Source organism: Hypanus sabinus, chromosome 26 (assembly GCF_030144855.1).
Source record: "Hypanus sabinus isolate sHypSab1 chromosome 26, sHypSab1.hap1, whole genome shotgun sequence".
Lineage (NCBI taxonomy): Eukaryota > Metazoa > Chordata > Chondrichthyes > Myliobatiformes > Dasyatidae > Hypanus > Hypanus sabinus.
The window spans coordinates 41,038,440-41,109,337 of record NC_082731.1 but is presented as its reverse complement, the minus strand read 5'-3'; the positions used below and the strand labels follow the sequence as shown (position 1 = coordinate 41,109,337).

General features: G+C 51.2%; 1 protein-coding gene across 3 annotated transcripts; it reads left to right on the top strand.

The window, feature by feature from the left end:
* The first annotated feature begins 26,109 nt into the window (after nt 1–26,109).
* Nucleotides 26,110–49,707, top strand: LOC132381778 (guanine nucleotide-binding protein G(I)/G(S)/G(O) subunit gamma-8-like). 3 transcript variants are annotated; one of them, XM_059951344.1, is made up of 3 exons: nt 26,110–26,243; nt 39,644–39,747; nt 49,195–49,707. In XM_059951344.1, exons 2-3 carry the CDS (start codon nt 39,664–39,666, stop codon nt 49,318–49,320), a joined length of 210 nt encoding a protein of 69 aa, XP_059807327.1. In that variant the 5' UTR covers nt 26,110–26,243; nt 39,644–39,663; the 3' UTR covers nt 49,321–49,707. The 3 variants fall into 3 exon arrangements, with proteins under 3 accessions (XP_059807327.1, XP_059807328.1, XP_059807326.1); XM_059951345.1 differs by lacking the exon at nt 26,110–26,243 and adding an exon at nt 26,378–26,400 and having other exon boundaries at nt 39,647–39,747; XM_059951343.1 differs by lacking the exon at nt 26,110–26,243 and adding an exon at nt 27,112–27,192.
* Nucleotides 49,708–70,898: the final 21,191 nt, after the last annotated feature.

Genomic DNA, 70,898 nt, shown 5'->3' with positions numbered 1-70,898 from the left:
GACTGGGCTTGTATACACTGGAATTTTGAAGGATAAGAGGGGATCTGATTGAAACATATAAGATTATTAAGGGATTGGATGCACTAGAGGCAGGAAACATGTTCCCGAAGTTGGGGGAGTCCAGAACCAGAGGCCACAGTTTAAGAATAAGGGGTAGGCCATTTAGAACAGAGCTGAGGAAAAACTTTTTCATCCGGAGAGTTGTGGATCTATGGAATGCTCTGCCTCAGAAAGCAGTGGAGGCCAGTTCTCTGGATACTTTCAAGAAAGAGTTAGATAGACCTCTTAAAGATAGCAGAGTCTAAGGATATGGGGAGAAGGCAGGAACAGGGCACTGATTGTGGATGATCAGCAATGATCAGATTGAATGGCAGTGCAGGCTCGAAGGGCCGAATGGCCTACTGCGCCGATTGTCTATTGCTGGATACCCTCTCCACTGGAGTGGGAAGGGGGTTCATTGTCACCATTGACTGAGTTAATTTAGGTCTTCTCCACAACCCTCTTTTCCCTTCTGGCCCATCTCCCCCAACAAGCCTACCCATACCCCCATGGGTGAGTCCTTACAGCTAGTAGCAGGAGAATACTCTTCTAGTAGTGACCTTCACTCAGGAAGTGCAAGGGTGGGTCGGTGAGTTTGCAGGTGACACGTGTGTAGCCGGCTCCCGTAGGTGGGACGCCGAGCTGGGCTGAGAAGAGGCAGATGCAGTTCAATCCAGAGAAGTGCAAAGTGACCGTTTGGTGCGTGGCGGGGGGTGGCGATACGTCTCTACCAAGGGAGGTATGAGCTGCTCATTCCCTCGGCTAGCCTGCAGGTCACCCTTGGGAAGGTGTAGCACCTGCTTAGCCCCCCGATCAGAGCCATGGGAGCAGGTGGTGGACGGCCGTACAAGCAGCCGGTACACTTCACAAGTCCTGGTTATACGGCCACTATACTATACTGTAGAGTTCTATGTTTTACAGCAGTGTGTCAAAGTTTTAGCACATACATATAGTATGTATAGTATAGTATAGTTCAGGTGCACACTTCTGCTTACTGCTATAGTAATTTTATGTATTGCACTGTACTGCTACCGCAAAAACAAAACAAATTTCATGACAGATGTGAGTGATGATAAACCTGATTCTGATCTGGGTCTCTATTGTGGACTGGGAGTGGGAAGGGGGCAGGGAGAGGGGAATCATGGTTGGGGAAAGGGGAAGGGAGAGGCGAGGGAGCAGTTGTACAGGTAAGATCATGGTCCTTTTCTGAGCCCGCTCCCAGTGCTAAACCAGTTCCTAAACTACACCAATCCCAGTGGGACCACAGTCCTTACTGGAGCTGGTCTCCAGCGCCACGTTACTCCCAGTGGTACGCCTGCCCTCATGTGACCTCATCGCACTGCCACACCACGTCCAGGCTTCTTTGGCAGAATCCCTGGACAATACCCCCCTCTTCTGGCAGCAGATGTAAATAACACAAGAATGGGCAAAGCTGAGTCTCGGGGACGATAAGACACAGGAGCAGAATTAGGCCATTTGGCCCATCAATACTATTCTGTCATTTCATCATGGGTTATTATCTCTCTCCACCCAATTTTCCTGCCTTCTCCCTGCAACTTTGACTCCCCGACGAATCGAGAATCTATCAACCTCCGCTTTAAATATACCCAGTGACCTGGCCTCCACAGCTGCCTGCGGCAATGAATTCCACAGATTTACCGCTCTCTAGCTAAAGAAGTTCCTCCTCAGGTTTGTTTTGAAGGAGCACCCCTCTATCCTGAAGCTGTCCTAGACTCTCCTACTAATGGAAACATCCTCGCCTTCGTGCGTGTTTCTCCAGATTTCCAGCATTGGCAATCACCCCAGCCCCGCCACTCTCCCATTAGGCCAAGGTTATCTGGAAACTGGGAAGAAATTGTGCATCGACTTAGCCCTGGTTTCAGCACAGGTTTATGCTCAGTTCTGGCCACCTCACCACAGGAAGGATGTGGAAACCATAGAAAGGGTGCAGAGGAGATTTACAAAGATGTTGCCTGGATTGGGGAGCATGCCTTATGAGAATAGGTTGAGTGAACTCAGCCTTTTCTCCTTGGAGCAATGGAGGACGAGAGGTGACCTGATAGAGGTGTATAAGATAATGAGAGGCATTGATCGTGGGGCTGACAAATCTCCGCATAGAACACCGAACAGTGCTGTACATTTTTTCAAACAAGAAGGTCAGTTCAATTCAATACAATACAGGAAGAGGCACTTTGTCGCACAATCCCTGCAGCGAACCCGGTGCCCAATTAAATAAAATCCCTTCTGCCTGCACATGCCCCACATCCCTCCATTCGCAGGATATTCATGCCGCACAACGTAATGAGAGCTGTCCTCGGTGTGAAGCTGGGACTTTGTCTCCACAAAGTGGTCGCATCTGTCAATGGAGTCGTGGACAAACGTGTCAGACCTGAGGGAGGGTGCTCCAAGGTACGGGGTCAATAGAGTGTTCAGAGGGTTGCAGACACACACTGCTCCATCGTGGGCAACAGCCTCCCCTCTGTCGAGGACATCTTCAAGACATGATGCCTCGGGCAGCCTTAAACCTCACCTTCAGGACGTGCCCTCTTCCCATTCCTACCACCAGGGAGGAGGTACACAGAAGACCCACCCTCAATGTTTTAGGAAGTGTTCCTTTCCCTCTGTTATTGAACCCATGAACACCATTTTGCATAGTCTGTTTACTTATTGATCAATCTATTTATCTACCTGTCTAATGATCTATCGATCTATCTATTGATCTACCTGTCTATTGATCTATCTATCAATCTATCTATCTGTTGACCTATCTGTCTATCTATCTTTGTCTATCTGTTTATCTATCTATCTGTCTGCCTATCTATCCATCTATCGATCTATCTATCTATCTGTCTGCCTATCTATCCATCTATCGATCTATCTATCTATCAATCTGCCTATCTATCTATATCTATTTGTCCATTTATTATTGTAATTGTGATATCGAGCCATACAACACAGTACAGACCTTCAGCCCACAATGATGGGCCAGTATTGTTACCAACTCCAAGTTCGATCGAACCCTTCCCTCCTCTATAGCCCTCCATTTTTTCTGTCATCCATCAACCCCTCTTCATCTCTTGAAAATCCCTAATGTATCTGTTTCTAACACCACTTCCAGCAGAGTGCTTTCTGCACCAGCGACTCTGTGTGAAAAAACCTACCTTGGACATCCCCTCCTACACTCTTCTCCAGTCTAGGCTCTAGCTCTCCACTTGATCTATGCCTCCGTTCATCTTGTACACCTCCTATCCTCCTTCACCTCAAAGATCAAAACCTGAGCTCGCTCAAACTTTTCTCGCAAGATATATTTGTCTACCCCAGGCAACATCCTGGAAATTCTCGGTCTGCACCCTCTGAAATAGTAATTTTTAAAGATCTATTGCACTGTACAAGTCGTTGCAAAAATAATGAATTTCATGACACTTGTGGTGATGATTATCATGATTCTGATATTGCCCTCTGGGTAAACACAACTGGCAGACATGTTTTCAAGCATTTTTAATCTCTCCCTCTCCCAATGTAGAGTGCCCTCCTGCTTCAAATTATCCACCATTGTCCCTGTACCTAAAAAAACCAAGGTAACATGCCTGAACGATTGGCGTCCTGTCACACTCACCTCAATGATAAGCAAATGCTTTGAGAGGCTGGTCAAGGACCACATCTGCAGCTTGCTAACACCCACACTGGACCCCCTACAATTCACCTACCAACACAACCGATCGACAGATGACTCAATAGCCACATCTCTACACACCACCCTTACACATCTGGAGAAGAGGGATGCTTATGCAAGAATACTGATCTAGGACTACAGCTCAGCATTCAACACCACAATTCCCTCCAGGCTCGACAGGAAGCTCAGAGGCCTCGGCCTTCACCCTCCTTTGTGTAGGTGAATCCTAGACTTCCTGTCAGATCACTGGCAGGTGGTAAGAGTGGGCTCCCTCACCTCTGCCCCGTGGCCTCTCTGCCCCTCAGGGCTGTGTACTGAAGCCCCCTTCTTTACTCCCAATATACCCATGACTTTGTCGTCACCCACAGCTCCAATCTGCTAATGAAATTTGCTGACAACACTGCACTGATCGGCCTAATCTCAAATAATAATGAGGCCACCTACAGAGAGGAAGTCATCACCCTGACACAGCGGTGTCAAGAGATCAACCTCTCCCTCAATGTTGCAGAAACAAATGAGCTGGTTGTGGACTATAGGAGGAATGGAGACGGACTAACCCCTATTGACATCAATGGATCTGGGGTTGAGAGGGTGAACAGCTTTAAGTTCTTCAGCATCCACATCACCGAGGATCTCACGTGGTCTGTACATACCGGCTGTGTGGTGAAAAAGATAAAACAGCGCCTCTTTCACCTCAGACGGCTGAGGAAGTTTGTTGTGGGCCCCCAAATTCTAAAAACTTTCTACAGGGGCACGATTGAGAGCATCCTGACTGGCTGCATCACTGCCTGGTATGAGAACTGTACCTCCCTCAATCGCAGGGCTCTGCAGAGAGTGGTGCGGACAGCCCAGTGCATCTGTAGTTGTGAACATCCCATGATTCAGGACATTTACAAAGACAGATGTGTAAAAAGGGCCCGAAGGATCATTGGAGACCAGAGTCACCCCAACCACAAACTGTTCCAGCTGTTACCATCCGGGAAACGGTACCGCAGCATAAAAGCCAGGACCAACAGGCTCCGGGACAGCTTCTTCCACCAGGCCATCAGACTGCTTAATTCATGCTGATACAACTGTATTTCTATGTCATATTGACTATCCTGTTGTACATAATATTTATTATAAATTACTATAATTGCACACCGCACATTTGAACGGAGACATAACCAAAGATTTTTACTCCTCGTGCATGTGAAGGACGTAAGTAATAAAGTCAATTCAATTCAATTCAATTTTATTGTGGACTGAGAGTGGGAAGGGGACAGGGAGAGGGGAATCGTGGTTGGGGAAGGGGACAGGGAGAGGGGAATCATGGTTGGGGAAAGGGGAAGGGAGAGGGGAATCGTGGTTGGGGAAAGGGGAAGGGAGAGGGGAATCGTGGTTGGGGAAAGGGGAAGGGAGAGGGGAATATTGGTTGGGGAAAGGGGCAGGGAGAGGGGAATCGTGGTTGGGGAAAGGGGAAGGGAGAGGGGAATATTGGTTGGGAAAAGGGGAAGGGAGAGGGGAGGGAGCGGGAAGCACCAGACAGACATTCTGTAATGATCAAAAAAACAATTGTTTGGAATCAAATGACCTTGCCAGATTTACAAGCTCCAGGTTGATGAGTCTTAGGCACGCTAGCTATATAACGTATGTTCTTCGGACTCTTGTACAGTGCTGCACATCAGGATAATAAACCGGATTCCGATTCTGTTCCCTCTGGAGGGTCTCCTGTTGGTGAGACCGGGCAGTGATGGGGGGACTGGTATGTTGATTCCGTGAGTACTAGGTTACTAGCCTGTTGTTTGACTAGTCCATGGGACAACCCTCCCAATCCCCACTCCAGTCCCTGGTACATGTGATTGGCCTGGGAACAAACACATTTACCGATTCAGTGCTTGGATTGGTTCCCTGGCCTGAGACATTCATTTCTCTTTGCACAGATGTTGCCTGACATTCCGAGCGCTCCCAGAGTCTTCTGATCTCATTCCCAAAACGGACACTGCTCTGTGCAGTGCCACGGGAACAGATTGGAGGAGATTCACGGACGTTCTCAAGACTTCCCCATTGACTCCCGGGAATCCCTGGTCCGTGACCTCTCCGGTGGAGAGGGGAATCCGAGACTCACTGGGGGTGTTGGGTTTGGAATGACACATCCGTGTATCAGGAGAGCTGTATGCCCAGCACAGGGAGCAGAAGGAACATGCCACACACTAATTACGCGTGCGTGTGTGTATGCGTGTGCGTGTGTGTGTGTGTGTGCAGCATATGTGTGTGATTGTGTGTTCTGTGTGTATATTATGTGTGAGTGTGTTCTTTGTGTCTATATGAGTGTGTGTGTGTGCACGGTTGTGTATGAATATGTTGTGCGTGTGTCTATATGTGTGTGCACGTGTGTGTATATATGTATGTTTGTGTGTACATGTCTGTGTATGTGTTGTGCATGTATATATGTGTCTGAGTGTTAGTGTGTGTGTACGTGTGTGTTGTGTGTGTATATACGTGTCTGAGTGTTAGTGTGTTGCATGTGTTGTAAATGTATATATGTGTCTGAGTGTTAGTGTGTGTGTGTACGTGTGTGTTGTGTGTGTATATACATGTCTGAGTGTTTGTGTGTGTTGTGTGTGTATATATGTGTCTGAGTGTTAGTGTGTTGCGTGTGTGTTGTGTGTGTATATATGTGTTTGAGTGTTAGTGTGTTGTGTGTGTGTTGTGTGTGTATATGTGTCTGTGTGTTAGTGTGTGTGTACGTGTGTGTTGTGTGTGTATATATGTGTCTGAGTGTTAGTGTGTTGCGTGTGTGTTGTGTGTGTATATACGTGTCTGAGTGTTAGTGTGTTGTGTGTGTGTTGTGTGTGTATATACGTGTCTGAGTGTTAGTGTGTGTGTTGTGTGTGTATATACGTGTCTGAGTGTTAGTGTGTGTGTGTTGTGTGTGTATATATGTGTCTGAGTGTTAGTGTGTGTGTACGTGTGTGTTGTGTGTGTATATATGTGTCTGAGTGTTAGTGTGTGTGTGAAACAGAGTGAGTGAGATACTGGTGTGTTTCTATGCCAGCCTGAGGCTGTGTGACAGCGCTGTCCTACAGGGACCAAGTTGACGAAACAAGCTTAGGGAGGGACTCTCTTAGTCTCTGTGGATCTTCCCACTGACTCAGTCGCTAACTCACTGGTCGCTTGCACAGTTGCCCAGGACAATATTGGAGCCACTACTGAGCAGGTACGTGAACCCTGTGCTCACGGCGTTAGCCTGAGCACTCTCTCCTTACCCTGACATTGCCTCGGAAAGCAGAGTGCGTCGAGCCCAGACTGGACGCTGCTTCCCGGGCTGTGGCACTTCCACAATCTGAGTGCAAGTCCTGATAGGTGTGAGCCCGCACGCTTATCAGGTACAGTCACTTGCCGAACTGTTTATATCTGTTGTATAACACACACACAATGCTGGAGGAACTCAGCAGGCCAGGCAGCATTTACGGAAAAGAGCAAACAGTCAACGTTTCGAGCCGAAACCCTTCGGCAGATTTCCAGCATCTGCAGATTTTCTCTCCTTTGTTATATCCGTTGCATATATGTGATTCCACACACAGATGTATCACAGATTGTGTATCTGTGGTACATTTTTATGTGTTACCCAATGTAAGTATGATACTGGGTACAAGCACAAGGATGTGTCTATATTCAAATGTCTATATGTTTCTGTGTATATCATTCCAGTACATGTAGCTATTTGTGAGTGTGTGTGTGTGTGTGTGTGTGTGTGTGTGTATATATATCTGTGTGTGTCAGAGAGAGAGAAAGTATCTGTGAATGTGAAAGAGTGCCTGAGTGTGTATTTGTCTATGTCCGAGTGTTTGCACCTACACTGAGGAGTTAACAGGGTAAACTTCTATCTGCAGCCCCCGTGGCACTGACTCTTGAGGGGTTTTTAGCCAAGCGAATGCCTAGGCAGAAAAATCCCCTGCATTCTTTCTGTTCTCCCAGACCCATCTCCCCACACCCAGGAATCTGGGCTCACCCTATCCCCACCCACCTCCAGCTCCACCCAAAGGGCACCCCTTTTGTTCTGTATTGACTCAAGAACTTAGGGCAGCGATGAGGGTCCTCCATCTCTGTCGGTGTTCAGGGCTTCCTTCATCATGTCAGTAGCTTCCTCTCGGTTTTCACTCCTGTCAGTCACGCAAGTCCCGGGTGGAGACTCAGGAATACCGTCACACTCAGATGTAGAACGATTCTTCATTGCTGTTTCTGTAACAATTTTGTTTTTATCAGCCAGGGTTGTTGGCTCTGAGCTGAACCCCCGAACCTGAAAGGCCGGTGGACCACTCCCAGTCCGGCCTCTACCCTTTGACCCGTTGGTCATGGACGACCCGACCAGACCGAGAGATCTGGCTCCAGCTGGCATAGCTCTCCGGGTCGCTGGGTCACGCGAGGCTGTGGTCCTCCAGGAGGGTTGACTCAGGAGGGGGACACGGGGCCAAGGAGTGAAGAGCTGGTCTGCTGGGGAGCTCACCAGCACGATCGCTGGGAATGAACGAGCTCGTGAGGTGAAGTGGGTTGCTCAGGTCAGTCAGAACCTCCCAGCCTGTGGTTTACCCCCTGGGTTCTCAGCTGATAACCAGCAGACGTCCCCTCCAGGGTCAGCAGCCTGCATTCCTGTGCAATGCCCACCCAGTCTAGTCCATCGCGAGGAGCTTTCCAGCCAGTGAAGTGAGTCAATTGTGGTCCAGCCCACGTAAGCAGAAAGATCCCACAATGACAACTCTTTACGTCTATCCACGGCCTCCTCAAGATGAAGCCACAGTCAGGTTGGAGGAACAACACCTTATATTCTATCTGGGCAGCCTCCAACCTGATGACAAGAACATCAATTTCTGAAACTTTTGATAATGCCACCTCACTCCCCTTCACTATTCCCCATCACCATTTCTCTCTCTCACCTTATCTCCTTCCCTGTTCATCATCTCCCTCTGGTGTTCCTCCCCCCCTTTTCTATTCTCCATGGCCTTCTGTTCCCTCCTATCAGACTCCCCCCTTCTCCAGCCCTGTATCTCTTTCACCAATCAACTTCCCAACTCCTTACTTCATCCCTCCCCCTCCCAGTTTCTTCTTGTGTTTCTTTCTCCCCTCCCCATCTTTCAAATCTGCCCTTCATCTTTTGCTCTCCAGTCCTACGGAAGGGTCCAAAATGTCAACTGTACTATTTTCCACAGATGCTGCCAGGCCTGCTGAGTTCCTCCTGCAATTTGTGCATGTTGCTTGGATTTCCAGCATCTGCAGATTTTCTCTTGTTTGTCTTTAATAATGCTTTATGATTTTGCAGTAAGACAGCATTAAAGAATTAAAAGCATAAAAGCATAAAAGGCGTTTCATTAAATCCATTCAGATATTGAAAGGCCTAGATAGAGTAATAGAGTGATCGATTGGAGATACGTCTCTACCAGAGGAGGTTTAAGGCACTCCTACCCTCCGCTGATCTGCAGGTCACCCTTTGGCAAGGTGTAGCACCTGTTTAGCCCCTGAGCAGGGTCACGTGAACCCTCGGGAGCAGGTGGTGGACGGTCGTACGAGCAGCCGGTGCAGATCACAAGTCCTGGTTATGTGACCACTGACACCAGGCAGACAATCTCTGAAGGGTATTGACAATGGCTGGGGTCACCCGTCTTGTAAAGACACTGCCCAGAAGAAGGCAATGGCAAAGCAGTTCTGCAGAAAAATTTGCCAAGAACAGTCATAGTCATGGAAAGGCCACGATCGCCTATGTCATATGACATGGCACAAAACGAACGAATGTGATAGAGTAGACATGGAGAAGATGTTGCCCATAGTAATTTTGTTAAGTGATTCATGGGCACTTGAATCATAGAACATAGAACAATGCAGAACAGTACAGGCCCTTCGGCCCACAATGCTAACCTACTTCACAATTAATCTAAACCTTCTCTCCCACATATCCCTACATACCATCGATGGGCCAAGTTTTCCAGCAGCTGCAGAATCCCTTGTGTTTAAGATTTGCCTGGAACTGGGGCCCAAGTTATAGTTCAAAGTAAGTTTATTATCAAGTACAGATAGGTCACTATATGCAGCCCCGCGATTCATTTTCTTCTGGGCATCCTCGAGAAATCTATAGAATAGCAACTCTAACAGAGTCAATGAATAACACCAAACTGGGACGCTCGACCAGAGTGCAGAAGACATCAGACTGTGCAAAGGCAAAAGGAAGGAATAATAATAATGGATAAATAAGCAATGAATATTGAGAACATGAGATGAAGAGTCCTTGCAAGTGAGTCACAGGTTTAGGGGGAGGTTTCAATGATGGGGCGAGTGAAGTTATCCTGTCTGGTTCAGGAGTTACGAAGAGTGGCTGCCCAGCCGAGGATGTTAGATCCGGGAATCCTCACCCATCCTGACTGTCACGCCCAGTGAGTTCGTCCCATCTACTCACGCTCAGCCCCCAGCCCTCCAAGCCTTGCTTAATCATTGTAGGTATCTAAATATCTTTTACACAAAGGCCCGACTGAAGCACAATTTACGGAAGCTCATCCCAAACACACGCCACCCTTTATGGGAAGAAGACACCGCTGCTGTTTCCTTTAAGTCTCTCACCTCTGAACTTTAACCTCTGCCCTCTTGATTTCAGCCCTCACCCCACCACACCCCTGGGAAAAAGTCTATGCGCTTTCACCCTGTCTTTGTGATGTTATACAGGTCACATCTCCATCTCCTACACTGCAGGGAATGAAATCCCGGTCTCTGCGACCTCTCATTGTTACTGGGTGGAGACGAATTGCAAGGTTGAATGAAGTATGCGTATTTGATAATAAATGTACCTTGAATTACAACTCGGGCCCCAGCTCCCAGGCAGCATCCAGGTAAATGTTAAGGCAGGAGATTCTGCCAAAGCTGGAGATCTTGAAGAAATGTGGGAGGAACCTAGCAAATTGGAAAGGCATCTATGAAGGCCAGCAGTATCCGTGGAGGGGAATAAACAGTCATTGGGTCTTGGCTTGAATGTTATTCCCCTCCATAGATGCTTCCTGAGTTTCCACAGCATTTTGCTTGTGATCCTGGAAAATATTCTCTCCACTCTTCCTAGTGAGGGGAAAGGTCCCAGGGGAGCATCCTTACCCACGCATGTGTTGCCAGAGAAAGAGGGTACAATTAGGCTTTCAAAAGGCTTTTGAGCAGGTGTATAGATTGGAATGGCTTGGAAGGATGTGGGCACAATGCAGGTAAATGGAGGATGGTTGGCATAGGTGGTTTGGGCTGAGTGGCCCGTGTAAATGCTCTACGACTCACTGTCTAGCAATACGAACAGGAGGGGCTGAATGGCCTGCTGCTGATTCCCCAGTCTCTACTGTCCGTTATTCCGCTGGCATTTAAGGCAGCGATGGAAGTCTCCAGCTGAGGGCTTCCTTCATCGTGCAAGAAGCTTGCTTCGAGGGCGTTTGATAGTGGAATGATGAGGAGTACGGGTAGTGAAAATTCAAGCAGGCCTTTCCCCCTGAGGGACAGTGGGACCAGAGGTCAGGGGTTAGGGGTAAAAGGTGAAGCTCGTTGTGGAACGAGCTGCCAGCACAAGTGGTGCAGACGAGCTCAAGTTCATCACTCAGGTGAGGTTTGGATGGGTGCGTGGATGGTAGGGGTCTGGTCCCAGCGCAGATTGATGGGAGTAGGGGGAGCAAATAGTTTCAGCATGGACTAGATGGACCGAAGGGCCTGCTTCTGTGCTGTACTTTTCTGTGACTCTACGGTCAGTCGATGAGGTCCCGGGTGGAGACTCAGGGATACCGTCACACTCAGATGCAGAAGGGTTCTTCATCGCTGTTTCCGTAACAATTTTGTTTGACCAGTCAGGGTTGTCAGCCCTGAGCTGAACCCCTGATCCTGGAGGACCGGTGGTCCACTCTTAGCCTTTGACCTGTTTGGCCTGGGCGACCCTACCAAGAGACAAAGCACAAGGCCTGGACCCCAGACAGCACAGCTCTCCGGGTCATTGAGGCACACGAGCCTCCAGACCCTACGACAAACCCTCTCGGAGGGCCCCTGCTTCTATTTTACCCGCATTCCCTCCTCACACACTGATGCATGCAGGAAGGTGGGAATAGTGGGACGGTGTGGGGGCGGGGAGAGGAGACAGCTTGCAGCCCAATCCCTCACCTCCTCCCCCCCAGCTCCCCCAGCCCACGCTGCCTGTTCTTTCATGCCTGACATTTCCAGATAGACTCCCACCAAGGGCAGGTCTCGCTCCTCACCCTCATTAGCCAAGCAGCCGCTACATATTTTATCAGCTCCCTCCTGAGCAGTGCAGGGTGGCAGATGTTGAGAGGGTTTAATTAGGGGAGACCCACTTGGGGAGCAACACAGTCTTAATCAGCCACGTCTTTTATCTTTATCTAATTAATGACTTCATTAACCTCTCTCCCTCCTCAGCGGCCAGCAGCCGTCCCTTTGGAAAAGAGCTGGGGGGGGGAGGAACTGTTCTGCAGCAGAGAGATGGGACGAGGGTGGGGGAATGACAGTAATTTCAGGAGCTTTCTTTAAATTTTTTAAAGATTAAAAAAGGATTAAAGTTTAGCTGTATTTGTCACACATACAGTACTGTGCAAAAAGGCTTAGGTGCGTATACACACACACGCATACACACATGCACACGCACACATGCACACACACCCATACACGTACACACACGCACGCATGCACACACGCGCACGCACACACACACGCACACGCACGCACGCACACACACGCGCGTGCACACACACGCACACGCACACATGTACACACACACGCACGCGCACACACACACACACACACACACACACACACACACACACACACACACACACACACACACACACACACACACGCTTGCGCACGAGGGGTGATTGATGTTCGTGCCTGAGGAAGAAGGAGCCAATTTTAGAAAATCTAGCACATTTGCTTTTCAGCATAGTCCCCTCCTACATTTACACACCTAGTCCAGCGGTCGTGGAGCATACGGATCTTGGACCTCCAGGAAGTGTCCACAGATGGGTGATTGATAAGTTTGTGGCCTAAGGTAGAAGGAGCCATTTTCAGAAAACCTAGCACATTTATTTTTTCTACATTTACACACTTAGTCCAGCGGTCGTGGAGCATACGGATCCCTTCTTTGTAGAAGTCAGCGTCTTGGACATCCGGAAGTGGGCCACAGCAGGGATGATTGATAAGTTTGTGGCCTAAGGTAGCAGGAGATGGGTTATTAACTTCAAACTTTGTGTTTCCACTCAAACAGTTGAACTGCATGTGCATGTAACGAGAGCTGTGTAACTCATCTCCTTCTACCTTAGGCCATGAACTTATCAATCACCCCTGCTGTGGACAATTTCTGGAGATCCAAGATCCGTATGCTCCACGACCACTGGACTAAGTGTGTAAATGTAGGAGGGGACCATGTTGAAAAATAAATGTGCTAGGTTTTCTAAACTTGACTCCTTCTACCTTAGGCCACGAACTTATCAATCACCCCTCGTATATGTATGTACGTGTGTGTGTGTGTGTGTGTATGTGTGTGTGTATATATTTAGCTAGGGTGCCTAAGATGGTTGCACAGTACTGTAATCATAAACATGAAGCAGGGAGCTAGTTTATAAATCTGGCAGGAGCGAAGAACTTTGGGAATAGTAAGGGTGGGGCGCCCTGGTGTGGTGTGGAATGCCGGAGACAGGTGCAGACACACCCAGCCCTGAAACGCCAGCCAAGCTTATTTGATTCTAAACGACAGGTTTATTGATCATTACAGAATGTCTCTCTTTCTCCCCTCTCCTTTTCCCAACCGTGATTCCTCTCTCCCTGCCCCCTTCCCACTCTCAGTCCACAACAGAGACCCAGATCAGAATCGGGTTTATCATCACTCACACATGTCATGAAATTTGTTTTTTTTTTGTGACAGCAGTACAGTGCAACACATAAAATTACCACAGTGCTGTGCAAAAGTCCTGAGCACCCTGGCTGTGTATGTGTTCCTAAATTCAGTACGTCGAAAGGTAGTAAAATGAGTTGCTTGTGTCAACGCCCAGCAGAGTCTGAGGATGTGCTGGGGGCAGCCCGCAAGTGTTACCATGCTTCCAGCACCAAATCGCATGCCCTCAACTAGATTACCCTAAAGTGTAGGTCTTTGGACTGTGGGAGGAAACCAGAGCACCTGGAGGAAATCTGCATGTCACAGGGAGAACATACAAACTCCTTACAGGCAGTGGCGGAAATTGAACCTGGGTCACTGACGTATTGGGTCAAGACCTTGTTTACCTGAGACTGCTGTGGCATTTTTAACATGCCAGCAACATTTGAGTAATCTAGCAGATTTATTGTTTGATTGAGCAATTTTTGTTAATTACATAATGCATGTTGGTTAAATTTTAAAATGTGCGAATTGCGTACTTCGTGTTATGTAGGTATTGCTTTGTTTAAAGCAAACGCAAAGTTAGAGTCGCAATTCGAACTCCCATGTCCCATGTTTAATTAGTTTATGCGTTAATTGTGTGACAAGTGCAGAGGGGAGATGGCCAGGAGATTGTGAGGGGGACGGGGCAAGGCAGGGTCTGGTAGGTGATAGTTGGAGCTCGGGGAGAAGGGGAATGGTGAGGCACAGGGGGAAAGCGGAGGGGGGAGCTGAGAGAGAGTGACCAGTGGAAATAGATCAGGGAGGGATGATGGGCAGATGGAAGCAAACAGGGGAGAGTAACAAACCTTAGTAATCGGTGGGGAGTGATGGAAACAAATCTGAACCAGGTTTAATATCACCGGCGTGAAATTTGTTGTCTTTGATGCAGCGTAGGCATCCGTTAATCTTGAGAGAAGGGCACTAGGGACCCAAGCAGCTTGGCACCGGTGACGTCGCAGAGCAATGTGTTCTTAAGTGCACTCTGCCTCAACACTCTGCCTCAGCTGAGGCGCGAACCAGTGACCTTCAGATCACTAGACCAACGCCTTAACCACTTGGCCACGTGCCAACACATAGCAACACATAGCAGTACATAGCAATACATAATAATAGAGAAAAATGTGAATTGCAGTTAGCATATATAAATTAAGTAGTTAAATTAAATAAGTAGTGCAAAAAAGTAATTAATAAATTTCACGTCATGTGCCGGTGGTAATAAACCTGATTCTGATCCTGAAATAGAAAAAAAACTGAGATAGTTTTCACGGGTTCAATGTCCATTCAGAAGTCAGATGGCAGAAGGGAAGAAGTTGTTCCTGAGTCATTGAGTGTGTACCTTCGGGCTCCTGAACCTCCTCCCTGATGGTAGCAATGAGAAGAGGGCATGACCTGGGTGGTGGGGGTCCTTAATGATGGATGCCTCCTGTTTGATGTCCTGGATACTATGAAGGTTTAGTACCCATGATGGGGCTGACTAAGTTTACAACTCTCGGCAGTTAATTTTGATCCTGTGCAGTTGCCCCCCATACCAAATGGTGATGCAGCCAGTTAGAATGCTCTCCATGGCTCAACTGTTGAACTTTGAGAGTGTTTTTGGAGAAATACCAAATCTCCTCAAAACTCCCAATGAAACATTGCTGCTGTCTTTGTCGCTGCATCAATGTGTTGGGTCCAGGTTGGATGCTCAGAGATGTCGGCGTGCTGGAACTTGAAATTGCTCGCTCTCTCCACTTCTGATCCCTCGGTGAAGACTGGTGGTGTGTTTCCTCGTCTTATCCTCTCTGAAGTCCACCATCATCTCTTGGGTCTTGCTGATGTTGAAGGGGAACAGAGGCCAGGACAGGTGGGGAAGGAACACAAGGGGAGTGTGTGGAGTGCCTGGGGTCAATGAGATTGTCGAGTTGCAGGCTGCCTCGGAGGCTGGAGGAGGCTGTCTTCACTGTCTTCTTTGGCTTCACTGTGGTTGAAGGTGGGCAGCTGGAGTGGAAACAAGGAGGGACACATGAGGTTCTGCAGACGCAGGAAATCTTGAGCAGCACACAAATGGCTGGAGGAACTCAGCAGGACAGGAGCAGCTGTGGGGGGAAATAAACGGTGGACCTTTCGGGCCGAGGTTCTTCATCAGGACTGGAAAGGAAGGGGGGCTGAAGACAGAATAAGAAAATGGGGAGAGGGAGGGGAAATACAAACTAGGGTACAAACTGGAAAGGTGGGATAAGATGAGAAAACTTGTGACCCAGAAGTTCAAGGTGACTATTGCAGGCTTTGAGGAGGCGGCGTACAAAGTGATAGAGAGAGAGATGTGGCTTCTCCTCTGTAGTGTTTGAGGAGCCTTCACATGTATTTCTTCCACTTCCTGACTCTCTAGTTTTAATCTCCCTCATCCCCTCCCCAGACAGAACAGACTTAGGGCTTCCTTGGTTCTCACCTGTCTCTGCCAGCCACGACACCTATCACATCTCCCACCCACCCCCCGTTCTGTAAGGACATCACTCACTGTGACCCCCTGGTCGACTCATCACTGCCCCAACCCTAACGCCTTCCCCTGCACGTGCTCCCTTACCATCTGGGAACCAGACACCCCTTCTAGGGGCAGGCTGAGGAGCCCGGCAGTCAGCGCGAATGTCTTTCCACACCAGCAATCACCTGTTAGGGTTTGATTCTCACCGCTGCCCTGTAAGGAGTTTGTGTGTTCCGCCAGGTTCCTTCTGGGTCGCAAGTTTCCTCATCTTATCCCACCTTTCACTGGCTAGTTTGTACTTCCTCTCCCTCTCCCCTTTCTCCTCTTCAGTCTTCAGCCCCCCTTCCTTTCCAGTCCTGATGAAGAACCTCGGCCCAAAAGGTCCTCTGTTTATTTCCCCCCACAGCTGCTCCTGTCCTGCTGAGTTCCTCCAGCAATTTGTACACTCTGCCTGATGCTCACAGTGTACAAACTATTCACAGCCTGTACTCTGCCTGTTGCTGTCAGTGTTCAAACAATTCACAGCCTGTACTCTGCCTGATGCTCACAGTACAAACTATTCACAGCCTGTACTCTGCCTGATGCTCACAAACTATTCACAGCCTGTACTCTGCCTGTTGCTCACAGTGTACAAACTATTCACAGCCTGTACTCTGCCTGATGCTCACAGTGTACAAACTATTCACAGCCTGTACTCTGCCTGTTGCTCACAGTGTACAAACTATTCACAGCCTGTACTCTGCCTGTTGCTCACAGTGTACAAACTATTCACAGCCTGTACTCTGCCTGTTGCTCACAGTGTACAAACTATTCACAGCCTGTACTCTGCCTGATGCTCACAGTGTACAAACTATTCACAGCCTGTACTCTGCCTGATGCTCACAGTGTACAAACTATTCACAGCCTGTACTCTGCCTGTTGCTGTCAGTGTTCAAATGATTCACAGAGATCCTGCATTCTGCCTGATGCTCACAGTGCACAAACAATTCACAGAGCCTGTACTCTGCCTGTTGCTCGCAGTGTTCAAATGATTCAAAGAGAGCCTGTACTCTGCCTGTTGCTCACAGTGTTCAAACAATTCACAGAGCCTGTACTCTGCCTGTTGCTCGCAGTGTTCAAATGATTCAAAGAGAGCCTGTACTCTGCCTGTTGCTCACAGTGTACAAACTATTTATAGCCTGTTCTCTGCCTGACGTCACAGCATACAAACGATTCACAAAGAACTTGATTTCCATCTGCAGCAGCCTCCTTGAGCCATAACTTCACCAGGCCACCCATGTCCCCACCATCGACCTGCCCACCCCTGCCATTCTCCACTGCCTAAACTGAAGGCAAGCACAAGCTGGAAGGGCAGCCCCTCATACTGGGTGGGGGGGGCAGCAATCCAATCCGGGGGGCAGCCCGGGATGGAAATGCCCATGAACGGAAGTGCCACCAGAAATTAGTGGATACAGCCCAGCCCATCACAGGAAAAGCCCTCCAGGCCATTGAGCACGTCTACAGGGAAAGCAGCATCCAACATCAAGGACACCCACCATCCAAGACATCCTCGTGATGCCATCGGGAAGGAGGTACAGGGACCTCAGGCCCCACACCACCAGTTACAGGGACAATTATTACCTTTCAACTGTCAGGCTCATGAACCAAGACTTCAGTTGAACCATCTTTCATTGATTCTGTAGTCATTATTATTCTGTAGATGTACTGAGTATGGCCGCAGGAAAATGAACCTCAGGGTTGTTTATGGTAACATATGTGTACTTCGATAATAAAATTTACTTCGAACTTTAAACTTTGAGCTTCACCCCCCCCCTCAACTTTGAACTGATTCCATAATCTATGGGCCCACTTTCCAGGACTCCACGTGTTCTCAATATAGTTATTTATTTATCTATCATTTTGTTTCATTATTTAATGATATATTTACTTTTTTGTATTTGCACAATTTGTCTTCTTTTGCATATTGGTTGTTTGCCAGTCCTTGTGGGTAGTTTCTCACTCATTCTACTGTGAATGCCTTCAAGATAATGAACCTTAGGGTTGCATATGGTGATCTATATGTACTTTGGTAATAAATTTACTTTGAACTTTGAAGTCTGAGGTTTAGATAATCCGCACTCCCCAGTGTCCCCATCCACTTTCTCCTGCTCCATGGGCTTCCCTCTCTTTTGGCTCACGTTTTCCTCCCGTGCTCCTGTTTTGCTTAAGTGCTCCCGGACTTGTTACCCGCTCCCGCCTGGTTCCATCCTCCCATCATCCCCTCACTTACCTGTCTCAGCTGCCCCCCGCCCTCCCCACGTTCACTTCTTCACCCTTCTGCACGCTCAGTCCAGGTGAAAGGTCGCTGTCCACTCCCTCCCGCCACCTCCAACTCTCCGACTTCCTCAAGCAGGTTGTTTTTCCATTCCGGATTCCAACATCTGCTCCCTCTTGTATCTCCGGGTTTGGTACATGGTGTTGGGGGGGGTGGGGGGCCTGGGACTTTGTAAATAGTACACGTCACAGCTACTGTCGGCCAGTGGTGGGGATGAATGCTCTGGATGGACAGTGGGCTGGTGATCAAGGGGATTGCTTTGATGAGGAGCAACAAGATTGGGCGGGAGGGGGCTGGGGGGAACTTATCAGCCATTTCGTATCACGGATGTCCTGGCCCCAGCTCAAGCCCCAAAGGGATTCTGCAGATGCTGGAAACCTCGAGCATCACCCACAAAGAAGACTGGCGGAACTCAGCAGGCGAGGCAGGGTCTACAGTACTGTGCCAAAGTATTGGGCACATCGCTAGGGCGCCCAAGGCTTTTGTGCAGTACTGCTTCTGTCAACGCGGAGCGGAGAACGAGCTTGTAAATCTGGCGGGAGCAAAGGATGTTGGGAATGGCGAGGAAAGGGTGTGGGGCAGGTGGCAGAGAAGGAGTGGCAGAGGCAGCGGGTGCCACCACACCCAGCCCTGAGACACCAGGCAAGGTCATTTGATTCCAAACAATTGGTTTATTGATCATTACAGAGTGTCTCTCTGGTGCTTCCTGCTCCCTCCCCTCTCCTTTCTTTTCCCAACCGTGATTCCTCTCTCCCTAGTGGGGTGCCCAAGCTGGGATCCACGGACCCCTCGATGAATGGTGATGCATAAAAAGGACGGTAATCCCTGTTTTAGTGTCACGCACAGGGTGAAAAATCACCTGGGTGGTGTTAAGCCCATCTTTTGTTGCAACTGCTCGTACCCAGGCAAAAGGAGAGCGTTCCGCCATGCTCCGGACTTGCTTCCAGTGGATGTTGGAAGGACTTTGAGGTGTCAGGGGTCGATCCGCTCACCGCAGGATTCCTAGCCTTGCGGCTGGCCAAATGGAGAGTTGCACAATATCCTCGCGGTTTCTTATCGCTGTGTTGCACCTAGCGGCTGGTGTACGAGTTCCGGCTCCACAGCCTCAGGACGCTGCACCCCATTAACAGTCTCAGCCCTGAACAGCCACCAGGGAGGTGTGTTCGGTGTCTGGAGAGGTGGAACCAAGGGGCGCATTCAACTCAGGGTCCGGCCATGTTGCAGGGTCAGTTACGCACACTTCTGGTGGAAATCTGCACCTGTCCATCCTGGAGACAGGTAGATAGGGTAGTTAAGAAAGCTTATGGGGTGTTAGCTTTCATAATTCCAGGGGCAGAGTTTAAGAGATGTGATGTAATGATGCAGCTCTATAAAACTAGTTCGGCCACATTTAGAGTACTGTGTCCAGTTCTGGTCGCCTCACTATAGGAAGGATGTGGAAGCATTGGAAAGAGTACAGAGGAGATCTACCCGGATGCTGCCTGGTTCAGAGATTAAGGGAGCTAGGGCTTTACTCTTTGGAGAGGAGGAGGATGAGAGGAGACATGATAGAGGTGTACAAGATATTAAGAGGAATAGACAGAGTGGACAGCCAGCGCCTCTTCCCCAGGGCACCACTGCTTCAAGAGGACATGGCTTTAAGGTAAGGGGAGGGAAGTTCAAGGGGGATATTAGAGGAAGGTTTTTCACTCAGAGAGTGGTTGGTGCATGGAATGCACTGCCTGAGTCATTGGTGGAGGCAGAAACACTAGTGAAGTTTAAGAGACTACTAGACAGGTATATGGAGGAATTTAAGGTGGGGGGTTATATGGGAGGCAGGGTTTGAGGGTCAGCACAACATTGTGGGCTGAAGGGCCTGTAATGTGCTGTACGATTCTATGTTCTATGTTCTATGAAAGCTAATGGAGCTGGTAATTGGATGGTGGGGTGGAGATATATCTCTACCAAAGGAGGTGTGAGGTGCTCCTTCCCTCCGCTAGCCTGCAGGTCACCCTTGGGCAAGGTGTAGCGCCTGCTTAGCCCCCGATCAGGGTCATGTGAACCCATGGGAGCAGGTGATGGATGGTCGTACGAGCAGCCGGTGCAGATCACAAGTCCTGGTTATGCGACCACTGACGACAGGCAGACAATCTCTGAAGAGTATTGATAATGGCTGGTGGTCACCCGTCTTGTAAAGACACTGCCCAGAAGGCAATGGCAAAATGGCAATGGCAAAAATGGTGCAAGGGGGAGGGATTCAAATTTCCGGGGCATTGGAACCAGTTCTGGGGGAGGTGGGACCGGTATAAACAGGACGGTCTGCACCTGGGCTGGACTGGAACCAATGCCCTAGGGGTTGCGTTTGCTACTGCTGTTCAGGAGGCTTTAAACTAATGTGGCAGGGGGATGGGGACAAGTGCAGAGAGACAGCGTGTGTAAAATGAGGGTAGAAGCAAAAAGTAGTAAGGTGAAAAGTAAAAGTGGCAGGCAGGCAAATCCAGGGCAAAAAGCAAAAAGAGCCACTTTTCAGCATAATTGTATAAGGGCTGAGTGTTGTAAAAACAAGCCTGAAGGCTTTGTGTGTCAATGCGAGGAGCATTCGTAACAAGGTGGATGAATTGAATGTGCAGATAGTTATTAATGAATATGATATAGTTGGGATCACAGAGACATGACTCCAGGGTGACCAAGGATGGGAGCTCAACATCCAGGGATATTCAATATTCAGGAGGGATAGACAGGAAAGAAAAGGAGGTGGGGTAGCATTGCTGGTTAGAGAGGAGATTAACGCAATAGAAAGGAAGGATATTAGCCTGGAGGATGTGGAATCAATATGGGTAGAGCTGCATAACACTAAGGGGCAGAAAACGCTGGTGGGAGTTGTGTACAGGCCACCTAACAGTAGTAGTGAGGTTGGGGATGGCATTAAACAGGAAATTAGAAATGCGTGCAATAAAGGAACAGTAGTTATAATGGGTGACTTCAATCTACATATAGATTGGGTGAACCAAATTGGTAAGGGTGCTGAGGAAGAGGATTTCTTGGAATGTATGCGAGATGGTTTTCTGAACCAACATGTCGAGGAAGCAACTAGAGAGCAGGCCATTCTAGATTGGGTATTGAGCAATGAGGAAGGGTTAGTTAGCAATCTTGTAATACGAGGCCTCTTGGGTAAGAGTGACCATAATATGGTGGAATTCTTCATTAAGATGGAGAGTGACATAGTTAAAGAAGAGTAACTTTGAATGTATGAGATGTGAATTGGCTAAGATAGACTGGCAAATGATACTTAAGCGTTGACGGTAGATATGCAATGGCAAGCATTTAAAGATCGCATGGATGAACTACAACAGTTGTTCATCCCAGTTTGACAAAAGAATAAACCAGGGAAGGTAGTGCACCCATGGCTGACAAGGGAAATTAGGGATAGTATCAAGTCCAAAGAAGAAACATAAAAATTAGCAAAAAAAAGTGGCACACCTGAGGACTGGGAGAAATTCAGAGACCAGCAGAGGAGGACAAAGGGCTTAATTAGGAAAGAGAAAAAAGATTGTGAGAGAAAGCTGGCAAGGAACATAAAAACTGACTGTAAAAGCTTTTATAGATATGTGAAAAGAAAAAGATTGGTCAAGACAGTTAGAAACACTGATTGATCATAGGGAACAAAGACATGGCAGACCAATTGAATAACTACTTTGGTTCTGTCTTCACTAAGGAGGACATAAATAATCTTCCAGAAATAGTAAGGGACCGAGGGTCTAATGAGATGGAGGAACTGAGGGAAATACATGTTAGTAGGGAAGTGGTGTTAGGTAAATTGAAGGGATTAAAGGCAGATAAATCCCCAGGGCCAGATGGTCTGCATCCCAGAGTGCTTAAGGAAGTAGCCCAAGAAATAGTGGATGCATTAGTGATAATTTTTCAAAACTCTTAAGATTCTGGATTAGTTCCTGAGGATTGGAGGGTAGCTAATGTAACCTAACTTTTTAAAAAAGGAAGGAGATAGAAAACGGGGAATTATAGACTGGTGAGTTTGACATCGGTGGTGGGGAAAATGCTCGAGTCGGTTATCAAAGATGTGATAACAGCACATTTGGAAAGAGGTGAAATCAGACAACGAATCTGATAGAATTTTTTGAAGATGTAACTAGTAGAGTGGATAGGGGAGAGCCAGTAGATGTGGTACATTTAGATTTTCAAAAGGCTTTTGACAAGGTCCCACACAGGAGATTAGTGTGCAAACTTAAAGCACACGGTATTGGGGGTATGGTATTGATGTGGATAGAGAATTGGTTGGCAGACAGGAAGCAAAGAGTGAGAGTAAACGGGACCTTTTCAGAATGGCAGGCAGTGACTAGTGGGGTACCGCAAGGCTCAGTGCTGGGACCCCAGTTGTTTACAATATATATTAATAATTTAGACGAGGGAATTAAATGCAGCATCTCCAGGTTTGCGGATGACATGAAGCTGGGCGGCGGTGTTAGCTGTGAGGAGGATGCTAAAAGGATGCAGGGTGACTTGGATAGGTTAGGTGAGTTGGCAAATTCATGACAGATGCAATTTAATGTGAATAAATGTGAGGTTATCCACTTTGGTTGCAAGAACAGGAAAACAGATTATTATCTGAATGGTGGCCGATTAGGAAAAGGGGAGGTGCAACGAGACCTGGGTGTCATTGTACACCAGTCATTGAAGGTGGGCATGCAGGTACAGCAGGCGGTGAAAAAGGCTAATGGTGTGTTGGCATTCATAGCAAAAGGATTTGAGTACAGGAGTAGGGAGGTTCTACTGCAGTTGTACAAGGCCTTGGTGAGACCGCACTTAGAGTATTGTGTGCAGTTTTGGTCCCCTAATCTGAGGAAAGACATTCTTGCCATAGAGGGAGTACAGAGAAGGTTCACCAGATTGATTCCTGGGATGGCAGGACTTTCATATGAAGAAAGACTGGATCGACTAGGCTTATACTCACTGGAATTTAGAAGATTGAGGGGGGATCTTATTGAAACGTATAAAATTCTAAAGGGATTGGACAGGCTAGATGCTTGAAGATTGTTTCCGATGTTGGGGAAGTCCAGAAAGAGGGGTCACAGTTTAAGGATAATGGGGAAGCCTTTTAGGACGGAGATGAGGAAAAGCTTCTTCACACAGAGAGTGGTGAATCTGTGGAATTCTCTGCCACAGGAAACAGTTGAGGCCGGTTCATTGGCTATACTTAAGAGGGAGTTAGATATGGCCCTTGTGGCTAAAGGGATCGAGGGTATGGAGAGAAAGCAGGTACAGGGTTCTGAGTTGGATGATCAGCCATGATCATACTGAATGGCTGTGCAGGCTCAAAGGGCCAAATGGCCTACTCCTGCACCTATTTTCTATGTTTCCATAAACCACTTCTTTCTTTTCAGATCTTTTTTTTATTATTATTATTATCCAAAATACATCGAAGTAAGTAACATTCACAATGTCTCAAAAGAGAGAGAAAAAAATAATATTAGGACTGAAAAAACGGTGACACAAAAAAAGAGAAGAAAAGAAAAAAAAGCCCTATAAAAGCAAGAGAAAGGTGTGGGAGAAAACCCATTAGGTGTTCAACCCCGGAGCCGTGCGTCATACAAAAAGCTTCTGAAGATAAACGTCAAACCGCCAGCAAAAAATAAAATTATACCAAAATTTACAATTGGATCGTGGAGAAAATCTATCAATTAACTCAAGTGGTAGTAGCGAGCAAATGAACCCCATCTTTACTCAAAACCAAACATAGGTTCGAAGGTCCGACTTCTAACTTACTCCAAACTAAGACATAACATCGCTTGAGAGAACCATTGTGACAGAGCGGGAGCCGACGTACCCTTCCACTTCTGTAGACAAAATTTGCCAAGAACAGTCATGGTCATGGGAAGCCCATGATTGCCCATGTCACATGACAGGGCTCATAGTGATGACATCACACAACACTGCACATAATGATGATGTCATACGACATGGCGCGTAACCAACGAATGATTGATCGTCATCATTTTGCCGTTGCCTTCGTCTGTAGATTTCCAGAATGTTTTGGGTATATGGGTCAGCTTTTCTATTTGGGCACATATTGGAACCAAGATGAGAAGATGCGAGGGAGATGCAGGTCAGCAGAACGCGAGGATAAGGCCGAATGGCCTCCCCTACTCAGAAGCAGAGAGTTAGGGGAACTGAGTAAGACAATACCTACTCCTTCTCACCCCTCACTTTCTTCTCCTTTCCTTTCCAGTCCCGATAAAGGTTTCTGCCTGAAATGGTGACTGCTTATTCCTACCCTCACACTACTGTGCAAATCTCTTAGACACTTAGATATAAAACGAGGGCGCCCTAGAATTTTGCTCAGTCCCGTAGTAATTGTATGTATTGCACTGTACTGCCGCCATGAAAAAAGCAAATTTCATGACATTTGTGAGTGATGATAAACCTGATTCTGATCTGGGTCTCTATTGTGGACTGAGAGTGGGAAGGGGGCAGAGAGAGGGGAATCATGGTTGGGAAAAGGGGAAGGGAGAGGGAAGCACCAGAGAGACATTCTGTAATGATCAATAAACTAACTGTTTGGAATCCAGTGACCTTGCCAGGCGTCTCAGGGCTGGGTGTGTCTGCACCCACTGCCCCTGGCTCTCTTCTGCCACCCCACCCACACCGCTCTACCTTCGCCGTTCCCAACATCCTTTGCTCCCACCAGGTTTACTAACTCGCTCTCTGCTCCATGTTGATAAATGCAGTCCTGTGCCAAAGTCTTAGGCACCCTGGCTGTGTAGATGTGCCTCAGACTTTTGCACAGCTCTGTGCAAAATGGGATAACGTTGGAGAGTTAAGGCTCGGGTGCAGGTAGATGGACCTAGGCCAACTTTCAGGTCAGCATGGACCAGATGGGCCAAAGGGCCTGGGTATGTGCTGTGTGACTTTATAACCAGTCATCGGTCCAAGCCAAAGGGGAATGTGACTTCACATTCATGCTCCCTTCCAAGTCCCATACCATTCGCACTTGGATCGTCACTCCGCCACCAGCACCGGGCTTGTGTCCTGCAGCTCCTTCCGAAACGGCATTGTGGTACAGCCTCACTACACAGAGTGCGGTGGTTCAGTGGCTGGGGGGTGGGGGGGGGGGTTTAGGGGGTGTGTTCTGCATTTTTAGCCCTGCCACCATCCTAAGAAAGTCAAGTCAAGTTTATTGTCGTTTAACTATATCTCTTCGGCTGTCCATCGGTTTTCGATGATGACTGAGGCCTGGGCAGGGTTGTATGGGAGACCGGCAGTTGCCCAAGCTGCAGGCCTTCCCCTCTCCACGCCACCGATGTTGTCCAAGGGAAGGGCACTAGGACCCAAGCAGCTTGGCACCGGTATAATCACAGAGCAATGTGTGGTTAAGTGCCTTGCTCAAGGACACAACACATTTCCTCAGCTGAGGCTCGAACCAGTGACCTTCAGATCACTAGACTGACGCCTTATCTACTTGGCCACATGCCATTGAACTATATACACGTACAGCGTGAATCGAGACGATGTTTCTCCGAACCAGGGTGTAAAGCGCAGTAGTACACATAACACACACAATAACTTGGAAAGTAAGGATAAAATCTACAGATGGATTACACATAAATAAACTAAGTAATGTGCATAAATTAAATATTGTCAGGTATGGAACAGATTAACTGGAGACACGTTGAATGCGATGAGGCAGGGAGTTCAGAATCCTAATGGCCTGAGGGAAGAAACTGTTTCCCATCCTGACCGTTCTTGTCTTTATGCATCGGAGTCTCCTGCCTGATGGTAGAAAGTCAAAGAGGACGCTGGATGGACGGGTGGGATCGTTGATAATACTAAGGGCCCTGCGTACACAGCGCTCCTGGTAAATGTCCCCGATGGGTGGTAGGGAGACCCCTATGATCCTCTCGGCCGATCTCACAGTCCTTTGTAGGGAGTTCCGGTCCGACGCTCGGCTGCTCCTGGACCAGATGGAGATGCAGCTCGTCGGGACGCTCTCGATGGTGCTCCTGTAAAACACAGTTAAGATGACGGGGGAGGGGAGTCGTTGGGGAGGGTCCTCGCTTGCCTCAATCCCCTCAGGAAGTGGAGACGCTGCTCTGCCTTACTGTTCAGGGAGGAGATGTTAAGGGATCAGGTGGGGTGGACTCCCAGGACCTCGGTGCACTTGGAGGAGCAGAGGGGAGGACAGGAGGCCATGGAGGAAACAAAAAGAGGAGGAGGGAGCCCCAGAGGGAGGCAACGGGCAGGCAAGGAGGTGAGTTGAAAGAGGGAAGAGGGGATGGGGAATGGTGAAAGGAGGAAGTTCGAGAAATCGATGTTCAGGCCATCAGGTTGGAGGCTACCCAGACGGAATATAAGGTGTTCCTCCTCCAATCTGGTTAGAGATTTGCATTGATGGGCAGGTGTACCTAATAAAGTGGCCAGTTCCACAGTGCTTGAGAATTATTAAAATGACTGTCCAGCATAAGCATTGCCTCAGGATCCTTCGTTCGCATCTTTGTTTTGACCTTATGCCCGGTTACCCCGACCAGGAAGGGGAGCCCGGGCTTTCAAAGGGCCGTGCTCAGCCGGAGTGACAACACCATGTCTGCCCGCCGTCTCTGTCGCTTTACCATCTTCGCTGCCCCCCTTGCTGAGCCTCCACGCGGAGGTAAGGCTGCGCAGAGGCACCTGCGCTCCGCTCTGTTAGCGCACCGTCTTAACCCTTTCCTCGCTGCGCCGTTCGCCCTGCCGTCTCGGGGCGGACAGTCACCTTGGAGCTGCGGGCCAATATTGAGGGGGGGGGGGGGGGGCGGTTGGAGACGGTGGGGGTAAGTTGGTGGATCGGTGCACAGAGGTAGGGTGAACAACTGCACTTGTCAGGCCACCCGCGTGGATCAGAATCAGGCTCACATCACCGGCAATTTGCTGTCTTTGCGGCAGAGAGACAAATAGCATACTCTGCACAAAGCCCTCGCTACAGTACATATATATGCGCTTCAGAGTTTTGCACAGTACTGTAGGCTTTCAGGCTCTTGTGCCTTCTGCCCGATAGGAGGGCGGCATGAACGTTGAGCTTTGAGAGAGGGTGACCCCAGAGGGGGAGGAAGCTGGGAAGGTGAATACCAAGGTGCGTTGGGTTGATGATTATGGGACTCGTGAGCCTCATCTTCGTCTTGAAGACAACCCTGCCCATTGCCTTTGGCCCTCTTCATTAGAAAACTGCTCCACTGCTCTCCCACCACACGCTAACCCACACCATCTCCTTCCCCGTGTCCTGCGCTGTGTGGCTTGTGTCGGCTTCCAGTCCAGTAACAACTTAGATTTCTAATCCTCACCATTTTTACAAGTCCCTCCACGGCCTCACCCCTCCTAATCTCTGAATTCTTCATCGGGCCTACAAACTACAAGTCGACTCATTTGATCTTCCCTGAACACAAGTGCTCCAGCATTACTGGCAGTATCTTCGGAATCTGATTTCTGCACTTCCTTCACCCATATCTCACCGTCTCCCTGAACGTTATTCCTTTACACCGGCAAACCTTCAGAATCTTTGCATTTCCTGATTTGCTAGGACTTGCGGACCTGAGGTATTGTGAAAGCTTGAAAAGATTCCAGGATTTTTCCTTGGGATGTAGGATGAATGAATTCCTCATTCATTTTCCAGACGTGGGTGTCACCAGCTAAGCCGCCGTTTATTGCCCGTCCCTAGTTGCCCTTGAGAAGGTGGCGATGAGCTGCCTTCTTGAACCGCTGCGGTCCCTGGGGTGTAGGTACACCCACAGTGCTGTTAGGGAGGGACTTCTGTGATTTTGACCCACGACAATGAAGGAACGATGATATGTTTCCAAGTCAGGATGGTGAGTGACAGGGAGGGGGATTTCCCAGTGGTGGTGTTCCCAGGTATCTGCAGTTCTCGTCCTTCTAGACGGTGGTGGTCGTGGGTCTGGAAGGTGCTACCTTAGGAACTTTGGTGCGCTGTTGCATCTTGGAGATAGCACACACTGCTGCAACTGTCCATCGATGGTGGAGGGATTGGATGGTTGAGGAGGGGCTGCCTTGTACTGGATGGTGTCAAGCTTCTTGAGTGTTGATGGAGCTGCGCTCATCCCGGCGAGGGGTGAGTATTCCATTACACTCCTAATCTGAGTCTTGTAGATGGTGGACAGGCTTTAGGGAGTCAGGAGGTGAGTCACATGCCACAGGATTTAGCTTTTGACCAGCTCTGGTAGGCACGGTGTTTATATGACTAGGCCAGTTCAGTTTCCTGTCAATGGTAACCCCCAGGATGTTGATAGTAGTGGATTCGATGGTGGTGATGCCACAGAATGTCAAGGGAATGAGGGGAGATCCTATAGAGATATACAAGGGGTAAATGCAAGCAGGGTTTTTCCACTGAGGTTGGCCGAGACTAGAACTAGAGGTCATAGGTCAAAGGTGAATGATGACGTATTAAAGGGGAACCTGAGGAGAAGTTCCTTCACAGAGGGGGTCTGTGAGTGTGGAACAAGCTGCCACTGGAACTGGTGGATGCTGTTCGATCACAACATTTAAAAGAAGTTTGGGTAGATGGGAGGCAGGGGCTCCCAACCTTTTTTATGCTGTTAACTGAGAGGTCCATGGACCCCAGGCTGGGAACCCCTGATGGGAGGGGTAGGGAAGGCCGTAGTCCAGGTGTGGGTTGATGGGACTACACAGAATAACAGTCTGGCTCTGTTCTATTACTGATCTTCATTCAACAATGTTCCTGTAGAGCATCTTGGGACGTTTCACTGTGGTAAACATGCCATTCACTATGTAAGCTGTTTGCCATCCTCTAAAAGGGAGGAAGAGGGCCGGCTTTGCACTTTAAGATGGCCGACAAAGACCAGCATCCTGATCACCATGGTAACACGCTACTTTCAAGATGGCGTTGGCAGGTTCAGGTGTAGGGATGGAAATGCAGTGCCAGCTGCAAGATCAGGGTTCAATTCCCACGGCTGACTGTAAGGACTTTGTGCATTCTCCTGTGACCGTGTGCGTTTTCTCCGAGTGCTACGGTTTCCTCCCACAGTCCTAAAGACAAAGGGTCTTGTGAGTTGTGGACATGCTAGCTAACTATCTAGTCATTTGCTTGCTTGTTTGCTTGTTTACTTATTTATTTATTGAGATACAAAATGGAATAGGCCCTTCTGGCTCTTTGGTCCCCCAGTTTAATCACTGCCCAGCAATTCCCCAATTTGGACCATAAGGACATAAGATATAGGAGCAGAAGTAAGCTATTTGGACCATTTAATGCTAGGTTAATTATAGGACAATTTACAATGACCAAGTAGCCTATCAAATTGCAATAGTCTATCTGATTGCAATATATAAGATTATTAAGGGATTGGACAAGATAGAGGCAGGAAATATGTTCCAGATGCTCGGAGAGTCCAGTACCAGAGGGCATGGTTTAAGAATAAGGGGTAGGTCATTTAGGACAGAGTTAAGGAAAAACTTCTTTCCCAGAGAGTTGTGGGGGTCTGGAATGCACTGCCTCGGAAGGCAGTGGAGGCCAATTCTCTGGATGCTTTCAAGAAGGAGCTAGATAGGTATCTTATGGATAGGGGAATCGAGGGATATGGGGACAAGGCAGGAACCGGGTATTGATAGTAGATGATCAGCCAATATCTCAGAATGGTGGTGCAGGCTAGAAGGGCCGAATGGTCTACTTCTGCACCTATTGTCTATTGTCAAATGGTACTTCTTTGGACTGTAGGAGGAAATCGGAGCACCTGGAAGAAATCCGCGCAGTCAAAGGGAGAACGTACAAGCTCCTTACAGGCAGTGGCAGGAATTGAACCCAGGATAGCTGTACTGTAAAGCCTGTGTTAACCACTACACACCCCCAAATGTTAGGCTAGTGTATGGGACGACACTTGTGGGCTGCCTAGCACAAGCCTCGCTGATTTGATTTGATGCAATCCACGCATGCTAGACTAATCGTGTATGTTTTGACGTACATGTGACAAATAGAGCTAATCTGCTTGTATTTTTTAAATAATCCCCACAAAGTGTTCTGTTTGGTGTTGGGAGCGAGGATCATGTCGACTGGGCGTCTCCAAGATCTGCCCCTTGATCCCATGTGTGGCTGCACAGGGTGAACATGGGAGGAACCAATGGGAGCTCGCCATACTACTCCGTCTAAGGTGGAGGGAGGGGAGGGTTGGTCCTCATTATTGCTGCCTAGCAACCGCTTGAGAAAATTACGCTGAGGATCACACTGGACAACACATTTTTTCAAAAACGTTACTTCCTCAGAATTTTTTTTCTCTTTATGATAGGTCACTTGAAGTTGAACACGAATATAATTTCAGAGCGCTTGCATTACATAGGCATTTGGAGAAACAAGAAATGAACTTTTATTGAATATTGAATGTAATGCGTAATGGTGCTGACGCTTTGCAATAGTTCTACTAAGCTAAAAATGTTTTGTTGATGATTTTCATTTGTACTCAGTGTCTGAGGCTTCTCACTTAAGTGTCCAACAATAATCAGCCAGGGTTGGTGGACTCCAGTTGCCCTAATTCCGTTTCTCCATGACCACAATGTCCTGGTGAAACCTTTCACCATCTCATTACTGACAGCACCGAGATTTGCAGGGGAGAAGTCTAAATGGGAATGCAGAAAATGAATCTTTAGTGACATGTTGTACTTCATGGTTTTGTATACTTGAAGCACGTTGTCAACCAGCTGCAGGTAGTTCGGTGCTCTGTCGTCGCCAAGAAAATTTTCAACAACATCCTTGAATGCCTTCCGTGTGATTTGCTTCCATCCCACTAGAAACTCTTCGAATTGCCTGTCGTTGATGACCTGTCTGATTTGTGGATCAACAAAATGCTTGGCATCAGTTATTCTGACTTGGATTAAGAATTAAAATAACAAATATCGGCGATTTTTAAAAAAATGGTGCGCGATAAAGAAATTTCATTGTGAATTTCGAGCTCAGCAGCCTCCTGAAAGTATTCAGGAAGCAAATTCTTTGTTGTCCAATATTATAATTGATGTGGTTAGGTTTGGAAGGTGGGGAGGGTGAGGGGTTAATGGTCTCCTGGGGTGAGCGGAGCCAGCTGTTCATCATCTGAGCAAACACCAGCTGCTGCCGTCGACAAACAAGTGCTGTCAATAGTCTCCGCGTCCCCCGAACCCCTGGGACCGACTCTCAGCTGGGGCAACATATTAATTATCCATCGAGCTGGCTCAGCAGGGCCTTGGGCTCTGAATTAAAGTCAGTGTATCACATCAGAGCCTGCAGGTTGCCGGCCAGTGAGATTCACATTGAAATCTAATCGGGGGCACAGGGATTTTTTTCCCCTTAATAGACACACAGGAGCGAGTAAAAGGCTGAATGTTAATGCAGTAGTTCAAGAGGGATTCTGTATAAAATCGAATCTAGTCTCAGTGGCAACTTTATTAGCTACCTCCTGCGCCTGATAAAATGGCAACTGAGTGTATATTTGTGACCTTCTGCTGCTGTAGCCCATCCACATCAAGGTTTGACACGTGGTCCATTCAGAGATGCTCTGCACTGTTGTAACATTTAAGTTACTATTGCCTTCCTGTCAGCTTGAACTAGTCTGGCCGTTCTCCCCTGAACTTTCTCATTAGCGAAGTGTTTTCACCTACAGAACTGCTGCTCAATGGATATTTTCTCTTTTCGTCTTTCTGCACCGTTCTGTAAACTCTAGAGAATGCGGGAATGAAAATCTGAGTTACTCAAACCACCCCATCTGGCACCAGCAAAGTCAAAGTCAATTAGGTCGCAGTTCTTTCCCCATTTGGATGTTTGGTCTGAACCTCTTGACCACATCAGCATGCTTTTATGCTTCGAGTTGCTGCCGCATGTTTGGCTGATTAGATATTTGCACTTACGAGCAGATGCACAGGTGTACCTAATAAAGTGGCCACTGAGTGTACGTGACAGTGAGTCACAAGCTGGGATATTCAGGGGTATACAGAAAAAGTAATAGAGACCTGGGAGTGAGTTACAGGCTGGAATTTGATTGAGGAGTTTGGAGATCATTCAATAAACAGATATTTTAGATTGAATTACAGGGTGGGATCTAATTGCAGGGTTTGGGGGATTTATAACGAGAGTGATCTATAATCTGGTCTCTTCATTATGGGAAGTACATGGAAGCTTCAGAAATGGTTCTGGGGAGGTTTACTAACACGGTGCCTGGATTAGTGAACACCTCTGCTGAGGAAGGGCTAAGTGAGCTTGGAGCTCTTCTCTTTGCGAGAGAAGAAGGACGAGAGGTGATTTGTTAGAATGTATAAGATGGTTAGGAGGGATAGATGGAGTCGACAATATTTCTGAGGGTGGAAATGGCTGGGGTGAGGGAAGGTAATTTTAAGATGATGGGTGCAGAGTCAGCGGCAGGTTTTTAACAGAGTGGGGGGGTGTATGAAACACACTGCCAGGCATGTTGGTAGAGCCAGATTCATTCCGTGCATTTCAGGGACTCTTAGATAAGGCTCACAGATGAAAGCAAAGTGGAGGACTGTGTGGGAAGGAAAGGTTAGGTAGATCTTGGAGTTGGTTAAGGGGACAAAGGGACCTGCGTTGTGTTGTATGGTTCTCTATTCTATGTTCCACTGTATGTTCTATGTTCTGTTTCCCGGTATCTATGTTCTATGTTCTGCTTCACGGTATGTATGTTCTATGTTTCACTGTATGTTCTATGTTCTGAGTTGCACCGTACATTCTCTGTTCTGTGTTCTATGCTCTGTTGCTCTATGGCCTACTGTTTGTTCTGGACTATCCAGAAGGGAGGTGCAGTCTGGACACAGGTACAGTCATTTGATGGTAGGTTATGGTGGTTGTCTATTGTGTCCGATGATGATGGAAAACCTGTACAGGAGAGTTTTTAAAGTGGAAAAGCTGGGGCATTTCCACCCTCTGGGCCTCGGAAGTCTGGGTTCAGCGATGCGAACGAGCGTCACAAACCGGGCTCTTCCTTGGTTGCAGAGGAGGACCGCGACACTTCCCGTGCCTCACCATGCCTTCCGCCCTCCACGGAGCGTTGCAGTACCACCTTCCCGGCCGCTGGATCTCTTTGTAGATCTCATCCGCCCAGTCCGGTGGAGCTGACTTTGCACGCCAAGACAGGCATGTCCCCATCTCATTGGGGTGCGGGGCCTCCAGACACGTTCACCTCGCTTAGCCTGCCGTCAAAGCGGTGAACTGGGGTGTGGCTGCCGTCGCATGCAAAACAGCTGCTTGGAGCCACAGGTGGGAGCTGAGTGTCCGGTGGGGACCAAAGGTGAGTGAGCTGCCCCAGAATGGACACGAAAACCCCCTTTCACCAGAGGTGATGCTCCCTCCCTGGACGCCCCACAAACCCCTGGGAGGCCATACTGTATACTGGAATTCCATAGTGGAGTTCAGAAAGTCAGAGCCTGAATGACAGGTACTCTGGAGATTGTTACAGGTTGGAAGTTAATGTCGAAAAGTGTCTGCCGATGCGGGAAATCCGGAGCAACGCACACAAAAAGCTGGAGGAGCTCCGCAGGCCAGGCAGCATCTGTGGAAGAGAGTGAACAGTTGACGCTTGGGGCCGAGACCCTTCAACAGGACAGGAGAGAAAAATGAGAAGTCAGAGTAAGACGGTGTGGGGAGGGGAGGAAGAAGTACAAGGAGGTAGGCGATAGGTGGAACCGTGTGAGGCGGAGGGGTGAAGTAAAGAGCTGGTGAAAGAGATAAAGGGCTGGAGAAGGGGGAATCTGATAGGACGGTGTAGAAGATCGTGGAAGAAAGGGAAGGGGGAGGAACACCAGGGGGAGGTGAGGGGGAGGTAACGAGATAAGGTGAGAGAGGGAAATAGGAATAGAGAGTGGTGAAGTCTGAAAGATTGAATTTCATGCCGTCAGGTTGGAGGCTACCCAGACGGAATATAAGGTGTTGCTCCTCCAATCTGAGTGAGGCCTTATTGTGGAGGTAGGGGAGACCATGGTCCGACATGTCAGAATGGTAAAATTGAAGTGAGGGGCCACCAAGAGACTCTGCCAAGAGACTTCAATGAGTTGGTTCATTAAGGGATTACTCACAGAACAAGGGGCACCTGGCTGGACATCGATTAAGGGCTTTAGGGTTAATATCTGAAATTAGAAAATACTCACCAGGGAGACTCAATAGCAAGGAGCTTGCTACATGCTGGGATTCAACAGTGGAGTTCAGTAGGTTAAAGACAGAGTAACAGATACTCTGGGGGTTGTTATAGGTTGAGGAGAGGTTGTTATAGGCTAATGTCGAGGAGATCTGCTGCCGCTGGAGGTCCAAAGCAATGCACACAAGATGCTGGCAGACCTCCACAGGCCAGGCAGCGCCCGTGGAAAAGAGTAGACGTAGTTACAGAGTAATTTTAATCATGGAGTTCAGGGGAGTTGTATGGAGAGTGAGAAGTAGCCAGGAGGGACGCCAATGCTGAATTCCTTTCGAAGATTTGGAGGCCCGTAGGAACATAAGACCATAAAATATAACAGCGGAAGTAGGCCATTCAGCCCATCATATAACCATATAACAATCACAGCACGGAAACAGGCCATCTCGGCCCTCCTAGTCCGTGCTGAACTCTTAATCTCACCTAGTCCCACCTACCCACACTCAGCCCATAACCCTCCACTCCTTTCCTGTCCATATACCTATCCAATTTTACCTTAAATGACACAACTGAACTGGCCTCTACTACTTCTACAGGAAGCTCATTCCACACAGCTATCACTCTCTGAGTAAAGAAATACCCCCTCGTGTTTCCCTTAAACTTCTGCCCCCTAACTCTCAAATCATGTCCTCTCGTTTGAATCTCCCCTACTCTCAATGGAAACAGCCTATTCACGTCGTCGAGTCTGCTCCACTATTCAATCATGGGCTGATCCAATTCTTCCAGTCATCCCCACTCCCCTGCCTTCTCCCCATACCTATGATTCCGTGACTAATCAAGAACCGATCTATCTCTGTTTTAAATACACCCAATGACTTGGCCTCCACAGCCACTCGTGGCAACAAATCCCACAGATCTACCACCCTCTGAATGAAGTAATTTCCCCGCATCTCAGTTCTAAATGGACGTCCTTCAATCCTGAAGTCGGGCCCTCTTGTCCTGGACTCCCCTACCATAGGAAATAAGTTTGCCATATCTAATCTGTTCAGGCCTTTTAATCTGAACAGGCATTCAGGGATGGGTAGCATGTTGGGAGTTATTCAACGAGTTTGGAATTTGCAGAGGGAATGTGGTAAAGTAGGGAAGAAATTGGGAGGTAGTTGGGAAAGGAGGACGAGTTGGGAAGAACTGGGAGAGAGGTTGGCCTAGAAGTGGATTGAGAATGGCAAAGCAGAGTGGATTGGGAATGCTGAATGGATTCCCAAGGCAAGGAAAATGGGAACGGTGAAGTAGGGTGTGGAGGATGAGAAGAAGAATGTGGGAAGGAAGAAAGTGATGTTCGAAGAGCAGTGTTTCGGAAAGGGAGCAGCTAAAGTCCACGAACAGGTGAGCTGCCCACCATTGAGCACGTCTACACGAAACGCTGTCGCAGGAAAGCCGCAGCCATCATCAGGGACCCCAGGTTGTGATCTCTTCTGACCACTGCCATCAGGAACCTCAGGGCATGCACCTCCCGGTTCAGGAACAGTTACCACCCCTCAACAATCTGGCTCTTGAACCAAAGGAGATTCTATTGAATTGAACTGACTTTATTTCTTACAACCTTCACATACATGAGGAGTAAAAATCTCTAAGTTACGTCTCCGACTAAATGTGCAATTGCAATCATAGTAATTCATAATAATTTATAATAAATCGAACAGCCAATGTAACATAGAAATACACTCAGATCAGCATGAATTAATCAGTCTGATGGCCTGGTGGAAGAAGCTGTCCCGGAGCCTGTTGGTCCTGGCTTTTATGGTGCGGTACCGTTTCCTGGATGGTTGCAGCTCGAACAGTTTGTGGTTGGGGTGACTCGGGTTCCTAATGACCCTACAGGCCCTTTTTACACACCTGTCTCTGTAAATGTCCTGAATCATGGGTAGTTCATAGTTCCAGATGCGCTGGGCTGTCCGCACCACTCTCTGCAGAGCCCTGCGATTGAGGGAGGTACAGTTCCCGTACCAGGCAGTGATGTTGCCAGTCAGGATGCTCTCAGTTGTGCCCCTGTAGAAAGGTCTTAGGATTTTGGGGCTCATACCAAACTTCCTCAACCGTCTGAGGTGAAAGAGGTGCTGTTGTGCCTTTCTCACCATGGAGCTGGTGTGTACAGACCACGTGAGATCCTCGGTGATGTTTGTGCTGAGGAACTTAAAGCTGTTCACCCTCTCAACCCCAGATCCATTGATGTCAATAGGGGTTAGCCCGTCTCCATTCCTCCTGTAGTCCACAGCCAGCTCCTTTGATTTTGCAACATTGAGGGAAAAGTTGCTTTCTTGACACCGCTGTGTCAGAGAGATGACTTCTTCCCTGTAGGCAACCTCGTTATTGCTTGAGATAAGGCCAATCAATGTAGTGTCCTTGGCAAATTTCATTAACAGGTTAGAGCTGTGGGTGGCGACACAGTCATCGGTATACAGGGAGTAAAGGAGTAGTTTCACTCAGCTTCACTTTCCCCATCATTGAAATGTGCCCATAACCTATGGACTCACTTTCAATAACTCTTCATCCCATGTTCTCAATATTTATTGCTTATTTATTAGTTATTTTTGTATTTGCCCAGTTTGTTGTCTTCTGCACTCTGGTTTTAAAGAAGGCGAATGTAATGTTGGTGTTCATTTCTAAAGGTATAGGATATAAGAGCAGGGATGTGATGTTGAGGCTCCTTAAGGCACTCGCGAGACCACACTTGGACTATTGTGCGCAGTTTTGGGCTCCTTATTTTAGGAAGGATATACTGACATTGGAGAGGGTTCAGAGAAGATTCACGAGAATGATTCCAGGAATGAAAGGGTTACCATATGAGGAATGTCTGGCAGCTCTTGGGCTGTATTCCCTGGAGTTCAGGAGAATGAGGGGGGATCTCATAGAAACATTCCGAACGTTAAAAGGGCTGAACAGATTAGATATGGCAAAGTTATTTCCCATGGTAGGGTAGTCTAGGACAAGAGGGCACGACTTCAGGATTGAAGGACGTCCATTTAGAACAGAGATGCGGAGTAATTACTGTAGTCAGAGGGTGGTAAATCTGTGGAATTTGTTGCCACGAGCGGCTGTGGAGGCCAAGTCATTGGGTGCTTTTAAGGAAGAGATAGATAGGCTCTTGATTAGCCAGGGCATCAAAGGGAGAAGGCAGGGGAGTGGGGATGACTGGAAGAATTGGATCAGCCCATGATTGAATGGTGGAGCAGACTCAATGGGCTGAATGGCCTACATCTGCTCCTATATCTTATGTTCTAATGGTTGAACACTGGAGTTGTGCAGTCTTCCACTGATTCTGTTATGATTATGATTCTATCGATTTATTGAGAATGCTCACAAGAAAATGAATCTCAAGTTTGTACATGGTGTCATATATGTACTTTGAACTTTGAAAGTGGGGTGAGGTGACAGGGGGAAATGCCCTGGGTAGGCACCTCTCCCTCTATCGCAACATGGCCACGTATCAGTAGGCTGTCCCTGAGGACTGACGCCTGCACTCTGAGCACAACACAAATATCATGTGGCGATTCCCAGGAGGCGCCAATCTGTGCACGGCAACGGAGAGGGAACATGTCTGGGCTCGATGGATTCCCAGGGCAAGGTTTAGTTCCACTAAACAGGGGTAACTGGGTAGGGTATGGGAGCAGTCAGGAGTTTATTATTAGCATTCAGGCCGAGCTTTTTTTAGCCTGCGTTCATTTGTTTTCCTGGAGTTTCTGACTCACACCTCTGTTCCTGACTTTGCCGTGACTGACCCAGGGAGCCATGGGTTCAAGTGTCCTGGTCCTTTGTCCAGACTGATGTCTCACTGCACTGAGGGAGGTGCCAGTTCATAGATACAATATTATCACGAGGACCTGGTTGGGAGCAAAAGGATCCACGGTCACCTCATTCGAAAACGGTCACAACCCCTTGTCCTTCTGCCTTTTAAATCCTCAACCATTAACATTCGAGTTTAAAGAGATTGAGAGGGGATCTGATTGCAACTTATAAGATTATTAAGGGATTGGACAAGATAGAGGCAGGAAATATGTTCCAGATGCTGGGAGAGTCCAGTACCAGAGGGCATGGTTTAAGAATAAGGGGTAGGTCATTTAGGACAGAGTTAAGGAAAAGCTTCTTCATCTCTCTAGTAAACATCTTCGAACTGCATCCATTGCACTTAGAAGGAGACCAGTACTGAACTATCCCCCCCTTACAGAACTGAAACACCTCCTTACCTGTTCTGATGTTAGAGTTCACCCCTCTCCTGTAGGCCAAAGACCTCTGTGTCCAATAAAGACCATGTCCAAAAACTCAAGTCTCCACAGACTTCTGGGGTAAGGAGAACCAAAGGCAGAACCCTTTCAGAGCATTTTACTCCCTGGCCTTGCACTCAGGCCTATTAGTACTTCATTCCCTACAGATTCCAGCTGTTCTTCTCTTTACTGAAGCGAGGACAGGCCTGTCTCTCACCATGGGAGGAGGCCATGAGGAGTCTTCCATTTCCTGGTCACTGGGGCCAGAGGGTAAGCTGCTCTCCTCCCGAGGCCTTGAGGAAACCTCGGTCCCTCTCACGAGAGGCCTCCCTGATTGTCATACACTACTGCCTTAAGCACTCCTTAAGGAGGACGTCCCTCCCCCAATACCAAGGCTGTAAGGAAGCCTCTCTGCCACCTAGGTCACAAGGAAGTCTCCTTCATTGTCACACAGGGGCCAAGCAAGCTCCTCTCCACCAGAGGAGCCCCCCTATCTCCCTCCCTGACTGTCCCATGAAGATGCCACATGAACTGATAAAGCAGGAGATACCCTCAACACCAAGACTTTGAGGAAGGCTCTCTCTGCTACCAAGGAAGCTCCTCTCACTCGTCACCAAACTAACCAATCTCCCTCGTAACCGGGGCCAAAGTCAATCAAGACAGAAGGGGACTATTCAGCCTTCCCAACTCTGATCTTAACGAGGGGTATAGCAGGATCGAAGGGTTGAATGGCACCCTGCTGCCTCGATTGATAACTTGAACTTTATCCCCCACATTACCAGTTCCTCCTGATGTCCCGGAAGGTGCTAGCTAAATTCAGGCCCTTCTCCTGACCTCTCCTCTCCGTGTCTCTGCCCCTCTCCAGCGTGACCTGTCTCTCCTCACTGTGTCCCTAGCAGGTGCCGAGTGAATCGTGATGCCCAACCAAACGGCCAAGATCGCCGAAGCCCGGTTGGCGGTGGAGCAGCTGAAGCTGGAGGTCCACATTGACCGGATGCAGGTGAGGCCGCGTCGCGCGGGAGACGTGAACGTCCATGGGACCCCAGCACCTCTGCGCCGGTCTGCGGCCCCGGGCCCTGCCTAGCACATTAAAGGCGGTAGGGAAGGCTTCAACCGGCACCAGTGTTGTCCTCCATTTAAGACTCCCTATCTCTGTAACCACAGACAGGTCTATCTCCTAATTTTGTGATCATTCCACCAATTGTTACCTTCAGCAACCTTGTGGCCCATAACCTGCACCTGCACCCACTTCTCCCCACCCCTCCACCCACATTCAGAACTTCTTTCCTCTTGTAAGACACATAGGAGCAGAATTAGGCATTTGGCCCATCAAGTCTGCTCTGCCATTAGATCATGACTGATCAGTCCCAGTCTCCTGCCTTCACCCCGTATCTCTTCATGCCCTGACTAATCAAGAATCTATCAACCTTTACCTTAAATATACCCAATGACTTGGCCTCCACAGCCTCCTGTGACAATGAATCCCACAGCTTTGCCCCATCTCTGGCTAAGGAAATTCCTCCTCACCTCCATTCTAAATGGACGCCCCTCTATTCTGATGTTATGTCTTCTGGTCCTAGACTCTCCCAGTTTTGGAAACGTCCCCTCTGCATCCACTCTGTTGAGTCCTTTCAACATCTGACAGGTTTCAATGAGATCCCCCCCTCATTCTCCTGAACTCCGGTGAGTAGAGTCCCAGAGCCACCAAACAGTCCTCACATTGAGTCATCGACAGATTTCCCTGCTTCCCTGACCATCGAGCATTCTGGTGAGGCCACATCTGGAGTACTGCGTACAGTTCTGGTCTCCCCCCTGTAGGAGAGGCGTTGAGGCTTCGGAGAGGGGGCAGAAGAGGTTTACCAGGATGCTGCCCGGTTCAGAGGGCTTGTTCTGTCATGAAGGGGCAGGATAAGCTTGGGTTGTTTTTGCTGGCGCATCAGGAGCTGAGGGGAGATCTGGTAGAGGTTTACAAGATTATGAGAGGCACAGATAGAGTGGACAGGGAGTATCTGTTTCCCAGGGTTGAAATGTCTGGCACCAGAGGGCGTGCATTGAAGGTGAGAGAGGGAGTAGGTTCAAAGAGGATGTGAGGGCTAAGTTTTTTACTCAGAGAGTAGTGGATGCCTGAGTTGCACTGCCCGGTATGGTGGTAGAGGCAAATACATTAGTGGCTTTTAAGAGACATAGAAACATAGAAATCTACAGCACATTACAGGCCCTTCGGCCCACAATGTTGTGCCTACTCTAGAAACTACCTAGAATTTCCCTACCACATAGTCCTCTATCTTTGGATAGGCACGTAGATGTAAGGCAAATGGACATCGTGTAGGGAGAGGGATTAGTTTTTGGGTTTTTTGAAATTTACTTTTTAGCTGGGCCAGCACAAAATTGTGGGCCGAAGGGCTTATTCCTGTACTGTACACTTCTATAGGCATCCCATCTGTAATTCCTCCTTCCTGGAGATCTCTCCCAGGGCCAAACATGTCCCCTGCATTCGCACCTAGCCACTCCCAGCTTTGAAGTCGTTGTACTCTCTCTCCAACCTCCCACTCACTCCCAGCGACTCCCTTGCGTAGCTCTCAACCATCAGAACAAACCAAAGAAGCCAGGGTCGATCCTGGATGTTGTGTTCTAGCTGTCCGGATACAAGCCAGGGCAGGACGATACAGAGAGCAAGCTGTTGCCCGTGTAGCAAGCTCCCCCTCTCCACGCAGCTGATGAACCCAAAGGAACGGCGGAGACCGGTACAGGTTGGCACCAGCGGCGTCGCAGGAGTTGCCAGTCAGCGTAGGACTGCCTTAGGGACTCCAGCTCCAGATTTTGCCCTCGGGATTTACTCCCCCCCCCCACCAAAGGCTTCCCCGTGAGTGGGTATAACCACAAGGCAGCGGAGGGGCGAGGTCAGAGTGTTCCTTCTCCCAGATGAGCTGCCAACCAGGGCTGACGAGCCCCATCTGCCCGAAGCGATTGGTTTTAAGACACCAGTACCCCACCTTAGCCCCTTCCCCTGTCAGTAGAAACAGTTCCACCAGGCTTAGTTACCCAGCCACATGGGAAGGCCAGGAGCTGGACCAGGTTGTCAGAGGCTATTTGAGACACATGTCATTGGGAGAATTTAATATATAGGGGGAGCTTATCCCTGCTACCAACCCTGCCTATAACAACCTTAAAGAACCAAATTGAAGTGCAGCTTCATAGAATCAGCAAAGCTGGGAAGGAGACCATTCGGCCTATTGAGTAGCTGCTGACTCCCAGTCGGGCAATCACACCAGTCCCATTCTTCCCACGCTGTACCCCACAGCCCTGCGAACTGCAGTGTTCATCCAATATTCCCTCATGGGTCCTGACCGACGTGGTTTCCGCCATCCCAGCACTCAGTGAGCCCTTCATCCCTGCCACCCTCTGTCTGCCCTCACGTGTGTTTCCCTCTGAGCCTTAGGCCAATCATTACAGAACGTCTCCCTGGTGCGGTAGCATGCTGGACTTTACTGTGCAGGCAACCCGGGTTCAACTCCCGCCGCTGCCCGTAAGGAGTTTGTACGTTCTCCCCGTGACCGAGTGGGTTTCCTCCGGGTGCTCCGGTTTCCTCCCACAGTCCAAAGATCTACTCGTCGGTAGGTTCACTTGTCATTGTAAATTGCCCCGTGACTAGGCTAAGATTAAATCGGGGTTTGCTGGGCGGCGTGGCTCAAAAGGCTTTGCTTTACTGCAATAAACAAATATTTTTAAAAAACTAACCACCAATGGGAACGTAGAGTCTCAGGGTCAAAGAGCACAGAAAGAGGTCCTTCAGCCACCCATATACGCCAATCCTACTCCACCCCCATTTCTTTCCTACCCCCATTTCCATCTAACCCTGCCCCCCCCAAGGTATAGTGGACAATCAACCTACCAATCTTATTTATTTTTTAAATTATTTTAGAGATACAGCCCGGTGACAGGCCCTCCTGGCCTGACCAACCCGTGCCAGCCAATTCAAAGTTCAAAGTTCAAAGTACATTTACTGCCGAAGCACGCATACATGATACAACCTCGAGGTTTGTCTCCTAACCGGCAGCCATGAAATAAGGTCATCCAAAAGAACCCATTAAAAAGAAGACCATCGAAGGCCCAGAGAGGGAAAAAAACAAAGCAAACAATAAACGCAAGAAAATATCATTTTGAGAAAGTCTGTCTCCAGGCCCTTAGTTCAGCATAGAGCAGAGCAGTGAGATGAACCGACCTGTCTCTCACCTCGGGCCCAGACACCCCGACCTTTTCGATCTGGCCTGGCGCCTAAGATCGTCACCCATTCATCGGACCCCGCCCCTTCAATTCGCCTTGCACCCGACCTTCCCAGTTTGGCCCAGCGCTTAAACTGATCGAACATCAGGCCTTTCTTGCTCTTGGCAACCTCGCTTCACCTTGGTTCAGCCACTTCGAATTGCCTCCAAGGCCAAAGGCTGCCGTTTGCGATGATCGTTCGCCAGAAAAGAGGGTGCCTGACTAAGTATTTTGTTGCTGGCTTCGTTTCATCGGGCACCAGCCAGAAACCGCAGAGATTCCCCAGCGCCACCTTAAGCCACTCACACCCATGTGACCATTTAACCTACTAAACCATACGTCTTCGGGTTATGGGAAGAATCCGGAACACTCGGAGGAACCCCACGTGGTCAATAGGTTCAATAGGCGCATTTGATGTCAGGGAAATGTATACAATATACATCCTGAAATTCTTTTCTTTCTTCATGAACATCCCCAAAGAATGAATGACAGTTAAACATTAGAACCCCAAAGCCCCCTCCCACGCACAAGCAGCACTGAGGCAATGAACCCCCCCTCCCCCACCAACAAAAAGCATTGGCGCCTCTCTCCACCAAGCACTCAAGCATCAATAAAGACGCAGCGCCTCAAAGGCTACTCGTTCACCCGGTATTCAACACACCACAGGCTCTCTCTCTCTTTCCCTAAAAAGGGAGAAACAAGGAGTCCGCGTTTCACAGCGAGAGGGGAGACATGACGAACAACTAATTGGTCTATGATGTTCGATGTCTGTTGTGTCGCTTTGGCCGAGCTCTGCGCCCAGCGAGCACGGGTCTCCGGGCGCCAGCCAGCAGCCCAACCGCGGCTCCCGATGTTCCGTCTTCTCCCGCGATGCCTCAGGTAGGGGCACCGGCCTTGAATCAGACCGCCTCCAGAGCCACGAAAATCCGACACTAGTCTTCCAGGCCACGTCCTTGGGGTATCAAAAAGCGGCCGGCCACAGTGAGAACGTACTAACTCCTGACAGACAGCGGCGGGAATCGAACCCGGGTCTCTGGTACTGTAACGGTGCTACCCTGACCACTATGCTGCCCCTCCTGCCTTTGAATTTAGAAAGAAGCTGTATGGTTTTGGGCGGGAGCCCATGAACCCATAAGACATAGGAGCAGACTTAGGCCATTCAGCCCATTGAGTCTATTCTGCCATTCCATCATGGCCGACTTATTCTCCCTCTCGACCCCATGCTGCGACTGAAATCACAGTCAGAGCATTCAAATTCATCTTTATTGTCACAAGAAAGCAAGCACAGAGTATAAACACCATGGAAATTCTCTTTCTGCTGCACCGGCCCAGTTCAGTCCAGACCTGACAATCGTTACTTAAGATCAGCTTAACATCCCTGGGTGTAAGCTCAGCCCGAGGGCAGGATTGAACCTGCACCGCGGGCGCTGTGAGCTGGGCACTGCATCTTGCGAGGGCAGTGCGGCCCCTGTACTGACCACAGGAATGTGTCTCTAACCGGGAACTGCCGAGCCTACTGAGAGCTTCCTGCATTTATTTCAAAAACACAGCGACTGCAGCACTGCTGCTGCTCCCTCAGCACTGCGTACGCAGAGCTTTCGGACAAGGAGATTTCCCTCGCTGAGACAAGGAATGGCTGGTGAGGGTACTGCCTTCCCAGGAGGTTCGAATGTGAACGTGTCGGGAGCTTTCATCATTTCACCTCCTATCTCTCTTCTACCTACAGCCTTTCTATTTATTTAAAGGTGCGCCAGTGAATGACCAGGAGGGAAAGGGTTAACCCGTGAGGATCGTTTGATGGCTCTGGGCCTGTAAACTCCAGAGTTTAGAAGAATGAGGGGGGAATCTCATTGAAGCCTGCCAAATATTAAAGGCCGAGGCAAGGTGCTTCCCAACCCTTTGTACGCCATTAACCGAGGGGCTTCTGCACCCCAGGCTGGGAATCCCTGCTCTAGATAGAGTGGATATACAGAAGATGCTTCCTGTAGTAGGAGAGTCTGGGAACAAAGAGTACAAGGACATCCCCTAAGAACGGAGATGAGGAGAAATTTCTGTAGCCAAGTGGGTGGTGAATCGGCAGGATTCATTGGCACAGGTGGCTGTGGAGGCTAAGTCTTCAGGTACATTTAAAGCAGGAGTTGATAGGTTCTCGATTAATAAGGAGAAGGCGGGAGGATGGGGTTGAGAGGGAAAATAAATCAGCCGTGATGAATGGTGGAGCAGGTGCGATGGGATGGGCTGAATGGCCTCAAAGTGCAAAGTTCAAGGTAAAATTTATTACCAGAGTACATACACCTCATCATATATAACCCTGAGATCCTGTTTCTGCGGGCATACTTAGAAAATTTTTAGAACAGTGACTGTAACCTATAAGCTGTGTAAATGCAGATATAAATAAATAGCAATAAATAATGATCATGGAATAGCAATATAACAGAGACCTTAACTGAGTGTAGCTATCCCTGTTTGTTCTAGAGCCTGATGGTTGAGGGGTGTTAATTGTTCTTGAACTTGGTGGGGTGAGTCCTGAGGCTCTTGCATCTTCTACCAGATGGCAGCAGTGAGGGGAGAGCCTGGCCTGGGTGAGGATCCTGGCCTGGGTGAGGATCCTGGCCTGGGTGGTGAGGATCTCCGAAGGTGGATGTTACTTTTCTACACGAACGTGCTCATTAGCTGGGAGGGTTTTACCTCTGATATACTGGGCCAAATCCATTACCTTTTGTAAGATTTTCTACTCAAAGCCATTGGTGTTCCCATACCAGGCCGTAACGCAGACAGTGGACACACTTTCCACCTCACATCTGTAGACGTTTCCCAAGGTTTCTGTTGACATGGTGCTCCTGGATCTTATGGTCTTATGGTTTTACAAACACACCTTGGAACCAGATGCTTTGTCCCAACATTTCTAATTTGACCAAAGCAGGGGGTTCCCAACCCTGTCCGTATCAGGAACCCCTACCTTTGAGCAAGGGCTCCGCGGAGGTCAGGTTGGGAGCCCCTGCCCTAAACGATTCCTCAAGTCCTTCCTCTGGCAGCTCGTTACATGCACCCACCACCAGCTATCCAATAAAGTTGCGTCTTCAGGTCCCCTTTTAAAACTTTCTCCAAGTGGCCCAGTTCTGCTCCCATGTATTATGCTCCTGTCCTGGGTCCAGCGTGTAATTGGCAGCACCCCCATTCCCTCAGGAGTTTGCGAAGATTCGGCATGACATCTAAAACTTTGACAAACCTCCATAGATGTGTGGTGGAGAGAGTATTGACTGGCTGCATCACAGCCTGGTATGGAAACACCAATGCCCTTGAAAAGAAAATCCTACAAAAAGTAGTGGATACAGCCCAGTCCATCACGAGTAAAGCCCTCCCTACCATCGAGCACGTCTACATGAAACGTTGTCACAGGAAAGCCCCATCCATCATCAGGGACCTCCACCCAGGACACGCTCTCTTTTGGCTGCTGCCATCGGGAAGAAGGTACAGGAGCCTCAGGAACCACACAACCAGATTCAGGAACAGTTACTACCCCTCAACCATCAGGGTCTTGAACCAAAGGGAATAACTTCGCTCAACTTGACTTGCCTCATCATTGAACTGTTCCCACAGCCAATAGGCTCACTTTCAAGGTCTCTTCATCCCATATTCTTGATATTTATCGTTTATTTATATATTATTAACATTTCTTTTGTATCTGCACTCTGGTTGAATGGCCTAGTTGGGCGGTCTTTTATTGATACTGTTATGACTATATTTTAAATAGATTTATTGAGTATGCCCACAAGAAAATGAATCTCAGGGTTGTATATATGTACTTTGATAATAAAGTTTACTTTGAACTTTAAGCAACACACACAAAATGCTGGTGGAACACAGCAGGCCAGGCAGCATCTATAGGGAGAAGCAGTGTCGACGTTTCGGGCCGAGACCCTTCGTCAGGACTAACTGAAAGAAAAGATAGTAAGAGATTTGAAAGTAGGAGGGGGAGGGGGAAATGCAAAATGATAGGAGAAGACTGGAGGGGGTGGGGTGAAGCTGAGAGCCAGAAAGGTGATTGGCAAAAGGGATACAGAGCTGGAGAAGGGAAAGGATCATGGGACGGGAGGCCTTGGGAGAAAGAAAGGGGGAGGGGAGCACCAGAGGGAGATGGAGAACAGGCAGGGCAGGATGGGCAGAGAGAGAACAAAAAGGGGAGGGGGGAAAAATACTAAATATGTCAGGGATGGGGTAAGAAGGGGCATTAATGGAAGTTAGAGAAGTCAATGTTCATGCCATCAGGTTGGAGGCTACCCAGCCGGTATATAAGATGTTGTTCTTTCGGTTAGTCCTGACGAAGGGTCTCGGCCCGGAATGTCGACAGTGCTTCTCCCTATAGATGCTGCCTGGCCTGCTGTGTTCCACCAGCATTTTGTGTGTTGCTTGAATTTCCAGCATCTGCAGATTTCCTCGTGTTTGCTTTGAACTTTATGCTTGATTAGGATGGTGTACAGGGAGCTGGACTCTGTATCTAACCTGTTCTGGCTTAACTTTTAAATTTACAACAGCAGACTATAAATAGTTTAATTAGATCATTATTCTCTTTGTCCCACTTGGTTCCTGGGCCACGTGGTACCCATTAGTGCTGGAGGGTTGTACACAGCAACTGGACGTTAATAGCACTCTCTGATGGGATATGCAAGCAGAGACATAACGTTGCATGAGGGCCAGGCGGTCAGATCAGGTGGGAGTGCGTGAGGAGACGGTAGTGACAGAGCTTTGCTCTATATCAAACCCGTACTGCACCCGCCTCACCACCGCAAGTACCTCTCTGCACTTGGTTCCGTGACTGAGAATAACTCAAGACCTGGACGCTCTTCATCGGCAGGTCCTGCGGAGGTTGGCAAAGCTATAAGGCCAAAGGTACGGGAGTAGAAGTAGGCCATTCAGCCCATTGAGTCTGCTGCACCATCCAATCATGGCTGCTTATTTTGATCAGCCCTATTCTCAGCCTGCTCCCCAAAACCTGCAGCCCATGACCTATCAGTCTGTGTCCTAAATAACCCAATGACTTGGCCTCTACAGCTAGCTGCAGAAACAGCTTTTACATTTTCATCACTCTCCGGCTGAAGAAATTCCTCCTCATCTCACTCCTAAAGAGACGTCCTGTTACTCTCAGATGAGGCCCTTGATCCTGGACTTTCCTGCTAATAACAACATCTTCTCCACATTCACTCCAAAGGTTTCTTTTTGCGACTTGCTCACAAAGCACCCACGTCTTATAGTCTGATGGAATACCGCATGCTCGTTGTGGGTAATGAAGCTTGCAGAGAGATTTAGGCCAGTTGGCAGATGGAGTTTAATGCTGATAAGTGTGAGGTGCTACGTTTTGGTAGGACTAATCAAAATAGGACATACATGGCAAATGGTAGGGCATTGAAGAATGCGGTAGAACAGAGTGATCTAGGAATAATGGTGCATAGTTCCCTGAAGGTGGAATCTCATGTGGATAGGGAGGTGAAGAAAGCTTTTGGTATGCTGGCCTTTATAAATCAGAGCACTGAGTATAGGAGTTGGGAGGTAATGTTAAAATGGTACAAGGCATTGGTGAGGCCAAATTTGGAGTATTGTGTACAGTTCTGGTCACCGAATTATAGAAAAGATGTCAACAAAGTAGAGAGTACAGAGAAGATTTACTAGAATGTTACCTGGGTTTCAGCACCTAAGTTACAGAGAAAGGTTGAACAAATTAGGTCTTTATTCTTTGGAGCGTAGAAGGTTGAGGGGGGACTTGATAAGTATTTAAAATTATGAGGGGGATAGATAGAGCTGACGTGGATAGGCTTTTTCCATTGAGAGTAGGGGAGATTCAAACAAGAGGACATGAGTTGAGAGTTAAGGGGCAAAAGTTTAGGGGTAACACGAAGGGGAACTTTACTCAGAGAGCGGTAGCTGTGTGGAATGAGCTTCCAGTAGAAGTGGTAGAGGCAGGTTCAGTTTTGTCATTAAAAAAAAATTGGATAGGTATATAGACAGGAAAGGAATGGAGGGTTATGGGCTGAGTGCAGGTCGGTGGGACTAGGTGAGAGTAAGCGTTCGGCGCGGACTAGAAGGGCTGAGATGGCCTGTTTCCGTGCTGTAATTGTTATATGGTTTTTGGTTATATGTCGCTGAATCTAATTGTGACTCCTTTCCTTCTCCACCGCACTCCTTTCAGGTCTCCAAGGCGGCGGCCGAACTTCTGGCCTACTGTGAGGAGCACGCTAAAGAGGACCCTCTGGTCACCCCCGTCCCCAACTCAAGCAACCCGTTCCGAGACAAAGGCATGTGTGCCATCCTTTAGGGGCGACCTCGACTCACACCCTTCCCACAATCCCTCCCCCAGTCCCATCAGCCCCAGTCTACTTTGGAAGATGTGAAAGTTGGCTGTCTGATGGAAGACCAGTGCCTGCCGATGGATTTGTTAATATACTCTTGCCGAGTACCAGTTTACTAATAGAAGCAAAGCTCCAGGGAGGCCTCAAAGCTCCCAGCGTAGAGAAAAGGGAAATAACAGCTCACATATCGGGACTGAAGACAATATTTATTGATGTCCCGGGTCAGTTCCTGTCCCATAGTGCCCTTCAACACATTAGCCAACGGATCAACAGACGCCTTTGTTTAATCGGTTACCATTCTGAGTTTGTCAACCCTCCAGGGCACAAATAAAGCTCGGAAAAACAAAACATCAGGTGGATTAAAGAGTGCGAGCACGCGCCTTGTTTCCCCTTGCACACTCACTGACTTGTTGTTCGAGATGGGGTGGGGGGTGGGTGGGCGGGGAATCGGTTGGAGTGACAGCCAAGGCCACCAATCAGGGCTGGCTTTCAGGTAGTTGGATGCGGAGCGCGGGTAGGCGGAAAATGAGGTGGCATTGTGAAGATTTTTTGGGACACCTGAGACAGGAAAGCTATCAAGGACCTACTGGCAATAGTCCCAGAGAACATCGAACATAGGTACAGCATAAGAACAGGCCATTCGGCTCACAATGTTGTACTGAACCAGCTAAAAATCAAATGAAAGACACCCAAACACTAATCCGTCTACCTACACAATGTCCCTATCCCTCCATCTTTCTCACATCAATGCGTCTATCTAAACATCTCTTAAAAGCCTGTAATGTATTTACCTTTACCACCATATCAGGCAGCACATTCCAGGCATCCACCCCTCTCTGAGTAAAAAAACTTACCCCTCACATCCCCCTTGAACCTACCCCCTCTCACCTTCAATGCACACCCTCTGGTATTAGACATTTCATCCCTGGGAAACAGATACTCCCTGTCCACTCTGTCTGTGCCTCTCATAATCTTGTACACCTCTACCAGATCTCCCCTCAGCCTCTGACGCTCCAGAGAAAACGGCCCATGTTTATCCAGCCTCTCATTATAGCCAAGTCCTCTAAACCAGGCATCATCCTGGTAAACCTCTTCTGCACCCTCTCCGAACCCTCACCATCCTCCCTATAGTGGAGCGACCAGAACTATACACAATACTCTAGATCTGGCCTAGCCAGAGTTTTATAAAGTTGCAACTTGACTTCTGAGCTCAACGCCTCGACTATTAAGAGCAAGCATTCCACAAGCCTTCTTAACCCCCCTATCGACCTGTGTCGCCACTTCCAAGGAGCTGTGAGCTTGGATTCCAAGATCCCTCTGTTCAGCAACACTGTTAAGAACGCGGGCAAGGACTCTCCCCAGTCAGCTGTTGTCAGCTAACGTTAGGAATGTCCCTTCGTAAACACGGCACACTGAAGCTCCTTTACATTTCTTCTTCCACCCAGAATGGGAGGTGTCAAGTTAAAAGGTCAAATTCACTGTCATTCAGACGTGTGCCTGGATACTGGCAAATGAAACTACGGTCTAAGGTGCACAACACGGTATATATAACTTGCACACAACACGGAAAGTACTAGACAGTCAGACAGACTTTATTGATCCTGAGGGAAACTGGGTTTCGTTACAGCCGCACCAACCAAGAATAGTGAAGAAATATAGCAATACAAAACCATAGATAATTAAATAATAATAAGTTAATCATGCCAAGTGGAAATTAGTCCAGGACCAGCCTATTGGCTCAGGGTGTCTGACACTCCGAGGGAGGAGTTGTAAAGTTTGATGGCCACAGGTAGGAATGACTTCCTATGACACTCAGTGTTACATCTCGGTGGAATGAGTCTCTGGCTGAATGTACTCCTGTGCCTAACCAGTACATTATGGAGTGGATGGGAGTCATTGTCCAAGATGGCATGCAACTTGGACTGCATCCTCTTTTCAGACACCACCGTCAGAGAGTCCAGTTCCACCCCCACAACATCACTGGCCTTACGAATGAGTTTGCTGATTCTGTTGGTGTCTGCTACCCTCAGCCTGCTGCCCCAGCTCACAACAGCAAACATGATAGCACTGGCCACCACAGCCTCATAGAACATCCTCAGCATCGTCCGGCAGATGTTAAAGGACCTCAGTCTCCTCAGGAAATAGAGACGGCTCTGACCCTTCTTGTAGACAGCCTCCATGTTCTTTAACCAGTCCAGTTACCACAAATTACCACATACTGTTACCACAAATAATCAAATCAAATCAAGTTTAATTATCATTCAAAATACATGGATATGGTCTTTTTCCTCTGGACTAAAGTGCACAATACAGTACATATAACTTGCACACAACACAGGAAGTAAATTTACCACAAATAATCAAGTCAAAATTAAGTTTAATTATAATTCAATAATACATACGACAGTTTTCCTCTGGTGCCAAGGTCCAAAATGTATACAGTAAATTCAAAGTTGCGAGCAAATAAAAATAGTCACTCAAATTCACACGCACAGGTAAAGTCCGAGACCTTGAGCGGCACGTCCCGCAAATTGATGGTAAAGCTCAGGCATTCCACCAATCCAACACCGGAGGGCAGGGCAGTACCAACGGGAGGGGTCAGCCCCCAACCATGCTGGGATACTCCGCTACACCGCCTGCAGCGCCTCTCCTGGACTGCAGCAGCAGGTAAGCCCGCGGCTTGAGGCCTGGTACTCGCTAAAACCAAAGCTACGCAGCTCCCACGCCGCCTGCCTCGTCACAAAACAAGGGGAGCAGGGGCACCAATTTCAACAACTTTTCAGAATCAGAACCAGGGTTATTATTGCTGTCTTTGATGATATGAAATTTGTTCTTTTCTGGCAGCAGTGTAGTGCAAAGGCGAAAAATTATTATAACTTACAAAACTAAAAATAATGAAGTAGGTACAGTATTGTGTAAACGTGTGTTTGTATATCTGGAGAGAGCAAAGGATGTTGGGAATTATTGGACAAACAGTACTGTGCAAAAGTCTTAGGTGTGTATTTATAGCCTGAGACTTCTGAACAGTGCTGTAGTAATTTTATGTATTGCATTGTACTGCTGCAAATCAAAACAAATTTTGTGACATATGTGAGTGATGATAAACCTGATTCTGATCTGGGTCTCTATTGTGGAACAAGAGTGGGAAGGGGGCAGGGAGAGGGGAATCATGGTTGGGAAAAGGGGAAGGAGAGGGATGTTCTGTAATGATCAATACACCAACTGTTTGGAATCAAATGGTGTCTCAGGGCTGGGTGTGTCTGCACCTACGCCACCCCCTCACCTGCCCCTAGCACTCCATCAGTACCACCTGTCCCACACCCTCCCACATCATTCCCAACATCCTTTGTTCCCGCCAGATTTACAAACTCGCTCTCGGCTTCACGCTGACAAATACAGCACTGTGCACCCTAGCTATATGTGAGTGTGTGTGTGTGTGTGAGTGTGTGTGTGTGTGTGTGTGTGTGCGTGCGTGTGTGTGTGTGTGTGTGTGTGTGTGTGAGTGTGCGCGCGCGCCTAAGACTTTTTCTCAGCACCGTTTCTATGGGGTCATGGCCTGCACAGCAATCTGACAGCGGAGGGGAAGAAGCTGCTTAGTATTGTTGAGTGTGGGTCACTCCCCAATGGCAGCGCATGTCCTGGATGGTGAAGGGCTTGAGGAGTTACCTCTTAGAGACGATGACGAGGTCATGCTTGCACATCCACGTCTCTCTAATCAGGAACAGCAAACAAACTCTTCCTGTGCAGTAGCCCCCCACCATGCCAGACGGTGATGCCATAAGATACAGGGACAGTACTAAGCCACTCAGCTCGTCAAGTCTACTCCATCATTCAATCACGTTTAAATCACTTTCCTCAACCTCGTTCTCCTGTCGTTTCCCTTACGCTCACCTCCCACCCCTTAGCAATCAATAACCAATCAATCTCTACAACCTGTGACCTGTCCTCCATGAACTTCAGAGACCCACCACCCTCTGGTCGAAGAAACTACTCCTCACCTCTATCCTCCAGGGACCTCCTTCGTTCTGAGGTCATGTCCTTCAGACCTTTGACCTTCAAAGGAGGTTTATTACTGCAGCACAAATATGTCGCCATATATAATGCCGAGAATCATTTTCTTGTTGGCATCCTCAATAAATCCATAATGGAATAATAGCCACAATCGAATCCATGAAGGATCGCGCCATCAGTGTGCAAAAGACAATAAAGTGTGCAAGTACAAACAGAACAAAATAATAATCATAAATAAATCAGCAATAAATACGGAGAGCATGGGATGAAGAGTCATTGAAAGTGAGTCCATCTGTTGTGGGAACATTTCAATGATGGGCAAGTGAAGTTGAGTGAATTAATCCCCCCTGGTTTAGGAGCCTGATGGTTGAGGGGTAATAGCTGTTCCTGAACCTGGTGCTGGGAGTCCTGAGGCTCCTGTATCTGATGGCAGCAGTGATAAAGAAAGCTTTTTCTGGGCGCTGGGGGTCCCCTAATGAGGGATGCTGCTTTCCTGCGACAGCGTTTCGTGCAGATGTGCTTCATGGTGGGGAGGGCTTTCACCCTGATGGCCTGGGCCTAGAATTTTCCATTCAAGGGCATTGGTGTTTTCATACCTGGCCGTGATGCAGCCAGTCAATATACTCTCCACCACACATCCATGGAAGTTTTAGATGTCACGAGGAATCTTTGCAAACTCCCAAGTAGAAAATGACCTCTCCATGTTGAATCTATCTGGGCCTTTCAATATCTAAAGAGCAAATGCGAGGAAATCTGCAGATTCTGGAAATTCAAAATGCTGGTGGAACACAGCAGGCCAGGCAGCATCTATATGGAGAAGCACTGTCGACGTTTCGGGCCGAGACCCTTCGTCAGGACTAACCGAAAGGAAAGATAGTAAGAGATTTGGAAGTAGTGGGGGGAGGGGGGAATGCAAAATGATAGAATACCGGAGGGGGTGGGGTGAAGCTAAGAGCTGGAAAGGTGATTGGTGAAAGTGATACAGAGCTGGAGAAGGGAAAGGATCATGGAATGGGAGGCCTCGGGAGAAAGAAAGGGGGGGGGGAGCACCAGAGGGAGATGAAGAACAGGCAAACAACTAAATATGTCAGGGATGGGGTAAGAAGGGGAGGAGGGGCATTAACGGAAGTTAGAGAACACACTCTAAACTTCCGTTAATGCCCTTCCTCCCCTTCTTACCCCATCCCTGACATATTTAGTTGTTTGCCTGTTCTTCATCTCCCTCTGGTGCTCCCCCCCCCTTTCTTTCTCCCAAGGCCTCCCATCCCATGATCCTTTCCCTTCTCCAGCTCTGTATCACTTTCACCAATCACCTTTCCAGCTCTTAGCTTCACCCCACCCCCTCAGGTCTTCTCCTATCATTTCGCATTTCCCCCTCCCCCCACTACTTTCAAATCTCTTAGTATCTTTCCTTTCAGTTAGTCCTGACGAAGGGTCTCGGCCAGAAACGTCAACGGTGCTTCTCCCTATAGATGCTGCCTGGCCTGCTGTGTTCCACCAGCATTTTGTGTGTGTTGTTCTTTCAATATCTGATAGTTTTGACGACATCCTACCTCATCCTTTCGAATTCCATCCTTTCCTCACATGGTAGGCAGACATTTTGGAGTGAGTGAGGCGGCAGAGAACATGGATTAGAGATGCCGCCGGAGGAACTAAACAGGTAACTGCGGACTGTCACCACAGAATCCCAGGAGCAATGAAGGAGCTAACCTTCGCAAGCCCAGACCTTCAGTTGCAAGAAGCTACCAGCTGGCAGGTACACCTTGTGCCAAGGTTTGAATCAAAGTATTCGATGCTTTTCCAGAATCTGTTCCCGAAGGCCTGACCTGAATATGTGTGCTTGCGGCGCCATCTGCTGTCGAGCCAAAGATCCTTCAGCCCGGAACCGGGATGGTCCAAAGAACTACAAAATCAGGATAACGTTTAACATCGCTGACATGCATCGTGACATTTGTTGTTTTAAGGCAGAAATATAAAATCACTATGTTACTATAAAAAGTAAATAAAGAGTGTGATAAATGGATCGCGAGGTCGTGTTCAAACGATTCAAAGTGCATTTATTGTCAAAGTATGTACACAGAATACAACTCCGAGATTCACGCCCCCGCGGGCAGCCACAGGAAAAAGAAACGCGATGGAAGCTGTTGAAGAAAATATCGAACGCATTAAAAAAAGAGGAAAAATTGCGCAAGCGGTAAAAAAAGCGAGCGAACACCACGCGGAAGATCAAACGTTAAACCAGTGATGTTCAGTTTAGTTCAGCTCAGCGACGCGCCACTGGCCAATGGACAATCTTTGATGAAGCGCTCGGCACAAGCCGCTCAATGACAGCCAAACAAAGAGCCCAGGAACATGTGCCACATGAACCCCAAAGTCCCCCACACCCCCAAACTGCCCGCAGCCTGTACAGGCCCTTCGGTCGATGAAGCTATGCTGATTTTTCACCAAGCTCACGCCAACCCTCTCCTCTTGCATTGCCCTTAAATCTTTCTACCTTCTGCTTTGATCTCTAAGAGTTTCAATCCTGACCTTGGGTGCTGTAGGCCTGGCATTTGCACGTCTCTGCTGTGACTGCTTGGGTCACAGAGCAGTACAGTCCAGAAACAGGCCATTTGGCACATCTAGTCTGTGCCAGGCTGGTCTCACATCGAGTCCCTTCGACCTGCACCAGGACCGTGTTTCTCCAAACCCCCTCTCATCCACGTGCCTACACAAACTTCACTTAAACGTTACAACTGGACTTTCATTCACCCAGTCTGCTGGCAGCTCGCTCCAGCACCTTGTCAGTGAAGAAGTTCCCCTTAAATATTTTACTTTTCACCCTTAACCCACGACTTCTAGCTTTAGTCTCTTCTGAGGAGAAATAGCAATCAGATCCGCCTATCGATGCCACTCATAAGCAGATAAACCTCCAGGAGATGGCGGCGGAGATCAGCGTGACCAAAAGCGACAGTTCGCAAATCTAATTCTTTTACCTCTCCGTTTCCTCTTTCAAATCTGATTCTGATACTACCGGGCCCTGTGAATTATGCTTTGACGGTGCATTTCTGGGCCGATCGAGTGTTCGGTGTGCGTGGTTTCGAGTGGATTGGAGGCTAAGGAGCCCGGAACTGGGGTGCTAGCACATTATTTACTTCATTTCTCGCTGATTCCACTGATTGAAGTGTCGGGCAAGACGGAAATCCATCAGGTCGGGAGTAGAAGGTGGCCGGGTTTTCAGTACCGTCTACCTGCGGCAAATGGACCCTTTTGTCTTCTCACTCCTTGTGGGTGGAGGAAGTTGCCTTCATTAACCAGTCCTCTCCCTCACTGTGGACGGAGGAAGGGGCTTGCATTTGACCGGTCCTCTCCCTCTCTCCGGCCCAGGAAGGTGCCTGCGTTTGACCGGTCCTCACCCTCACTCCAGGTGGAGGAAGGTGCCTGTGTTTGACCGGTCCTCTCCCTCACTGTGGGTGGAGGAAGGTGCCTGCGTTTGACCGGTCCTCACCCTCACTCCGGGTGGAGGAAGGTGCCTGCGTTTGACCGGTCCTCTCCCTCACTCCAGCCCAGGAAGGTGCCTGCATTTGACCGGTCCTCTCCCTCACTCCAGGTGGAGGAAGGTGCCTGTGTTTGACCGGTCCTCTCCCTCACTCCAGGCGGAGGAAGGTGCCTGCGTTTGACCGGTCCTCTCCCTCACTCCAGGCGGAGGAAGGTGCCTGCGTTTGACCGGTCCTCTCCCTCACTCCAGGCGGAGGAAGGTGCCTGCGTTTGACCGGTCCTCTTCCTAACTGTGGGCGGAGGAAGGTGCCTGTGTTTGACCGGTCCTCTTCCTAACTGTGGGCGGAGGATGGTGTCTGCGTTTGACCGGTCCTCTCCCTCACTGTGGGTGGAGGAAGGTGTCTGCGTTTGACCGGTCCTCTCCCTCACTGAGGGCGGAGGAAGGTGTCTGTGTTTGACCAGTCCTCTCCCTCACTGTGGGCAGAGGAAGGTGCCTGCGTTTGACCGGTCCTCTGCCTCACTGTGGGCGGAGGAAGGTGTCTGCGTTTGACCGGTCCTCTGCCTCACTGTGGGCGGAGGAAGGTGTCTGCGTTTGACCGGTCCTCTCCCTCACGCCGGCCCAGGAAGGTGCCTGCGTTTGACCGGTCCTCTCCCTCACTCCGGCCCAGGATGGTGCCTGTGTTTGACCGGTCCTCTCCCTCACTCCAGGTGGAGGAAGGTGCCTGCGTTTGACCGGTCCTCTCCCTCACTCCAGGTGGAGGAAGGTGCCTGCGTTTGACTGGTCCTCTCCCTCACTCCAGGCGGAGGATGGTGCCTGTGTTTGACCGGTCCTCTCCCTCACTCCGGGTGGAGGAAGGTACCTGCGTTTGACCGGTCCTCACCCTCACTCCGGGTGGAGGAAGGTGCCTGCGTTTGACTGGTCCACTCCCTCACTGTGGACGGAGGAAGGTGTCTGCGTTTGACCGGTCCTCTCCCTCACTGTGGGTGGAGGAAGGTGCCTGCATTTGTTCGGTCATCTCCCTCACTGTGGACGGAGGAAGGTGTCTGCGTTTGACCGGTCCTCTCCCTCACACCTGGCGAAGGAAGGTGTCTGCATTTGACCGGTCCACTCCCTCACTGTGGACGGAGGAAGGTGTCTGCGTTTGACCGGTCCTCTCCCTCACTCCGGCCCAGGAAGGTGCCTGCGTTTGACCGGTCCTCTCTCTCACTGTGGGCAGAGGAAGGTGCCTGTGTTTGACTGGTCCTCTCCCTCACTGTGGGCAGAGGAAGGTGCCTGCGTTTGACCGGTCGTCTCCCTCACTGTGGGTGGAGGAAGGTGCCTGCGTTTGACCGGTCCTCTCTCTCACTGTGGGCAGAGGAAGGTGCCTGCGTTTGACCGGTCCTCTCCCTCACTGTGGACGGAGGAAGGTGCCTGTGTTTGACCTGTCCTCTCCCTCACTCCGGGCAGAGGAAGGTGCCTGCGTTTGACCGGTCCTCTCCCTCATTCCGGGCAGAGGAAGGTACCTGCGTTTCACCGGTCCTCTCCCTCACTCCAGCCCAGGATGGTGCCTGCGTTTGACCGGTCCTCTCCCTCACTGTGGGCGGAGGAAGGTGCCTGTGCTTGACCGGTCCTCTCTCTCACTGTGCGCAGAGGAATGTGCCTGCGTTTGACCGGTCATCTCCCTCACTGTGGATGGAGGAAGCTGTCTGCGTTTGACCGGTCCTCTCCCTCACTCCGGCCCAGGAAGGTGCCTGCGTTTGACCGGTCCTCTCTCTCACTGTGCGCAGAGGAATGTGCCTGTGTTTGACCGGTCATCTCCCTCACTCCGGGTGGAGGAAGGTGCCTGCGTTTGACCTGTCCTCTCCCTCACTGTGGGTGGAGGAAAGTGCCTGCGTTAGACCGGTCCTCTCCCTCACTCCGGGAGGAGGAAGGCGCCTGCGTTTGTCCGGTCCTCTCCCTCACTCCGGGTGGAGGAAGGTGCCTGTGTTTGACCGGTCCTCTCCCTCACTGTGGGCGGCGGAAGGTGTCTGCGTTTGACCGGTCCTCTCCCTCACTGTGGGCGGCGGAAGGTGTCTGCGTTTGACCCGTCCTCTCCCTCACTGTGGGCGGCGGAAGGTGTCTGCGTTTGACCTATCCTCTCCCTCACTCTGGCCGGAGGAATGTGTCTGCGTTTGACCGGTCCTCTCCCTCACTGTGGTCGGAGGAAGGTGTCTGCGTTTGACCGGTCCTCTCCCTCACTGTGGGTGGAGGAAGGTGCCTGTGTTTGACCGGTCCTCTCCCTCACTGTGGGCAGAGGAAGGTGCCTGCGATTGACCGGTCCTCTCCCTCACTTTGGGCGGAGGAAGGTGCCTGTGTTTGACCGGTCCTCTCCCTCACTCCGGGCAGAGGAAGGTGTCTGCGTTTGACCGGTCCTCTCCCTCTCTCCGGGTGGAGGAAGGTGCCTGCGTTTGACCGGTCCTCTCCCTCACTCCGGGCAGAGGAAGGTGCCTGCGTTTGACCGGTCCTCTCCCTCACTGTGGGCGGCGGAAGGTGCCTGCGTTTGACCTGTCCTCTCCCTCACTCTGGCCGGAGGAATGTGTCTGCGTTTGACCGGTCCTCTCCCTCACTGTGGGCGGCGGAAGGTGTCTGCGTTTGACCTGTCCTCTCCCTCACTGTGGGCGGCGGAAGGTGTCTGCGTTTGACCTGTCCTCTCCCTCACTCTGGCCGGAGGAAGGTGTCTGCGTTTGACCGGTCCTCTCCCTCACACCTGGCGAAGGAAGGTGCCTGCGTTTGACCGGTCCTCTCCCTCACTCTGGCCGGAGGAAGGTGTCTGCGTTTGACCGGTCCTCTCCCTCACTGTGGGCGGCGGAAGGTGTCTGCGTTTGGCCGGTCCTCTCCCTCACTGTGGGCGGCGGAAGGTGTCTGCGTTTGACCGGTCCTCTCCCACACTCCGGGTGGAGGAAGGTGCCTGCGTTTGTCCGGTCATCTCCCTCACTGTGGATGGAGGAAGGTGTCTGCGTTTGACCGGTCCTCTGCCTCACTGTGGGCGGAGGAAGGTGTCTGCGTTTGACCGGTCCTCTCCCTCACGCCGGCCCAGGAAGGTGCCTGCGTTTGACCGGTCCTCTCCCTCACTCCAGCCCAGGAAGGTGCCTGCATTTGACCGGTCCTCTCCCTCACTCCAGGTGGAGGAAGGTGCCTGTGTTTGACCGGTCCTCTCCCTCACTCCAGGCGGAGGAAGGTGCCTGCGTATGACCGGTCCTCTCCCTCACTCCAGGCGGAGGAAGGTGCCTGCGTTTGACCGGTCCTCTTCCTAACTGTGGGCGGAGGAAGGTGCCTGTGTTTGACCGGTCCTCTTCCTAACTGTGGGCGGAGGATGGTGTCTGCGTTTGACCGGTCCTCTCCCTCACTGTGGGTGGAGGAAGGTGTCTGCGTTTGACCGGTCCTCTCCCTCACTGAGGGCGGAGGAAGGTGTCTGTGTTTGACCAGTCCTCTCCCTCACTGTGGGCAGAGGAAGGTGCCTGCGTTTGACCGGTCCTCTGCCTCACTGTGGGCGGAGGAAGGTGTCTGCGTTTGACCGGTCCTCTGCCTCACTGTGGGCGGAGGAAGGTGTCTGCGTTTGACCGGTCCTCTCCCTCACGCCGGCCCAGGAAGGTGCCTGCGTTTGACCGGTCCTCTCCCTCACTCCGGCCCAGGATGGTGCCTGTGTTTGACCGGTCCTCTCCCTCACTCCAGGTGGAGGAAGGTGCCTGCATTTGACCGGTCCTCTCCCTCACTCCAGGTGGAGGAAGGTGCCTGCGTTTGACTGGTCCTCTCCCTCACTCCAGGCGGAGGATGGTGCCTGTGTTTGACCGGTCCTCTCCCTCACTCCGGGTGGAGGAAGGTACCTGCGTTTGACCGGTCCTCACCCTCACTCCGGGTGGAGGAAGGTGCCTGCGTTTGACTGGTCCACTCCCTCACTGTGGACGGAGGAAGGTGTCTGCGTTTGACCGGTCCTCTCCCTCACTGTGGGTGGAGGAAGGTGCCTGCATTTGTTCGGTCATCTCCCTCACTGTGGACGGAGGAAGGTGTCTGCGTTTGACCGGTCCTCTCCCTCACACCTGGCGAAGGAAGGTGTCTGCATTTGACCGGTCCACTCCCTCACTGTGGACGGAGGAAGGTGTCTGCGTTTGACCGGTCCTCTCCCTCACTCCGGCCCAGGAAGGTGCCTGCGTTTGACCGGTCCTCTCTCTCACTGTGGGCAGAGGAAGGTGCCTGCGTTTGACTGGTCCTCTCCCTCACTGTGGGCAGAGGAAGGTGCCTGCGTTTGACCGGTCGTCTCCCTCACTGTGGGTGGAGGAAGGTGCCTGCGTTTGACCGGTCCTCTCTCTCACTGTGGGCAGAGGAAGGTGCCTGCGTTTGACCGGTCCTCTCCCTCACTGTGGACGGAGGAAGGTGCCTGTGTTTGACCTGTCCTCTCCCTCACTCCGGGCAGAGGAAGGTGCCTGCGTTTGACCGGTCCTCTCCCTCATTCCGGGCAGAGGAAGGTACCTGCGTTTCACCGGTCCTCTCCCTCACTCCAGCCCAGGATGGTGCCTGCGTTTGACCGGTCCTCTCCCTCACTGTGGGCGGAGGAAGGTGCCTGTGCTTGACCGGTCCTCTCTCTCACTGTGCGCAGAGGAATGTGCCTGCGTTTGACCGGTCATCTCCCTCACTGTGGATGGAGGAAGCTGTCTGCGTTTGACCGGTCCTCTCCCTCACTCCGGCCCAGGAAGGTGCCTGCGTTTGACCGGTCCTCTCTCTCACTGTGCGCAGTGGAATGTGCCTGTGTTTGACCGGTCATCTCCCTCACTCCGGGTGGAGGAAGGTGCCTGCGTTTGACCTGTCCTCTCCCTCACTGTGGGTGGAGGAAAGTGCCTGCGTTAGACCGGTCCTCTCCCTCACTCCGGGAGGAGGAAGGCGCCTGCGTTTGTCCGGTCCTCTCCCTCACTCCGGGTGGAGGAAGGTGCCTGTGTTTGACCGGTCCTCTCCCTCACTGTGGGCGGCGGAAGGTGTCTGCGTTTGACCCGTCCTCTCCCTCACTGTGGGCGGCGGAAGGTGTCTGCGTTTGACCCGTCCTCTCCCTCACTGTGGGCGGCGGAAGGTGTCTGCGTTTGACCTATCCTCTCCCTCACTCTGGCCGGAGGAATGTGTCTGCGTTTGACCGGTCCTCTCCCTCACTGTGGTCGGAGGAAGGTGTCTGCGTTTGACCGGTCCTCTCCCTCACTGTGGGTGGAGGAAGGTGCCTGTGTTTGACCGGTCCTCTCCCTCACTGTGGGCAGAGGAAGGTGCCTGCGATTGACCGGTCCTCTCCCTCACTTTGGGCGGAGGAAGGTGCCTGTGTTTGACCGGTCCTCTCCCTCACTCCGGGCAGAGGAAGGTGTCTGCGTTTGACCGGTCCTCTCCCTCTCTCCGGGTGGAGGAAGGTGCCTGCGTTTGACCGGTCCTCTCCCTCACTCCGGGCAGAGGAAGGTGCCTGCGTTTGACCGGTCCTCTCCCTCACTCCAGCCCAGGAAGGTGCCTGCGTTTGACCGGTCGTCTCCCTCACTGTGGGCGGAGGAAGGTGTCTGCGTTTGACCGGTCCTCTCCCTCACTCCGGGCGGAGGAGGGTGCCTGCGTTTGACCGGTCCTCTCCCTCACTGTGGGCGGAGGAAGGTGTCTACGTTTGACCGGTCCTCTCCCTCACTTTGGGCGGAGGAGGGTGCCTGCGTTTGACCGGTCCTCTCCCTCACTCCGGGCGGAGGAAGGTGTCTACGTTTGACCGGTCCTCTCCCTCACTTTGGGCGGAGGAAGGTGTCTGCGTTTGACCGGTCCTCTCCCTCACTGTGGATGGAGGAAGGTGTCTGCGTCTGACCGGTCCTCTCCCTCACTGTGGACGGAGGCAGGTGTCTGCGTCTGACCGGTCCTCTCCCTCACTGTGGATGGAGGAAGGTGTCTGCGTCTGACCGGTCCTCTCCCTCACTGTGGATGGAGGAAGGTGTCTGCGTTTGACCGGTCCTCTCCCTCACTGTGGATGGAGGAAGGTGTCTGCGTCTGACCGGTCCTCTGCCTCACTGTGGGCGGAGGAAGGTGTCTGCGTTTGACCGGTCATCTCCCTCTCTCCGGGCGGAGGAAGGTGTCTGCGTTTGACCGGTCCTCTACCTCACTCCGGGCAGAGGAAGGTGTCTGCGTCTGACCGGTCATCTCCCTCTCTCCGGGCGGAGGAAGGTGCCTGTGTTTGACCGGTCCTCTCCCTCACTCCGGGCAGAGGAAGGTGTCTGCGTTTGACCTGTCCTCTCCCTCACTCTGGCCGGAGGAAGGTGTCTGCGTTTGACCGGTCCTCTCCCTCACTCCAGCCCAGGATGGTGCCTGCGTTTGACCGGTCCTCTCCCTCACTGTGGGCGGAGGAAGGTGCCTGCGTTTGACCGGTCCTCTCCCTCACTGTGGGCGGAGGAAAGTGCCTGTGCTTGACCGGTCCTCTCTCTCACTGTGCGCAGAGGAATGTGCCTGCGTTTGACCGGTCATCTCCCTCACTCCGGTTGGAGGAAGGTGCCTGCGTTTGACCGGTCCTGTCCCTCACTCTGGGCGGAGGAAGCTGCCTGCTTTTGACCGGTCCTCTCCCTCACTGTGGGCGGAGGAAGGTGTCTGCGTTTGACCGGTCCTCTCCCTCACTGTGGGCGGCGGAAGGTGCCTGCGTTTGACCTGTCCTCTCCCTCACTGTGGGCGGCGGAAGGTGTCTGCGTTTGACCTGTCCTCTCCCTCACTCTGGCCGGAGGAAGGTGTCTGCGTTTGACCGGTCCTCTCCCTCACACCTGGCGAAGGAAGGTGCCTGCGTTTGACCGGTCCTCTCCCTCACTCTGGCCGGAGGAAGGTGTCTGCGTTTGACCGGTCCTCTCCCTCACTCCAGGCGGAGGAAGGTGTCTGCGTTTGGCCGGTCCTCTCCCTCACTGTGGGCGGCGGAAGGTGTCTGCGTTTGGCCGGTCCTCTCCCTCACTGTGGGCGGCGGAAGGTGTCTACGTTTGACCGGTCCTCTCCCTCACTGTGGACGGAGGCAGGTGTCTGCGTCTGACCGGTCCTCTCCCTCACTGTGGATGGAGGAAGGTGTCTGCGTCTGACCGGTCCTCTCCCTCACTGTGGATGGAGGAAGGTGTCTGCGTTTGACCGGTCCTCTCCCTCACTGTGGATGGAGGAAGGTGTCTGCGTCTGACCGGTCCTCTGCCTCACTGTGGGCGGAGGAAGGTGTCTGCGTTTGACCGGTCATCTCCCTCTCTCCGGGCGGAGGAAGGTGTCTGCGTTTGACCGGTCCTCTCCCTCACTCCGGGCAGAGGAAGGTGTCTGCGTCTGAACGGTCATCTCCCTCTCTCCGGGCGGAGGAAGGTGCCTGTGTTTGACCGGTCCTCTCCCTCACTCCGGGCAGAGGAAGGTGTCTGCGTTTGACCTGTCCTCTCCCTCACTCTGGCCGGAGGAAGGTGTCTGCGTTTGACCGGTCCTCTCCCTCACTCCAGCCCAGGATGGTGCCTGCGTTTGACCGGTCCTCTCCCTCACTGTGGGCGGAGGAAGGTGCCTGCGTTTGACCGGTCCTCTCCCTCACTGTGGGCGGAGGAAAGTGCCTGTGCTTGACCGGTCCTCTCTCTCACTGTGCGCAGAGGAATGTGCCTGCGTTTGACCGGTCATCTCCCTCACTCCGGTTGGAGGAAGGTGCCTGCGTTTGACCGGTCCTGTCCCTCACTCTGGGCGGAGGAAGCTGCCTGCTTTTGACCGGTCCTCTCCCTCACTGTGGGCGGAGGAAGGTGTCTGCGTTTGACCGGTCCTCTCCCTCACTGTGGGCGGCGGAAGGTGCCTGCGTTTGACCTGTCCTCTCCCTCACTCTGGCCGGAGGAATGTGTCTGCGTTTGACCGGTCCTCTCCCTCACTGTGGGCGGCGGAAGGTGTCTGCGTTTGACCTGTCCTCTCCCTCACTGTGGGCGGCGGAAGGTGTCTGCGTTTGACCTGTCCTCTCCCTCACTCTGGCCGGAGGAAGGTGTCTGCGTTTGACCGGTCCTCTCCCTCACACCTGGCGAAGGAAGGTGCCTGCGTTTGACCGGTCCTCTCCCTCACTCTGGCCGGAGGAAGGTGTCTGCGTTTGACCGGTCCTCTCCCTCACTCCAGGCGGAGGAAGGTGTCTGCGTTTGGCCGGTCCTCTCCCTCACTGTGGGCGGCGGAAGGTGTCTGCGTTTGGCCGGTCCTCTCCCTCACTGTGGGCGGCGGAAGGTGTCTGCGTTTGACCGGTCCTCTCCCACACTCCGGGTGGAGGAAGGTGCCTGCGTTTGTCCGGTCATCTCCCTCACTGTGGATGGAGGAAGGTGTCTGCGTTTGACCGGTCCTCTCCCTCACTGTGGACGGAGGAAGGTGCCTGCGTTTGTCCGGTCATCTCCCTCTCTCCGGGCGGAGGAAGGTGCTTGTGTTTGACCGGTCCTCTCCCTCACTTCGGGCGGAGGAAGGTGCCTGCGTTTAACCGGTCCTGTCCCTCACTGTGGGCGGAGGAAGGTGTCTGCGTATGACCGGTCCTCTCCCTCACTGTGGATGGAGGAAAGTGCCAGCGTTTGTCCGGTCATCTCCCTCACTGTGGGTGGAGGAAGGTGCCTGCGTTTAACCGGTCCTGTCCCTCACTGTGGGCGGAGGAAGGTGTCTGCGTTTGACCGGTCCTCTCCCTCACTGTGGACGGAGGAAGGTGTCTGCGTTTGGCCGGTCCTCTCCCTCACTGTGGATGGAGGAAGGTGCCTGCGTTTGGCCGGTCCTCTCCCTCACTGTGGATGGAGGAAGGTGCCAGCGTTTGTCCGTTCATCTCCCTCTCTCCGGGCGGAGGAAGGTGCTTGTGTTTGACCGGTCCTCTCCCTCACTGTGGATGGAGGAAGGTGTCTGCGTTTGACCGGTCCTCTCCCTCACTGTGGACGGAGGAAGGTGCCTGCGTTTGTCCGGTCATCTCCCTCTCTCTGGGCGGAGGAAGGTGCTTGTGTTTGACCGGTCCTCTCCCTCACTGTGGGCGGAGGAAGGTGCCTGCGTTTGACCGGTCCTCTCCCTCACTGTGGACGGAGGAAGGTGTCTGCGTCTGACCGGTCCTCTCCCTCACTGTGGACGGAGGCAGGTGCCTGCGTTTGACCGGTCCTCTCCCTCACTCCGGGCAGAGGAAGGTGCCTGTGTTTGACCGGTCCTCTCCCTCACTCCGGGCAGAGGAAGGTGCCTGCGTTTGACCGGTCCTCTCCCTCACTCCAACCCAGGATGGTGCCTGCGTTTGACCGGTCCTCTCCCTCACTGTGGGCGGAGGAAGGTGCCTGCGTTTGACCGGTCCTCTCCCTCACTGTGGGCGGAGGAAAGTGCCTGTGCTTGACCGGTCCTCTCTCTCACTGTGCGCAGAGGAATGTGCCTGCGTTTGACCGGTCATCTCCCTCACTCCGGTTGGAGGAAGGTGCCTGCGTTTGACCGGTCCTGTCCCTCACTCTGGGCGGAGGAAGCTGCCTGCTTTTGACCTGTCCTCTCCCTCACTCTGGCCGGAGGAATGTGTCTGCGTTTGACCGGTCCTCTCCCTCACTGTGGGCGGCGGAAGGTGTCTGCGTTTGACCTGTCCTCTCCCTCACTGTGGGCGGCGGAAGGTGTCTGCGTTTGACCTGTCCTCTCCCTCACTCTGGCCGGAGGAAGGTGTCTGCGTTTGACCGGTCCACTCCCTCACACCTGGCGAAGGAAGGTGCCTGCGTTTGACCGGTCCTCTCCCTCACTCTGGCCGGAGGAAGGTGTCTGCGTTTGACCGGTCCTCTCCCTCACTCCAGGCGGAGGAAGGTGTCTGCGTTTGGCCGGTCCTCTCCCTCACTGTGGGCGGCGGAAGGTGTCTGCGTTTGGCCGGTCCTCTCCCTCACTGTGGGCGGCGGAAGGTGTCTGCGTTTGACCGGTCCTCTCCCACACTCCGGGTGGAGGAAGGTGCCTGCGTTTGTCCGGTCATCTCCCTCACTGTGGATGGAGGAAGGTGTCTGCGTTTGACCGGTCCTCTCCCTCACTGTGGACGGAGGAAGGTGCCTGCGTTTGTCCGGTCATCTCCCTCTCTCCGGGCGGAGGAAGGTGCTTGTGTTTGACCGGTCCTCTCCCTCACTCCGGGCGGAGGAAGGTGCCTGCGTTTAACCGGTCCTGTCCCTCACTGTGGGCGGAGGAAGGTGTCTGCGTATGACCGGTCCTCTCCCTCACTGTGGATGGAGGAAGGTGCCAGCGTTTGTCCGGTCATCTCCCTCACTGTGGGTGGAGGAAGGTGCCTGCGTTTAACCGGTCCTGTCCCTCACTGTGGGCGGAGGAAGGTGCCTGCGTTTGTCCGGTCATCTCCCTCTCTCCGGGCGGAGGAAGGTGCTTGTGTTTGACCGGTCCTCTCCCTCACTCCGGGCGGAGGAAGGTGTCTGTGTTTGACCGGTCATCTCCCTCACTGTGGATGGAGGAAGGTGTCTGCGTTTGGCCGGTCCTCCCTCACTGTGGATGGAGGAAGGTGCCTGCGTTTGGCCGGTCCTCTCCCTCACTGTGGATGGAGGAAGGTGCCAGCGTTTGTCCGGTCATCTCCATCTCTCCGGGCGGAGGAAGGTGCTTGTGTTTGACCGGTCCTCTCCCTCACTGTGGATGGAGGAAGGTGTCTGCGTTTCACCGGTCCTCTTCCTCACTGTGGACGGAGGAAGGTGCCTGCGTTTGTCCGGTCATCTCCCTCTCTCCGGGCGGAGGAAGGTGCTTGTGTTTGACCGGTCCTCTCCCTCACTCCGGGCGGAGGAAGGTGTCTGTGTTTGACCGGTCATCTCCCTCACTGTGGATGGAGGAAGGTGTCTGCGTTTGACCGGTCCTCTCCCTCACTGTGGACGGAGGAAGGTGCCTGCGTTTGTCCGGTCATCTCCCTCTCTCCGGGCGGAGGAAGGTGCTTGTGTTTGACCGGTCCTCTCCCTCACTCCGGGCGGAAGAAGGTGTCTGTGTTTGACCGGTCCTCTCCCTCACTGTGGGCGGAGGAAGGTGCCTGCGTTTGACCGGTCCTCTCCCTCACTGCAGCCCAGGACGGTGCCTGCGTTTGACCGGTCGTCTCCCTCACTGTGGGAGGAGGAAGGTGCCTGCGTTTAACCGGTCCTGTCCCTCACTGTGGGCGGAGGAAGGTGTCTGCGTTTGACCGGTCCTCTCCCTCACTGTGGACGGAGGAAGGTGTCTGCGTTTGGCCGGTCCTCTCCCTCACTGAGGATGGAGGAAGGTGCCAGCGTTTGTCCGGTCATCTCCATCTCTCCGGGCGAAGGAAGGTGCCTGCGTTTGGCCGGTCATCTCCCTCTCTCCGGGCGGAGGAAGGTGCTTGTGTTTGACCGGTCCTCTCCCTCACTCCGGGCGGAGGAAGGTGTCTGTGTTTGACCGGTCCTCTCCCTCACTGTGGACGGAGGAAGGTGCCTGCGTTTGACCGGTCCTCTCCCTCACTCAGGCCCAGGAAGGTGCCTGCGTTTGACCGGTCCTCTCCCTCACTGCAGCCCAGGACGGTGCCTGCGTTTGACCGGTCGTCTCCCTCACTGTGGGTGGAGGAAGGTGCCTGCGTTTAACTGGTCCTGTCCCTCACTGTGGGCGGAGGAAGGTGCCTGCGTTTGACCGGTCCTGTCCCTCACTGTGGGCGGAGGAAGGTGCCTGCGTTTGACCGGTCCTGTCCCTCACTGTGGGTGGAGGAAGGTGCCTGCGTTTGACCGGTCCTGTCCCTCACTGTGGGCGGAGGAAGGTGCCTGCGTTTGACCGGTCCTCTCCCTCACTGTGGGCAGAGGAAGGTGTTTGTGTTTGACCGGTCCTCTCCCTCACTGTGGGCAGAGGAAGGTGCTTGTGTTTGACCGGTCCTCTCCCTCACTGTGGGCGGAGGAAGGTGCCTGCGTTTGACCGGTCCTCTCCCTCACTGTGGACGGAGGAAGGTGTCTGCGTCTGACCGGTCCTCTCCCTCACTGTGGACGGAGGCAGGTGCCTGCGTTTGACCGGTCCTCTCCCTCACTCCGGGCAGAGGAAGGTGCCTGTGTTTGACCGGTCCTCTCCCTCACTCCGGGCAGAGGAAGGTGCCTGCGTTTGACCGGTCCTCTCCCTCACTCCAACCCAGGATGGTGCCTGCGTTTGACCGGTCCTCTCCCTCACTGTGGGCGGAGGAAGGTGCCTGCGTTTGACCGGTCCTCTCCCTCACTGTGGGCGGAGGAAAGTGCCTGTGCTTGACCGGTCCTCTCTCTCACTGTGCGCAGAGGAATGTGCCTGCGTTTGACCGGTCATCTCCCTCACTCCGGTTGGAGGAAGGTGCCTGCGTTTGACCGGTCCTGTCCCTCACTCTGGGCGGAGGAAGCTGCCTGCTTTTGACCTGTCCTCTCCCTCACTCTGGCCGGAGGAATGTGTCTGCGTTTGACCGGTCCTCTCCCTCACTGTGGGCGGCGGAAGGTGTCTGCGTTTGACCTGTCCTCTCCCTCACTGTGGGCGGCGGAAGGTGTCTGCGTTTGACCTGTCCTCTCCCTCACACCTGGCGAAGGAAGGTGCCTGCGTTTGACCGGTCCTCTCCCTCACTCTGGCCGGAGGAAGGTGTCTGCGTTTGACCGGTCCTCTCCCTCACTCCAGGCGGAGGAAGGTGTCTGCGTTTGGCCGGTCCTCTCCCTCACTGTGGGCGGCGGAAGGTGTCTGCGTTTGGCCGGTCCTCTCCCTCACTGTGGGCGGCGGAAGGTGTCTGCGTTTGACCGGTCCTCTCCCACACTCCGGGTGGAGGAAGGTGCCTGCGTTTGTCCGGTCATCTCCCTCACTGTGGATGGAGGAAGGTGTCTGCGTTTGACCGGTCCTCTCCCTCACTGTGGACGGAGGAAGGTGCCTGCGTTTGTCCGGTCATCTCCCTCTCTCCGGGCGGAGGAAGGTGCTTGTGTTTGACCGGTCCTCTCCCTCACTCCGGGCGGAGGAAGGTGCCTGCGTTTAACCGGTCCTGTCCCTCACTGTGGGCGGAGGAAGGTGTCTGCGTATGACCGGTCCTCTCCCTCACTGTGGATGGAGGAAGGTGCCAGCGTTTGTCCGGTCATCTCCCTCACTGTGGGTGGAGGAAGGTGCCTGCGTTTAACCGGTCCTGTCCCTCACTGTGGGCGGAGGAAGGTGCCTGCGTTTGTCCGGTCATCTCCCTCTCTCCGGGCGGAGGAAGGTGCTTGTGTTTGACCGGTCCTCTCCCTCACTCCGGGCGGAGGAAGGTGTCTGTGTTTGACCGGTCATCTCCCTCACTGTGGATGGAGGAAGGTGTCTGCGTTTGGCCGGTCCTCCCTCACTGTGGATGGAGGAAGGTGCCTGCGTTTGGCCGGTCCTCTCCCTCACTGTGGATGGAGGAAGGTGCCAGCGTTTGTCCGGTCATCTCCATCTCTCCGGGCGGAGGAAGGTGCTTGTGTTTGACCGGTCCTCTCCCTCACTGTGGATGGAGGAAGGTGTCTGCGTTTCACCGGTCCTCTTCCTCACTGTGGACGGAGGAAGGTGCCTGCGTTTGTCCGGTCATCTCCCTCTCTCCGGGCGGAGGAAGGTGCTTGTGTTTGACCGGTCCTCTCCCTCACTCCGGGCGGAGGAAGGTGTCTGTGTTTGACCGGTCATCTCCCTCACTGTGGATGGAGGAAGGTGTCTGCGTTTGACCGGTCCTCTCCCTCACTGTGGACGGAGGAAGGTGCCTGCGTTTGTCCGGTCATCTCCCTCTCTCCGGGCGGAGGAAGGTGCTTGTGTTTGACCGGTCCTCTCCCTCACTCCGGGCGGAGGAAGGTGTCTGTGTTTGACCGGTCCTCTCCCTCACTGTGGGCGGAGGAAGGTGCCTGCGTTTGACCGGTCCTCTCCCTCACTGCAGCCCAGGGTGGTGCCTGCGTTTGACCGGTCGTCTCCCTCACTGTGGGAGGAGGAAGGTGCCTGCGTTTAACCGGTCCTGTCCCTCACTGTGGGCGGAGGAAGGTGTCTGCGTTTGACCGGTCCTCTCCCTCACTGTGGACGGAGGAAGGTGTCTGCGTTTGGCCGGTCCTCTCCCTCACTGTGGATGGAGGAAGGTGCCAGCGTTTGTCCGGTCATCTCCATCTCTCCGGGCGAAGGAAGGTGCCTGCGTTTGGCCGGTCA

Coding starts and splice junctions, on each gene's coding strand:
- LOC132381778 (XM_059951344.1), top strand. CDS start 39,664: ATGCCCAACCAAACGGCCAAGATCGCCGAAGCCCGGTTGGCGGTGGAG. Junction 39,748..49,194: donor TCCACATTGACCGGATGCAG/GTGAGGCCGCGT, acceptor CACTCCTTTCAG/GTCTCCAAGGCGGCGGCCGA.